This window comes from Ornithodoros turicata, chromosome 2, assembly GCF_037126465.1.
Source record: "Ornithodoros turicata isolate Travis chromosome 2, ASM3712646v1, whole genome shotgun sequence".
Taxonomy (NCBI): domain Eukaryota; kingdom Metazoa; phylum Arthropoda; class Arachnida; order Ixodida; family Argasidae; genus Ornithodoros; species Ornithodoros turicata.
The window spans coordinates 95,903,638-95,957,945 of record NC_088202.1 but is presented as its reverse complement, the minus strand read 5'-3'; the positions used below and the strand labels follow the sequence as shown (position 1 = coordinate 95,957,945).

At 45.2% G+C, this 54,308-nt stretch overlaps 1 protein-coding gene across 1 annotated transcript; it reads left to right on the top strand.

The window, feature by feature from the left end:
- Positions 1–428: 428 nt before the first annotated feature.
- On the top strand, positions 429–47,137 carry LOC135384892 (alpha-(1,6)-fucosyltransferase-like). The gene is made up of 7 exons (XM_064614074.1): positions 429–527; positions 641–708; positions 25,342–25,934; positions 30,563–30,568; positions 45,036–45,225; positions 45,644–45,808; positions 46,600–47,137. Exons 1-7 carry the CDS (start codon positions 429–431, stop codon positions 47,135–47,137), a joined length of 1,659 nt encoding a protein of 552 aa, XP_064470144.1.
- Positions 47,138–54,308: the final 7,171 nt, after the last annotated feature.

Here is a 54,308-nt window from a genome sequence, read left to right as displayed (position 1 = left end):
TTTAGTGTACTTTCAATTAGAAATGAGGTGGTTGTCTAGAAGTGACAGTTGGTGTGCATCTTATTTTATTTCTTTTTCTCACATTACAGCTATGGAGAGCGAAACCCAAAAGCTGCTGCTGTTGTAACTGCTCGAGGAGTCGCCGGAACTGTGTAGCAACAGGAGATTCCTCGAGTGTGTGACGGCAGCACAGCGCAGAGCGAAATGGGGCAGAATTGCTGGCACCCTGGACGCTGTTGGACATACAACAAAGACGGCAAGGGGTGGCAGCAATTTTGGAAGCACTGCGCCACAGCGTGCAGAGCCGAGCCAGAGAATTGTCACGAAGACTGCAGGCCACAAGGGGAGGGAGCGGCAACGTTGTCGCTAGCGTGGGGCCGGCCCTAGTGGACACCTCATCGCGCCTGTCTGGGCCCGACCGGCGTGTCATGGCCCTTGTGGGCTGGGACACGACGGTCGGCGTACCAGGAGCGGTGGAGATGTCCATCGAGACTGGTCTCATGGAAGTGATGTTGCCCGTCTCAGTCGTAAGTAATATACAGCGGTCCTAGCCCAACATGTATATGAAACAAGTGGAAAAGATAAAGCATGAGTGAATGCAGCACACCTCACAATGTTTATATCAATTGCACGTTTTCAGAACGAGACAGAGCCGGTTCCCTCCACCTCGGCCGGTCTTCGTGGAACCGAGGAGTCGGCAAGCGAAAGGTAAGGAGGTTTACCAAATAAGTGACAAGTGAGCAAAAGGAAATACAAGAAGCACATGCAAAGACACACAGAAGGGACAGTGATAGACAACAGAGCTAGGATTTATTTACTTTGAGGGTCATGGCTTTTTCACTTAACAGTACATTTATGTTGTCACAAACATGCATACACTTTCTTGGGTAATACTAGGGCGACACTGCTGTACCATACTACAGATGTAAGGAAATTATTGTTGGCAGTTCTTGCCCGGTTAATATGGACACCTTTGTCCCCGACAAAAAATTGTCTATAAAGGGAATGGTCCCTATTATTATGGGCTAAGGAAATTACAGAAAACAATGGAACATTTCAAGATTGACATTACAGATAAAGCAAGTCTGTCATGGTACAGTCTTTTTCTCTCGGAATCCTTATGACAAAAGGAACCAGTGAGAATGAAAAGCCATAACTTTTCGTTTGTACAAGACAGCACTTGGACTGCCTTACTTTAAGAAGTTCTCATGATGAATGTGGGGAGAGACTTGCTGCCCTCCATGCAGATATCGTACATAATAATTACGGAAACACATTAACTACGTGGGGTTTGTACCCTGTACTACTCTACATTGTTGGAACAGCAAGTTAAGGAGTTATCAATGCACTAAAAATGTTTAAACCTCAGTAACATCTTCCATAATTCGGGATATCCATATTAACAAGGCTCAGATGCACTTTTACAATCTCCCTATAGTGGAAGGATGAAAAATAATCAGGTTTCTGCATAGTAACACTGTAGATTGTTTACTGCTGCTCTCTCCTGTGAACGTCTGAGGTGATTCATCTGTTCTATACGTCTGAAACACTGTCTTATAAGTTGGCTTCTCAGTTGTGATGCACAGTTTCTCACGAACAAAGGGACAGGTTTAACGTCTTCTGTTCTCTCCTCCTCGGTCTCTCCGGTGGCACCGCCTTCCACCTGTTCCTCCCTTGGCTCACCAGCATCATCCAGAGGCTCACGAGTGTTGTACACAGAGCCATGTTATGGAGTACGGCAGAGGCATTGATTATCTTGGAACACTGGTCAGCAGCGAAATGCAGTGTCCGGTACCCATGTAGGCACCGGAATCGCGTCTTCAGTACCCCAAAGCTCAATGCACACATGGGTCCTGCTGTGAGCAGTGTTGTAGCTTTGTCCTTAACGTGTTGAGGGCGAACGGACAGGTGCCATGAGCCAGGGCTGGAGCGGGTAGCCGTTATTACCTGTAAATAATTTTACACTTCAACTAGTTATCCAAAAAATGTAAATCAAGACTGATTGCCTGTGCAGTGAATGTGTTATGCATTGAATTGTAAATAAATATAAGCAATGTGTTCAATAAAAATGAATCATATGTTAGCACTAGTGCAGCCATAATATTACTGGGTACAGTATGCCTGCCAGTTACGCAGAAATCTTTTTGCGCATTTGAAGTACATAAATTTTATTATGCAAAGCTGCATTGTTGTGCACACTCAAAAAATAAATAGCACACACACATCTGATACCTACAGGTCAGTCTCCATCTTCGAATATAGTGGCACCTGCTCGATGCAGATTGCAGGCTGTCCATTAAGGAGCACCGTACCACGATCCAGGGAACCTTGTGTTCATGAAGAGAACCTGACTTCAGGCATCACAGACCTGAAAGGAGGAGGAATAGTGTGGTTCACTGTGCCGACATTCTTGTTGATATGCAAAAGCTAGCATGCTGGACATCACACATCGGCATATATATGCACATCAATACATTGATGGAGAGGCAGCCTTTATGGCAATAGCAATTACAATCAACAAACCGCTGATCAAAGAGGTTCTGCTGCGACCTGTGTACCACAAATAGCTTCCTGAATTATGACACAAAATTAGATACTGTGGGAGACAGCATCCGTTCTTTGTTAATAAAATCAACCAATACGTGCCCACAGATACGTTAGCAGAGAAGTACGTTTACTACTCAGAGTTAGCGACCTGAAGCATATACTTACCTACATAAACGTACCTTGCACCTAGTTGATGGTGCATTTATAATTTATGACCTGCATAATAGTATGAATCGGAATAATAGTCTAAGATTCTGAATACTAATGCACACTGAATACAAACCACGAGTAGATTCCCAAGTGGAAATGGCCGACTACCAACAATCGGCCAGTGGTCGGTTTTTGGTCGGCAAGCGACTTAGTCGGCCACTGCACCTTGGACCAGCGTTGGTATGATGTCGCTCACAGCGGTGGTTGGCGAACGACGTTGGGCCGAGAACATTGTGCAACGTGTTGTGGGCGTGCTGTTGAGAGATTGGAGTAATAAAGACGGACCAATGTCGGCCTGCGCTGCAAGCAAGCTCGAAAAGAATGCAGCTGAAGAAAAGACGCTTGGACGGTTGGCAAAAAGTCGGACGACAATTGGCCAACTACTCTTTCGGCCAGCCAACGTTGGCGCAATGTTGCATAGTGATAGGCAGAGTGAAGCTTGGCATGCCGTCGGCCAGGCGGCAGATCTGTACCAAGAAACGAGCTCATTGGCCAAGCACTTGCCAAGCAGGGCTAGGTTGGCCAGCAAGGCTCTTGGCAAGCTTGGTCCGATCCTGGTATGTTGCCTTGGGGAGAGGGAAATGCGGAATTGTGTAGCATTGCATAAGTTCCACTTTCGATTGACCAAGTGATTGTCTCAAACCAAAAGCAGTAAGAAACAGAGACCTTATCTTCATGGTGAGCTAATATGACAACCAGTTCCTCATTTCAGTGTTGTTTGTGTACGCATAGAATTAAACTTAGACACCTCACCTTTCAGTTTGACTCATACGCGAACAGGACTCTCGAACTTGTGGAAGCTCGCGAGACAACCTATGTATAGTATATGTTCTATCTCAGGAAAGAAAGAGCTGTTTGATTATAGTGGTCTCGGGCATATTGCGAGCTTTCATGACCCTCCCCTACGCCGTTACCGTACGCTGCGAGACAATTGAGTATGAATACGAGCGATACCACAGGACTGCTTTGGCCTAACTTGGCACAATGCATGCTGGCCTATGCTTGGCAAGTCATTGGCCAGGTACAGATCTGTATCAAGAAAGAAGCTTGTTGACCGATAATACACCAACCAAGGCCGGATAGGCCAGCCTAGCTATTGCAAAGCTTGGCCCAACCTTTGTTGCTTGGGCATACACCCTTAACTCCGTACCCTTTAGTAAAGGGTAAAAAATCGCAATATTTTACCCTCTATTTCAGAAGCTACCAGGTACCCTCTGAGTGACACCTTTTATAAAAGTTACAAAGAAACCCACTAATTAGAGGTTACGGCCTTCAATCCAGCACCTGCCCGTAAAGGTTACGCCAACGTGCGGCTTTTTATACAGGATGTTCATTTTTATTCGCAACAGAGTAGCGCTCATTTGGCAGGTGGGTTATGTGAATCTTTGCTAATTAGTCGATCCGTAGTTACAAACACATGCGTCAGGAAATGTCGGAAATGTTTGTAACTACGGATGGGTTAATTTGCGAAAATTAACATAACCCACCTGTCAAATGAGCGCTGGTGTGATGCGAATAAAAACAAACACCCTGTGCGTGGGATATGGACAGACATTTACAGAACACACCAAGGTACCAAAATGAACCAGCAGAAAAGGAGATCTTGAACATATGTATATTACAAAAACAGAAGTCTGTCGAGAGGTGACACATTGTGCACAAGTGCGATTCTGGTGTGAGGAGAAACCATGGTTGCTTTACCATGTATGTGGAAAAAAGAACTATCTTCTAAGTGAGAAGCAATGCCTAAAAGTGCGAGGAAGCTAGCGAGTCAAAACAACTGACCTATGTTTGCTAAGCTGAACACACCCAACGAAATGGAGAACTGCAGCAGAAACAAATTTATTCCACATTCGTGTTGCAGAGGCGAGCGCAAATGGCAATACAGTATTACATAAAACGCACACAACCTTGAGGAATATGAGTGTACAGTAACGCAGGAGACACTACATTACTGCGTTATCAGCGTTGGAGGCGCTCTGGGACGAGTTTGTGAGGTACTGCATTGCGCTGGTGACGGTATGTGAACCTGCATGTAGGATCCTGGGAACAAAAGTTTGGGCAATGAGAGTAACATTTACGGAACCATTCAAATCCGTACAAAGCACAAGGTACAAAGCAGCATAAATGCGGGAAGGCGTTCACTCCGCGATTGAGTCTTAGAATATCGTAAGAATACAACAAGTAGGAAGCTGCGAATTATATATCTCGATGCATATATCCGCAGCTCGCAAAATGCACGCCGGTGTATTGACTTGGCGACCAAGTAAGAGCAGAAAAGTAGCAAGCGTAAGTGGCGTTCATATGCAGGACCGCAAAACGCTTGCCATAATCACAACAAACCTGCGCTAAGAGCTCTTGCTATCAAAATAACGCACGTACCTAGCACAAAATGTACACTTACCCAGTGTATGAAGTGTGTGAATTAGGGCTGCGGTGGTGACGTTCGTTTTCGGTTATATATTCTTTGCAATCTTCGCACTCACTACACTTTCCCCTGAGAACACCGAAAATATACTTGTTTGCTAGCGACATCTAGCTTTTCCGTTGTTCCTGACGATACTATGATAAACGCGAGGAAAACCACTGATTAAAACAGATTACACTTGTTAACGGACGGACGACGAGCGTTAAGCGTTTCAAGGAAACCGCTCTCAGTGTGGATGGACCTAGACCAGGCTCGGCTACGCAGCGAAATCGGAAATCTTGGTGGTTGCGGCATTGACAATTGTTTTCCACCCTTTAGAAAGAAACATACTATCAGTATTTCAGACTGCGAACTTATAATCTGTGTTCATACAGCATTGATAACATGTAGTTGACGTATAGGTGACGCTGAAACAGATAAAAAATAACAGCGTAGATTCGCAACTATCGTCTCGAATGGGAGGCTGAAACGCGGCATTATGCTGAAAAACAAAAGGAAAACAAACGATAAGAAACTAACAAAGAGATTATCGTTGGAGATTTCGCTTAGAAGTTACAGTGTCGGAGTAGAGGGTACATTTATAAGTTACAACAAGCTGTTTTTGTTTTTTCCGAGATGTAACTTCTATTCGTGTTGTAAAGACATGACCTTGGTCGCTTTTAACCTCTAAATATACGTTACAGTGGTGTAACCTATAAGAAATCTCGAAATCTACGTCTATACAGAAGTTACATGTTTCTAAAAGTTACAATAAAGGGTACGGGTTTAAGAGTGTAGTTGGCCCATCGTTGCTGTTAATCGGTGGGCCGCATCTAGCCGACAAAGGGACGGCTATTGCCCAGATTTGGTTCTACACTGGCCCTGTGTTAGCCCCATGTCTTATAGGTCGGTCTGCTACATTGGCCCAACGTTGGCAGTGTTATTGTCGGGCCGAGTAAGGCCAATGTCAATCCCCAAGCTTGGCCTAACCTTTTTCTGCAAGGACGGCCCAACGACTTTTAGGTCGGAAGCACACGTCGGCCCGGCATTTTGCCGACGTTGTTTTTCCCCTTGGGTTGTTCTTCATAGCAAACACACACACACTCATTCAAACTCAACACACACATATATAATGGCAACACACCGACACAGCCTGTCAAACTGCTAATTCGTGGAAGCTATGACAGAACACTCCGTTCCACGGTCAGTGTCGTACGATGCGACTGCCGGGCTGAAATGCATTATTTAATTACAAAACAATGATCGCTCACCATGCAAAGTTTCAGATTCTCGCAAGTGTACTTACTGCGTTGCACATCCTCCCGAAAAGCTTCATATACTTCCCGTACAGCCTCATTTGATAGCGACGAATTCATCGTCCGACAATGTGGAGAAAGCATCGCTACTAATGCGGAATCTGCGCACCGGCTCTTCCTTTGCAGCACTTTGTTCTTCCGAAATGAAACAGAGGTCCGCCATTTTCGACGCGAACACCGACGAGCTTTGCTTTGTTGTTCCTCCTCTCAGTCTCAGGAAACAACCACCTTTTCCCAGCGCGAGCTCGCGAAGCAGGTGCAGGAACGAGGTTATCTGAGCATTCTCGCGAAGCGTACCACGTGGTGCTCTTGTTGCTGGGGCAACGGGAACGCTCGACGCGAGGTCGCGAGCTCGCGCAGTGTCCAGGAACGCGCCCCAGCACGAACTACTTTCGCCAACGTGTCCTCGTATTGCCAACTGTAGGATGGGACAAACGAGATCTTGCCCACATCACAATTCTAAAATAGTACTGCTTTCGCCCTAAAAACGAAGAGCAGGATTAACAGGAGCCAACTGTAGTTATTGCCTTCCTACTTATGGTGTATAAATTGCACTGTGGATCACTGTGCACATTGGAACATGTCCTTTGCAGCTCGTCGTATTGCCAACTGTAAGAGGGGACAAGCGAAAGCTCAAGAAAAGATCTTCCCGGAACAGCACCGCAAGCGGTACTGCCCTGACGACCTTATTATCGGCCGCGCGTTCAACCGAAAGCTTTCCCGCATCACATAAAACGGAAAGTCCCTTGCGGCTAGAAGCATTACGAGACGGCCATAGGCGGAGGTAAAAGAAGAACAACAACATTCCCGGTATGCGCAGCAGCAACGTCAGCCAGGATAAACCATAACCGAAGCTGACCACGGAGCAGTGTTCCTCAAAGTTCCCACGTTGCGTTGCGACGGGCACGTGGTGGCGCACGCATCTTTGTAAAATCATCTTTAATCGTCTAAGAAATTTAATAAAAAAAATCATTGTGTTGGGCACGGAATGTTCCCTTCTTCTCGTAGCAAGCACGTCATTTTGTGATGATCGTTTTGTGAGCGGTGGTCTACCGAAAACGGGTAAATCCAACATCACGCTTCCCAGTAGTTTGCACCTCTAAAACGTAACTTCGCCCATCATTGAAGCAACTGTTTTTTATGTGCTATTTTGAGAGAAAGATGGACGACGTCACGAATGGGAATATATGGGAAGTGCGATGTTGAATTTACCCGTTTTTCGTAGACCACCGCTCACAAAACGATCGTTGGGCGCGTTGCTCCTAGTCACAAAACGATGTGCTTGATACGAGAAGGAGGGGCATTCCGAGGCGAACAGAACGACGTAAATTTCTTTTATGTATCACACTTGAAAGAAGATCAGTGAGGTGCCGAAAAAGTGCCAAATTTTACAAATGAGCCCGATTTGTGATTTTTTAACGGGACAAAGGCAGACCTCAGAAACTCCAGAACCTATAGGATGCAATGTGACCCACCACTGAGAGTACGTGAAAAATAAAATCAGTTCAATATGTTAAATGGTTATGACTTATGGTTATGGTTATGGAAAGCATAACTACCAACTATTTTCAACTATTTTCACTGCCGATATCCTTCCCAAGGACTAGGCTTGGATATATATTTGAAAGAACAAATAGGAGAGCTCGACCAAAACACCGCGCCTGATTCTGCTTGAAATTACCCTGCTTTGGACTTACATATGAGTGATCTTTTCACGATAGCGGGGGTTCATTACGTTGGATTTCACCGTATAACTTTTTACGTAAGGTGAGGGCGACAACCTTCAACTTCAGCATATGGATTTTGATGGCTTGGAATTTTCGATTTCGAATTTTTTAAAAATATTTTCTATCGGACGAGTTCCGTACCTGCCCTCGTTTACGTCGAGCTATCGCGCGATGACATGTACGCCGTGGTCCCAGGGAAGCGATGCGAGAACGCTGGAGTGAATCATCGGATGCAGGGTCCGAGTAGGGTGCGATCCTCGCTCGCAAGATATATTTTACGGGCAAGGTGATGCGGTGTGGTTGTTGTGACTCCCGTGGATACAATGCTTTTTCGCGATAGCGGGGTTCACTGCGGTGAATTTCACCGCAGAACATGGAAGTTCGTCGACCTGCGAACGTGCAATGCAAGTGAGTTATGTATATCAGATAAAACAGACGGTTCGCCACGCGCCTGGGTTAATAAGGCCGTGCGCGATATGTGATGCCAGTTGTGCTGTCTGCGGTATGTCGGCACAGTTCCCTTAAAAGTCGGCCCAGGACGCACATTTTCCGGGGCGTCACTCGTGACGTTGTCCACCCCTGTGAGGCCGACAACGGCGAACCCTTTCACCACCACCGCACCGCACCACCACCTGCTGTTTACGCGCGTGTGTTCCGACTGCTTTTTCCTACTTTTCTTTGTGATTATCATACACTCACCACGGTAAGTTACTCGTTAGGCTATCATTTGTTGACACGGGGTGCGATGTAGATTTGTAAACCTCGAAGGCAGGTGTTGTTTTGTGCATATAGCGCGGCTGGTGTTTTGTGCGCGAAATTTTCATTTGGATGTTTCTATATTGCTGCACGTTGAGTCCGTGCGACGCGATCACCCGCATATTATGCACTCATTATATTGTGCGTGTATGAAATATGCGTGAAATTCCAATATGCGTGCACATGGGCGGTGCGCGGAGGCTAAAGCCACGTGAGCACGTAGAGTTGTCCACGCGCAGCATGCGTGAGCGCTGGAAATTCGTGGACGTGTTTCCATATTGCGGAAAGTGTGTGCGTTGGAAAGATGCTCATTATATGGACGGTGCTCATGAATTCTTCGCGTCCCCAATGTGAATCTGTGTAGTGCGAACGCCATAAACATGTCATATTTGTAACTGTGATTCCCTTATGGTAAACGCACTTTTTCTGAACAAGCTTGTTCATAATGTGACAAGCTTTTGGCGCATTTTGGATCTGTGTGGTATGTTCGTTGCCACTGACCTGTAACAGCCGATGACTCTAACCAAGAGACGAGCGTTGCCTCTTGGCACATGACAACAACGAAGACGACAAAAGTAACACAAAGAGAGCCAGGGAATGACGAACTTTCAACCTTTAATCGTGTGATAAAAGGTTGAAAGTTCCCTGTCTGCCTCTGTGTAGCTTTCGTTGTCTTCGCTAATGACTCTCTAAACCTGCTTCTGCGTCTGATTTTACTTGATTAATATTATTAATATTACTGGTACGTTCCTACCAAAATTTCTGAACAAACCCTACGTGGCCGATTTGTAATATTGGTGCCTACAATGCCAGGTGAAACGGACCGGTTCAGTCGGAGGCTTGGTGATCTCCCCAGTGAATTCGAGCAAAGATTCTTCGAGTGTAGGAGACGTGAACCGTAGCTGCAAAAAAGCAAAACGGAAAAAAGCTCTACGTATGTATATATGTATGTTTTGTATGTATGTGCGTGTGTCTGTATGAGTGATGGTGAAGCCTCACCGAGGCAGAGGTATAAGTGGAGATGTAAAGGGGATATATAAAAGGGTAAACGTGAATGAAGGTAAATGACATGAAATTGAAGTAGTTGAAGGTAATTATAAGAGTAAGGGGTAAGAATAATTAAAGGTAGAGGTAGAGGTAGAGGTAATCAAAGGTAATTAAAGCAAGAAAGTTGAATTTAAATGTAATGAATCTAAGATATATGTAATTAAGAGAAAGATGAAATGAAATTAAAGATTACCAAACATAACCGCAGGTTACGGGAGGCAATTAAATGTGATTACAGGTAATTAACATCAACTAAAAAGATATAGAGAGTAATTAAAACAAGTAGACGTAATTAAAGGGAATTAAATGAGATTGAATATTACCCCAGGGGTCATTGAAAGTAATTGAGGCTAATTAAAGGTTAATTAAATCTATTTACATATAGTAATTGAAAATGTCGAACCGGAAGTCAAGTATAGACCGGAGGTGGACAAGTGGACAAGGTGGACAAGGACAGGAAGTCGAGTTGCAGCGGAAGTGGATACCCGGAAGTCAAGTACAGATCGGAAAAAGCGCTTAATTTTAAGGCATTTCTCTCTCGCTTAACGCTAAATCGCCACTGATTTTTTTTTTTTTTTTTGCTCTCCTCTTTCCGCATGACAACGTTCCTCATGTTTAACAAATGGAACTGATTGACCGACAGTGCGACGCACCGACAAGAACAAGATCGCTGAAATTGGTGCGGCTTTGTTTTACTCTTACGTTGGACGAAAGTATCTGAAGATACCTATGTTGTCGCAGACAAATCTGTCCATGTTCCGTGCAACATACGCCTAGTAACAACAACACCTTTCCTTTCTTTTTCCTAATAAACATATCCCCCCCCCCCCCCCGCGTGGCTTTACGTCGCGAGACAACTGTGTCAACATGCGTCTGCGAGCAGGCGTTTTCTGTAATGAACCTGAATAACTTGCGCTCACAACTCACAAACGAACATTTCAACGTAGTCCTTAAGATTGCAATTGAGCAATCACTTTGATGCGATGTTGACGCAACATTTAAAAACCAGATGTGCCAAGTTTCCTCATCACACAGTAAATAAAAAAGATTGCTGACCCTGTGGTTGGGCAACGCTAAGTAACGCAAACATGCGTTTTATGTCGTTGTAAGTTCTGTGTTGTGACGTCTCTATCAGAAACAGGCTACCCCAAAGCCGTGGTATGAGGCCCGCGTAGTTGCTCCACCACTCAATGCGGACCGCGGATACGAATGAGTTCGGCACCCCTGGTGTAGACCCTTCTGTATGGGGCATCCTCGAAAGAGTGAGAACAGGCGAATTCGGCAGTCTCTCAGATGATAGTGATAAAGTTGAGCGATATGCTATCAACAACAATGAGACCGTACGCTTTCGTCTCCATGTTCCGCATCTTCACGGTACAGGTCACTGTAGTGAAAAGGACACCTTAGCAGATGGTACGTGTGTTGCAGAAATATCATGCTATGGGCAGGGTGCAGTGAGCTGCGGTAGGTGGACAGGAAATCGATTCGATGGTGAAAAACGGACGAGCTGGTCACATTTCGTTGACAAATTAAACATTTTCTTAATCATAGCACAATGGTGCGTCGAAGAGGCGGCTGTATACAAATCCTCGTAACGTCCGACCTACTCTGCGCGCTTTCAAGCACTCAGCTGTCAACAGCTGGCGCAACAGCGCGCTAGCAGCATACCCCTTCGCATCGAGCGCTAACGCATGCGCTGCTATATCCGTCGTGCCATTACACATGCCGGTGCACCACCAGCAGCCCCTGCCACCCATTCAGACGCAAAAACCACAGGGGTGCCCTCCAATGTATTGCTGGATAGATGAAAGCATGCTATGCGAACACAATGAGAGGGAGAGAAGGAGATATCTTTATTGACACACCAAAAAAATAAGCAATTTACAATGAGGCCTGCAAAGAAGTCCGCTGATGCACGTCCTAAAACATACAGTGAAGTTAGCATTTTCTTAAGTGTCCTTTGGGAATATTAAATGTCGACAACTTATCGACAGAGAGAAACAAACAAATTCACCAACAAAGGCAATGTATCTCATTATAATTAGTGTTCAGGTAACAATACATACAAAAATTCATTGGCGATTTAGCGGTAAATGCGAGAGAAATGTGTTAGCATTGGGCGCGTTAAGCAGGCTCCCGAGCGCCATAACCCGGGTTTTCAGGGGAACATACCCTTGGTGCCTCTACTTAATGGTGTTTGTGAGCCTATCCGGAAGCCGGGCGCCAGAGCCGCTGAGCGCGCGTCGCCTATCGAGCATTCTGGAGCATGGACGGTTGCAACATGCTGCAACGGTTGCGCCATTTCGAAAGGCAGTACACCGGAACATGCGTCACGCTCCGGAACTGGCCTCGCTCTTCCCCAGCGTTCTCCGGCTCCCCGGCTCCGAAGAAGGGGTGGGCAGGGTGCACCCGGGAACGTGCACCGGAAGTCACTTTGGAGGTGTTAAGTGATCCCCTGAAAGAGGGAATGTTCCCAGAGCACGAACCTAACGCGCCCATTAAGCGCCTTTTTTAGTTCATACTTTACTTCCGGGTATCCACTTCCGGTCCAACCGACTTCCGGTTGCCCTATTGCGGTCTAACCTGACTTCTGGTTGTCCACCTCCGGTTTATACTTGACGTTCGGTTCCGCACATTCAATTACCATGTCTAAGTCCACTTAATTAACCTTTAATTAGCCTCAATTACTTTCAATTACCCTGTTTTACCCTTTATTATCGAAGGCAACTGCAGGTTACATTAGGTAATCTTGAATTTCATTTAATTACCTTTAATTACGCTTATTTCCTTTAATTGCCATTAATTACCTTTAACTATATTTAATTACCTCCGGTATCCTGCGGTTACCTTCGGTAATCTTTAATTTCGTTTAATCGTTCTCTTAATTACATATATCTCACGTTAATTTCCTTTAAACGCTACTTTCTTGCTTTAATTGCCCCTAATTACATCTAATTACCTTCAATTACTCTTACCTCTTACTCTTAACTACTTTCGACTACTTCAAGTTCAAATCATTTACCTCCATTTACCTTTACCCTCTTATAAACCCCTTTACATGTCCACTTATACCTCTCTCTCCGCGAGGCTTCACCATTTCATACACGGACACACACACATACGAGTACATACAGCTTTTTCCATTTTGACACTCGTAATGCTTTCGCATTAAAAAATGTCAAGCTCTCGCTTCTATCTGTGAAACTGTTTAATGTATCGCAGCGAGATAGACAAGTTGTTCCATGTTTTCGCCTCAAACAACAGCTTGATTTGATGACTTGAATTCGTGCTTGAGAGGGGGAGCTGGGGAAGAGGCTACGCTAATTGATCCCTTCCTACCATGTAGTGTGTAAAGCTCTTTGTAACGTTGATATCAAGTATATCTAAGATGCCGTTAATTTTAAAGTGTGTAAATGTAAAAAAAAAGCAAGAAGATTAAACCCGAATGTAACATGCAGTTTCAAAGGGTGGTGCAAACAAACAAACAAACAAACAGATCGGCTCGGAGTGTTTTCTTTTGTAGCAAATATATTTATCTTAAAGTCGTAGGATATGTTGATGTGATGTGATGTGATGTGATAAAGAAAAAAAAAATTGGGATGTGAGTTACTACGAAGTCGAACTGGCTACCCCAGTGCGCTTACACACAGAAAGTACAAACAGATGAGCTAGTAACAATGATGGAGTTCAACATGTAGTTCAAGTGTTTTAAACCATGTCAGTGTAAATTGTCGGAATCGCTGGGGACACACGAGTCATACAATGTCCATAACCCTTGATTTGTTTATTTTTTATTTATTTCGTGTTAGCGCCGCGAAGCAACTGTGGCTATGAGCGGCGTATAGACGTGGACAGATGAAGAGAGGACAGCAGGAAGGAGTGGGGGACAGGGGGGTTAGTATGCGTCCTGGGCCGACTTCAAAGGGAACTGTGCCGACATTCATCTGGAAAGTCTTCGGAAAACCCAGGGAAAGTCGGTGACAGGATTCGAACCCGTGTCACCTCCCAGTCTCGGCGTGGAAAGCGGTCACTCTAACCACTATGCCACGGGAGCTGGGGAATGTCCATAACCCCGGTCGTGTGTAGAAAATCTTCAGGTGCCTGTTAAGGAAAATGAAGAAGGGAGCTCGCGCACGCGTCATTCATCGTGTACAGTCGTTCTAGTCACCCTATCCATTAAAGCCTGTTCCTTATAACAACACACCAACACCACCACCATTAAAGTCTGTTTTGTTCATATCTCTGGCCCTTCCTCATCAATGGCAACAGTTGGCGGCCTCACAACATCAATTTCCATCGTGTTCAACAGATGTCGCTTGCATCGCCCCGTCTTCAGAACCATTTATCAGGAGAGTTTGGCCATTCTCTGTTCTTTTGCCGCCTCATGGGCGGGGCCTGTTTTGACGTCAGAGTCGTCGTCGCACCGCCCAAAAAGCCTGAATCCAAGCGGAATTCGCTTATCAGCCATCTGGTGCGCGCCATTTTGATGCTGTCCGCCAGCTGGTCGACAGCTTTGTGGTCGCGCTCAATGTAATCTACAGGAATAATCGGGTTATGACCCACAGCCGCCTGTGATAAGGGGGCCTTCGTTGCTAAATAAACTGAAAGAGTTCAAGGACGAAGGGCTTTCGAAGGATGGAGCACGCACGTGTCTTCCCTCTTTGCATCGTAAACAACGATCAGCATCAATATGGCGTCTGCGACCAGATGACGACGGGACAACAATAGAACACCGTGAGGGAGGTCGTTCAGCCGTGACGTCGCATGACGCGCTTCAAGTTAGGCTCCTCCTAATGACCAAACTCTCTCTATAAACGGCTCTGCCCGTCGTATGAATGTGTGCGGGAGTGAGAAAACATGTAAGAGTGGAAGTGGAATGAGTGAGAGAGTGAATGTGGTTTGTCCTTTCAAATGACGCTCCCTTGGAAATCGTTGGGGAGCTGTGTTAGCTTAGCTCAATAGACAACTTCAGAAAAGCCCAGAGAGCTTAGCGCCGCTTTGAACTATGGGAATTTGCTGGCAACAAAGGAGGAGAAGGCCTCCAAACTGTTTCGGTTCCTTCTCTCTCGGCCGATTGTCCACGAGGAGTCAAGGTCAGCGAAAACGGAACGTGAAGGACAGTTCTCCGTTTCTCATTCCAGTTATCTCCCAGGTGCAACGCGTGCACAAGTAGCTATGGGATTTCCAGAATCGTCTATTGGCAAAGCCCTGCGGACCGGCAATCCACAAGATATGAGTTTGAGTCCTACAGCCGGCTAACCTTTTCAGTGGCTTCCTTCGTGCATTATTCTTAAGCATTTGAGGCTTCTGTGCTGTGTTGTCCTTTCTTCTGTGTTTCAGCCTCAGAACGTCAATCTCCATCGTCTTCAACAGATGCCGCTTGCGTCGCCCCGTCGTATGTATGTGTGCGTGAGTGGGAAAACATGTAAGAGTAAAAGTGAAATGAGTGAGAGAGTGGATGTGGTTTGTCCTCTCAAATGACGCCCCCTTGGAAGTCGTTGAGGAGGTGTGTTAGCAGAGCCCTGGACCGGCAGTCCAGAAGATGTGGGTTTGTGTCCTACAGCTGTCTAACCTTTTCAGTGACTTCCTTCTTTCATTGTTCTGAGGCACTTGAGGCTTGTGTGTTGTGTTGTCCTTACTTGTGTATTCCAGCCTCAGAACATCAATTTCCATCGTGTTCAAGTAGAGATCGTTTTACCTGTGGCTACGTATTTTGTTGTATCACTTAAGTAGCTTCGGAAACGTTCCAGTGGTATGCCACGCAGTCCATACCTTTGTAATTTCGTGAGCAGAATATCGTGGTAACTGCTTTGGTAAGATCTAAAAAAAAATCATGGTTAAAAGCTTAGAATAATGTTATGCTTGGTTTTCTCTACTATTGCAATCAAGGCCATTGTAGTTCATTTCCCTTCTGAAAACCGCATTGGGAATCAGTCAGTACTGGTGTTCTATAAAACAGTTATCTATGCCGACAAATATTACCTTCTGAACAAGTTTGCTTAATGCAGGAGAAACTGTGATGGGTCTATAGTTTACTGTCTGCTGTCGATTACTTTTTTGTTCTATACTGTGATTATTCTACCAACCTTAAGTTGACTAGGAAAGATACTTCAACGAACATTTCATTAACCATAGACCCGCCACTGTGCTCGATATGTATTGTGCAATATGTTTCAATAAAGATACTGAAATGTTATCGGGCGTTATTGAGCTTGTGCATTTCAGCCTCATTTTTGTGGCAGGTATACATCATCAGTAGAGCGCGGATTTTCATTTGCAAATGCATATTTTTTTTCTCGGTATCGTATTGCATCTCGACGATGAAGAAACGCTTTTCGGCTTGGTTTGGGGCCGATTAAGAGGGTTCCATAGCGCATAAAAGTGCATGTTTCGCACGTTATGGCATATTTAGAGAGAAAATGCGTGCATAGTGCATATTTTACCATATTTTCGTATGGCCAGGTGCGAGAGTTTTCGTCTGGTTTTCTTGCATGTAAAGCTTTGGGTCCCCTATCAGAAGCGAACGTTTTGTTATGTTTTGGAGGGGTGTGGTGTTCAGCCTCTACCTTACAGCTCGGCGTTCATAGCTCGCGCCCTCGCCTGACGTGGGAGTACGTTCGTTCTGTGTGCGTGGTCGATAGGCCGTACTTCGCTTTCGCCACTTTCGTTATCGTTAAGAAGACCGGCAGAGTTTTCACCTGTCACGCAGTACCGAATGTAAAGCCTCCAGGTGCATGATTTTTGTATCTGTTGCGCAAGTTATCTTTCTAGTGTGATCTTAAAGGAGCACTGAGGTGACCCCCTTTGTGTTTGTGTGTATGTTTCTCTAACAGCGTGTTCGGCAACGAATGAAAGGAGCGCCTGCCAAAGAACTACGAATGCAGGGGACCTAAAGGGCGCGAGCAAGGCCTCTCTTCCTCACACCTTTGAAAATCCTCCATTCATGAAGAGAGCGTATGAGGGAGTGAGGGGACATCCTGACGTAACGTGGGCACGCGATTCGTGACGTACAGTGATACAGCTCAAGCAGCTGTATCGCTGTACGTCACGAACCGATCAGCATCAATGATGACTATTGATGCCTATGTTGACTATGTTGTTGCCTATGTTGAGTATGCCTATGTTGACTAATGATGACTATTGATGCCAATGATGCCTATCAAGGGCAAGCGGCGCATACGCCGCTTGCCCTTACAGCGCAAGCAGCTGTAAGCGGCACGTGAGCTCAGAAGAGTTTACGACGTGACGCGAGGATCGTGTCGGCGGCTGCTTTTACCGAGTGTTTTTGTAAATTGGATTGCGCAGTGATAATGCACGACGGAGTGAAAATGTTTTGCGTGGTGGCTCCCGATGGAGAGCTTGACGAATGAGACTGGGCTTCGAACCGTGCTAAATGTCACCACATTGTTCCTTTAACGAGCGCTGCTTTATTTTACCGCGTCGTCCCGAATAAATGCTTTAGGTTTTTAGTGGTTAGGTTAGGTTTAGTGGTTTTTAGTGCATATTTATTCGCGCTCTCTTCATCACTATATGTAGGAGTAATGAAAGAACCGAAGATATGGTGAAACCAAGGCAAAGAAGGTTCTTCACTATCAGGAGGTAAGTAGGAAATGTGAACATTTACGTTTGCAAAATAGATTTCGCGAAGCATTCTCGACAGGTCATGATAACATGTCACAGCAAACGGCAACGCGCACGTGACCTTAAAGACGGCCGCGCCCGTGACCGGCGGCCAAACCGTTGTAAACAACGCGTTTGCTGTTTGTGTGCGCCGTCGTGGACGTCTTCTGGCCCAAATAATTATTTTTATCCATAATCTCGCAGTAAAACGCGCAGTTCTGTACATGAGGTATCGTACCGTTGACCGCTTCCCAACATGTGATGATGACCTCACGTTAAGAGGCACTGAGCCGATGCCGACTACCATGTTGCGGAAGTAGGACTGTATAGTTTACGCTGACAAAATACGCTCATCTCTAGTCTTTATGCCGATGAGAATATGTCGGCAAAGTCACATGACCTCAAAGTGACATTGCCTATGACGCGTGACCAGGACAAGATGACGGTTTTGCGAAAAGTATCCGCTTGGGCGAAGTTACAAAAATGGCTGGTTTGTGTCGATACGGCGCTACGATACTGTGTTAATACTGTGGCGCATACGGAGACTGTCAAAAATGGCGCCGCTTGCCCTTTTCCCAGACACTACCAGGAAATCCACGCAATCAGAAGCGTGAAGTAGGCAAACGTTGTAACCCAGCAGCGGGCACACCAACATAAGCCCTCGATGGAATTGAATTTCAAAACCGTGATGGGTATCTCAAGTGGAACTCTAATGATAGAGTTCGAAATGGTGTGCTTTTGAATGAAGGGCTACGTGATAGGCTCTGAAGTTAAAGTTGAATGATGCGTTAGTAGTGACGGGTCCTCAAGTTGAATGATGGGCTCTAATATGATGGTTTATGGTGGTGATGTAATGTGATGGACTGTGCGGAGATACGATTATGATGTGATGTTGAATGAATTCTTCGGAAAATACAGACCTATGGTTATGACTAACCCGAGGACAATACAGATATGATCAAGTAGCTCCTATAAGTTTTCACTGATGAATTCGCAATAGGGACACCTCATCTGTTGGGACGTAGCCAGCTCTCACCAACTCCCCATAGAGCCCATAGTATAGGTAAATTCACACAACACTGGGCACACGACCTATCCCTCAATCCTCCAATCAGAAGTCTTTCCGTCCGGCTCGCAGCCCGACCGGTTCTGTCTGTTGCTGACTTCTGCTTTCCATACTGGCCTGTACCAGCTACCCCTGACCTCTAAGTCTACTAGCTTTCATGCACGCCGTAAAGTTATTCCGTGATTCCCAAACAACTGTGAAAAGTGTCGTAATGAACAGAAATTTATTTGAGTCATTATACTGACACAATCGGCAGGTTGACGCATTTTACATGCACTGAGCGTACTGAGTCCATTGCGTAGCGCTTCCTAGCACACTGGAACAAAGTTCAAACTTGCAAAACGCGCATATCGACACAGCTTATTCCCAGCAACGAACAACTGTCACATACTTGCGCACAATCTCTTGATCATCATGTCCTTGCCTGCTACACGTCAAATACAAAATGCTGCTGCTTCATGAATCCTATTTTCTTGTCACCGCTATGCAGATCTGACGGCGCTAGAACATGTTCATCGAGCCAGAATTCACAACAACACTTCAGTTTGAAGTCCGATTGGCTGTTCGTAGACCGATGCTTGTGTCGAGAAACAGTACAACACGATCAAAGACACCATAATACACGGATAAGACGGCGAAGAGCGAACACACTTGTCTCCCAACGAAAAGCACCGCCGACCCGGCGTCCACCGTTCAAGTTTCAAATGAAACCGCCGAGGGAATACGCAGCACGCAGGTGAGGAAGCGCGAAGTGCCGTTTTCAAATTCCGGCAAACAAACCGGACACGCTTGTGGCGTCCGACTAACAGAGAGGCACGGATCGCTCCGTGCGCAGTAACAAGCATTTTGATACAGATTTCGCGAGAGCTGTGGGGGGGCTGACGTAGCTTCTGTGGTGTCACCGGGTTATGACGGCATTCCCGCTAACCCAGATTTTTCGCCACAGGGGTGGCACAAACCCGCCATTATTGTAACTACCCCCAAGCGAGTGCTTTTGGCAAAACTGCCATCTTGTCCTGGTCGCACGTCATAGAAAACGTCATTTTGAGGTCATGTGACTTTGTTTACATGTCGTTCTGCCGCTTACCGACATATTTCCGTCTTCATAAAGCCATGAGATGAACGTACGAGGGGCGTTCAAGTTAAACCGGGACTTTTCATTTTTCGCAAAGTAAAATGAACGTACAGGCGAAAAATTAGTTTTATTTTTCAACGTAATCTCCAGCTGCACTAATGCACTTGTCCCGGCGTTTCACGAGGGCTTGGATGCCAGCAGCGTAGAAATCCTTACTGACGCGTAGCAGCCATGATCGGACCGCATTCTTGACCTCGTCGTCGCAGCTGAAGTGGCGGCCCCCAAGGAACGCCTGCAGTGGCCCGAAGAGATGGAAATCGCCGGGGGCGAGGTCTGGACCGTAAGGGGGATGTGGCAGCAACTCCCAGCCAAGTTCCCGTAAGGTGCGTGTCGTGAGATGCGCGGTATGCGGGCGTGCATTGTCCTGTAGGAGGAGGACTCATTTGGTGATGAGGCCCGACTTTTCGAAACTGGAGGTGTTCATGAATTATAGTGTTCAACGTATCCACAGAAAGGTCCGGCTTTCGAGCCAGTTCGAGACATGTTATCCGTCGATCCTTAAGGACCAGACGCTGCACAAGTTGGATGTTCTCAGGAACTCCGGCACTGGGCTCTAAGCCGCCGTTTGCACCACTCAAACGCTTTGCTGCGGCTAAGTGTATCGTGGCCATACTGAGCCTGATGTCTTCTGTGAATTTCAGATGACTTTACGCCTTCATCAGAGAAACTTCATGAGAATTCGCTGTTCGATGTGCGCGCTCACCTCGTTGTCGGCCATCTTGTCTAGCACGTGTCTTCTGATTTGCACAAACTTTGGACCACTACGTGGTGAACGCGGAGGCCTGTCGCGTGTGAAAATGACGAAAAAGAAGTAGCGGGAGCCATTTGTACACTCACGAGACAGAAAGTCCCGGTTTGACTTGAACGCCCCTCATATTTTGCCAGCGTAAACTATGTAGTGCTTCTTCCGCAACATGGTAGCCCATTTCTCCTTAGTTTAAGCACATTGAATCGGCTCAATGCGTCGTAACGCGCTGCCGTGATCACATCTTTGAAAGGCGTCAACAGTACGAGGCCTCATGTGCAAAACTGCACGTTTTACTGCGAGATTATGGGATAAAAATAATTACCGTCGTCGAAAGACATCCAAAACGTCGCGCAGAAACAGCAACCACATTGTTTACAAACGGTTTGGCCGCCGATCACGGGCACCGCCATCTTTAAGGTCACGTGTGCCTTGACGTTTGCTGTGACGTGCGCCCAGGACCTGTTCAGGATGCATTGCGTTCGCCCAGCACGCTTTCGTATACGGAGCAATACATTGGGTGCCACCCCTGTGTTTTTCGCCCACCGAGGATTATTCCCAAGATTCCCGGGTGACTGACCCCCGATCGCTCTCTCCGTTTCGCTTGATGTGGCCGGCCGAATGCCCTCTCGCAGGTGATGGGCGAAGTTCGTATTCCTGCCGCATTCCCTTTGAGGGCGCTGACCAACGGGGGATGCCGCCGCTTGCTCAAATGCTCGTTTACCGGTATAGTGTCCGCATAGATGTACCTACGCTTCGTTTCCCGTAAAATTATCATTCTCTATGTGCGGTGTGAATACAGTCCCCTGATCAACCACATACGGTGATTTCTGTGCATGACTTCTTGTAAATGTCGCCGACAGCTAGCGGCCTGCTGGGACTCGTGCTACATCCAATTTATGTACAAACCAATCAGGGCGGCAGGTTCCTCGTGCAGTATAATTGTATATGCATTCTAGCTGTAACACTGAATGAACGTCTTTTAAGTAGCCTAAATTGCGATCGAGGGCATCATATGCCAGCCGATCTGGACAGTGCACTTGCAGAATGTGAAAAACAATAATACGTTTGCTTAAAAAGCTGCTCAAAATTTCCAACACAATCAGGGCGCCGACTGTGCTGTCTTGGTGTTTTCCATCGGTTCTCCCTCAGGCGCTTTAAGACAAATGTCGGCCCAGGACGCACGATTCTCCCCGAGCAAATGCCGCCACACCAGCAGGCAGATCTCTCGGAAATAACACGCCACCACAACCACCAAGAATGGAAACAAACATTCTGACATACTGCATAAACGAGGCTAAAATATCAACAAAACATATGCCTCTTTTTGAGCTAGACCAAACAAAACAATTCCGCCTTTATTTGTATGGTGAAGAACTCATTCAACAATAGACAGCTAGTTTAACTCAATTCTTTTTGTCTTGCTGAAAGCAATATTTGAGAAATCCGTGCTTTTTATCATCTTTTATCATTTAGCTTTTATGTTTATTTGTTTACGTATAATGCAGGTCAAACCAATTTCCCAAGCAGGAGAGCATGCAGAGCTGTGCATTAATGAGTCAGAACATCACAAGTGAATACAATCGCAACCACATAATACAATGAAAATTACATACGAGAAGAAAGGTAGAGTTACACCTGGGAACAATTAAAGCGAAAATGCTTTCCAGCCACCGTTCGCGGCATATTATTATCCTAAGATTTGCTCTCTAATATTCTCTTATAAATCTAAGTCGAACAAAAGTAAAACCTTCGGATATTTTACGTCCCTGTACGCAAGTCGCTCATTTGGGAACGTAGTGTTACAGAAAAACTGAACACTGGCTTAACACAACAATAAGTAACAATTTACCACAGACGTTTCGTTTCCCATACGCGAGATATCATCACTGTGAAACAGAATGAGAGGCGGAACACTTCAGGGAGAGGGCCGCGGTTTGGACGTTGCACGATAAGGGGTCTCCTCGGATGTGCCATGATTCGAGCAGTTCTCTGAGGCCCCACATCTTTGTTCTCTCGCCACGGTCACGGGATTGACGAAATCGAAAGAATGTCCCGTTCTCCAACAATCATCTTTTAGTTAGTGCGTGATGCACGACGTCGCTTTCCTGAAGCGGAACGGACGTTCCAACGAACCCTGCAGCCCGGTGATATGCATCATGTCTTCCAAGCACGGAAGCTGCGGAAACTACTGAGAAGGGCAAGTGTGCCGACAGCCATGTCAAAAAACTTTCCCGGCTCCTGCCCAGAAAACCGACGGCGAACGCGTCTAATCCCATCTCCAATCTCTCGTTTAAGCAACCTTCTGCTGGACACCTGAGCCTTCTCTCCAAAGGTCTCTGCTTTGCTTTGTCACAACGCGCCGTGCCCAAAAGAGAGATCGTCGTTGAGATCGAGGACAAACTGCGGCACCTGAAGGACACAACAGGGGTGAACCTGGCATGCAGCCGCATACACTACTCTAACCACCTCCAGGGAAATTCCGCCAAACCTCACCAGGCAGGAAAATTCAGCGCTTCGCGATCTGCGGGTCGGACGACTCTGTCGTAATCCTTCCGGCAGACAAGGGAAAAGACACCGTCGTACTGGACAAAGAAGCGTACTGCGCGAAAATGCAGAGGATCCTCAATGACACGTCCGATTTCATTAAGTAGCCCCGTGACCCCCCGCAGCGGTCCTTTGCGACCACACGGAAACGAACGAACGAAGCCGGGTCCGCGAAAAAGCTGATTTCAGACAAGGAGGACCATCCCCCACGCGAAACGTGTGTGTGAGTCTATTCGTCGGGCTCTTTAGGCGGTAAAAATCAAGACTGCCTTCAAACCCTGCCTGCAACTTGGAACGCTCATCTCTAAGGCAAAGGACCCTGTTCCCCTAGAGTCCCAAATGGGCGTAGTACATAAAGTGCAATGTCAGGAGTGTGAAGCGTCCTACAACGGTGAAGCTAGTCGTAAACGTAGTACAAGACTAAAGGAGCACCACCACGATGTACGCATTTCAACACACGCGACACGATTCAAGACTGAACTAACCGATCATGGTTGGACATAGGACATTATTTCGATTTCGTCAATGCCGTGACCCTGGCGAGAGAACAAAGATGGGGGTCCCAGAAAACTGCACGAATCGTGGCACATCCGAGGTGACCCCTCATCGTGCAACGCAAACCGCGGCCATCTCCCAGAGTGTTCTCTCACCTGCGTAAGTAATCCGCTGATTGCGATCGCCTCTCATTCTGTTTCTCACTGGTAATGTCTTCCGTATGGGAGATTGGAAACGAAACGTCTGTAGTAAATTGTCACTTGTTGTTGTGCTAAGCCAGTGTTCAGTTGTTTCTCTCTTTCGTCATGAGCTGTCCTGGCTTTTGGAATATTTTTTTGTAGTGTTACAGGCCGAAACACCGTATGTGTAAAGGAGAAATCCTTCGGAGAACCCCAGCTCTGTCGCGCAGCTAGCGTGGAAATGTGGAGATTCCCTCGCCACGCTTTTTCTATTGTTCTCCCCCACATCGGCAGGCCGCACCAGCGGAGCAGACACGAGCCATCGAGGGGCTGTGCCCGGGTTGAATAAGAAAACGAACCCGCCTGCTGACGCGCACAAGCACGCTTTAATAAACTGTTTTCCGCGTGAGGTTATCTGTTTTTTGAGTTTGTTCTGTTAGTGCAGTTGCAAAACAGTGCGAGATAAAAAAGCTGGTAATAATGGTCCGTGCTCTACCCAAAACATCACCTATTCTTACTACCTTTCGCACGAGTTTTTATGGCAAAAGAGACATTTGCAAGATGATGACGTAATAACTTACAGCAAAAGCACGTTTATTTTTCTTTCCTTTTTTTTTAGTCAGTCCGGTCACTATGGCCCTATCGTTATACTCTATATGCTAGGTTATCATAGCGGGATAAAAAACTGCACGATTAAGCATTGTTAAATACGCTACATTACTTGCGCCCGGTCTTTCTCGCACGTTCCCCATGTTATGGTCACGTTACATAATAGGAATAACCACATACATAAATGATGGATAGAACTGAAGCCTTTTTAGCAGGTTTTCCAACAGTTTTTGTTGAGCTGCATAACGATGCTATTAATCCTCACACATGGGCGACTGTATCTGTAAGTTGTCGCGGCCATTCGTGACATGAACACTTTGCATTCCGCCGTCGTACAATTAACTTCTTAGTTGAATATTTGACATTGACAGGAAGCGACCTGCATGAAAATCAGATGTTTCGTTGGAGGCTTTCAGTCGCAGATATGCGTAGGTGTCTATGGCCTGCTCTCCTGCTGGTTTCGGCGGTTATTGCAACACTGCTGTGGAAAAGTCGACCGAAGGATGTTGCAGGACTCACCCCTACGGACCTGCCGCTCCAGGAAACGTATGTAGACCAGATGTATATGGATGACTTGTATATAGACCTAATGTATATAAACCACTTCCCAACTGAACCGCCGCTGTGGTGAGAACGGTATTTTCCTCACTGTCCTACACCGCTTATGCGTCAAGTTTCAAGGTGCAAGGATCTCTGTCTTTTCCTTCCAGTTTAATTTTATATTCCCAAAATAATAGAAGAGCTGGAATAGAAAAGCGACGCGGTCCACCGGTGCCCAACAAACATTCCGTCAAAATAAGTAATGGCCCCTGTATTACTGTCGAGCACCAACAGTCAGGTAGTGGGTTCTGCTCTAGAAGCTTCGATATAATTTATAAATTTGTGGAATTCTGCAATTAGTAATGCAATTCGCTAATTCGCGTCTTTTGCTGCAGGACAGCATTACGCCAGAGAGCCAGCAAGCCTGACGAGAACCACTTACTAGCTGCTGCGAAGTTCACGCCATCTGGGAGCTTCATGGGATTTCGAGATGCCGTCGCAACGTATGGACACGTCGAGCAAAGCCTTTTGGAACTCAACCGCTTCCTTGCTGTTCAGCTAAGAGGAACACTGAGTAGAGCTCCTGAACCTCTTGCCGGTCGCCTAAGGAACCTTTCCGTGACGACGCGAGAACGGGTTCGAGTTCTTCTTGAAGAGGTGAAGTCCTTAGCGAACCAGGCAGGCATTTTCAAGAAGAAACGTGAAGCACTGTTCGAGCTGAAGAACAAGGTCCGCAGGCTTATTGAAGTGAATCAGAACCAGGATAACTGTTCCACAGTCTTATCATGCCGCCTGGCCAGCCCACATGGGTTCTCCTCAGGAATCCACGATGTGCTCTGGTGTCTTGTCAGAGGTGTTCAGCTCAAACGTCCAGTGATTGTAGATTCTGAGCTGTGGCATTATGACCCGTATGGTTGGAGTCGAATCTTTCTGCCACTGAGCTACAAGTGTCCTGAGAAACCTGACCGTTCGTCAACGTGGCCAGGAGGCATCCCCGGTAAGCAAATGCCCTCCAAACAAACCATGACAAGCCCCCCCCCCCTTTTTCCGCTGGCAATTCTATGACTCCTTCAGATTTCGAAACTGTATCTAGAGAGGACTTAATTGTATCAAATTTTCATATAACATTTTCCTGTTATATAAATTGCATAATTTGTTCCGACTTACCGTATATCGTTCAATGCCGTCGTAGTTGCACCACTTACAACTTGTCACTTTATTCATCGGTTTAGTTTTATTCTCGATTCAGGACAGCTTTGCCTTTTCATGAAATTATTGCGAAGTGTAGAGGGTCACCAGTTGTAAGATAGAGAATTTGGAGTCACAGAAGAAAGACAACTTCTTTACATTATGAGTCGTGTTTATTTTAGCGTCCACTTCCTTCGGAACCCCAGTCCAGACTGCCCCCCTCGGGACGCGCAAACCGGGTGTCAGATTACTCCGCGTCCGAGAGGCAGACCACGCATGCCATGCGAACCCGCGAGTTCGAAGAAATTTACAGCGTCGCGGGTTCACGTGATCGGTCTGGCATGGCGTGTGTCTGTGAAGATGTGGGGGCCACGAAGGAAGTCGGTTTTCGGGAAATAATACATAGAGCCTGTTGGAGGGGGGATATAGGTGTATTGCAAAGAAAAAACAAAGAAAGAGGGGAAAGGTTAGCCTGGCTCCAAAAGCCGACTTGCTGTTCCCGCGTAGAAAAAAAAACGAAAAGAGGAAAAACAGCGAAAGAAAAGAGGTGCAGTCACAGGTTCAGCGCGAGCCCTGTGTCGGTAGGAAAGCGCACGAGTTCCCTTCCGAAGCGCCACTGAAGGGGGCGTCGCAGGGGGCCCAGGAGCGTTGCCAGCGAGACCTCCCTCAGCCCCAGGGCAGCCAGCCGCACCATGACAGTGGCACGGGGAGCGGCGAACAGGTGACAGTGGAGGAGCAGGTGGGAAGTGTTGCCCTCGGTAGAGCAAGCTGCACAAGGGGTGTCAAGCATGCTGATTTGGAAGAGCCGTGTTGGCGTTCGAGCCACGCTTAACCGCAGACGGTGGATAGCAGACGCCTCCCTCCTCGTGATGTTTGGGGGAGGGACGTATTGCAGTGCAGAAATGTATTGGGCGGGATGGCACGTTCTATAAAATCTTGGACACAGCGAGAGCGCAAGCGACGTATTTGGAGCAGGCTGGCTGGCATTGAGAGCGAGATGCTGAGACATAAGGCAGCCGTGGTGTGGGCACGTTTCGCAGCGATGTCAGCACGGGTATTTCCGGACAGCCCGACGTGACGGGGCACCCACTGGAGCCGTACGCTCTGGCCGGAAGCCAGGAGCTCGTTGTATTTGGCGATTACAAGCGTGCGGAGATCGCAAATAGCACTGCACCGGTACGACGCCAAGACCTCCAATGCTGACTTGCTGTCCGTGAAGATGGACCACGAGTCGGCCTGTCAACCGGATATGGCGTTGAGCGCTTCACAGATGGCTGTCAGTTCCGCTTCAGTGGATGAAGTTTCATGCGGCAGCTTTAAAGCCTGCACAGTGTCGCTGTGAGGCATGTAGAAAGCTACAGACGACACGCCGTGCACAACCGAGCCATCCGTGAAAATTGCTTTACGCTGACCGTAGGCCGAGCTCAAATGGTCAAGAGCAAACTGGCGCGCAGCGAGGACAGGAGTGTCTTTTTTGCGGGACATGTCGGGAATATGCAGGTCAGTCGTAGGCGGCACGAGGGTCCACAAAGGTGGGGCGTATAGCAGGCGCGACGGAGGTGGCGGAAGAGACTGTGCCACTCTCTGAATAGCATCTCAACTGAGAGCGCAAGATACACGGACAAAGAACGGAGAAATAAACAGGATGGGCGCTACTGCAAACAGCAGCCCCGAAAGCTGACTTTTCATAGAGTAGGTGAATGTCCCGTAGGTAGTGGGCAGCGTGTCGTGTGTATTACCGTGCACAAGAGCGCAGGATCTCCATGTCGCGTAGGACGTTTGCTGGCGTCTCCTTCGCCTCAGCCAAGACCAGGAAGGTGTCGGTCGTTCTGGGGACACCAAGGCACACTCGGAGGCTCCTTGGATGTTCAAAAGTTCGCGCTCTGTTGTTGAACTTACACCGTGCAATACCGGTAAGCTGTAACGCAGGAGACCTAGGACGAGTGAGGTATGCACGTGGCGAAGGTCAGCGTATGATGGGCCCCAGGACGAACCAGAGATACGGCGGAGGACGTTCACGATGGTAGTCGCCGCGGTAGACAGGACCATCTGGACGGCCTTACGGTGGCCGAATGGCATACGGACATACTCAAAGAGACCGAAAGGTGTTATGATGGCCGTTTTGTGAATGTCCGCAGGCTCTACAGGGATTTGGAAGTAGGCCTTGATGAGATCAATCTTGGAGAACATTGTGGTGCCATGTAGATGAGCCGTGAAGTCTTGGATATGTAGGGCTGGATATCTGTCCGGAACGGTGATGTTGTTCAACGCACGGTAATCTCCACACGGTCTACTGTCGCCGGGATTCTTTTGGGGCACCATATGCAAGGGGGATGCCCATGGGCTGGAGGACGGGCGAACGATACCCACCTCTAACATATGGTCGAATTCACGCTTAGCAATCGCAAGACGTTCAGGAGGGAGGCGTCTTGGGCGAGCGTGTACAGGCGGACCGCTCGTCACGATGTGGTGAGTAACGTTGTGACGCGCTGGCGTAGGAGATGATGTAGCACGCACAACAACAGGAAAGTCTCGCAGAAGAGATGAGAATCGGGTAGATGTCGAAGGGAGGAGAAACGTAGGTCCGATGGAGGAGTAAGAAGATGGCACGCCGCAGATGCTCAAGGTGGTGGAATTGTCCACGAGCCTCTTCCGGCGTACGTCAACGAGGAGATCGAAGAACTTGAGAAAGTCGGCACCGAGAATGGCGTGGGAAAGATCAGCAATGACGAATATCCACTGAAATGTTCTGCGAAGTCCTAGGTTCAGAGTCAGTGAACGTTCTCCGTAAGTGGCGATGGCAGAGTGGTTAACTGCGCGCCACTTGTACTCTGGAGAGCGCAAACGACGGTCTTGTGGGGTCGGTGGGATGATGCTTACGTCAGCACCACAACGTGTGTCCACAAGGAACCTCGTACCGTAGCACGTATCAGCAACGAAGAAAGGACGGCTTCCACATTCTCCGGCAGCACCAGCCGTCGTTAGTGGCTGGGAGCGGCATTTCCCGATCTTGCACAGGGTGGGCGGCAGCGTTGGGTGGCGTCATCAAACGTGCGGTGGTACCAGCACATGGTACTGTTGGCGGCCTGTGAAGCTGAGCGAGTGCGACGGGACCGCGATGGTGTGTGACCGCGTTGGTGTGTCGTACGGCCGAGTGAGGTCAGTGGATAAGATAGTGTATCCACCGATTAACTATCAGTGACATCACATAGTTAATCTTAGTGATATGATATCAATGATAAGATTAAACAATAATGACGTCATGGTGAAACAAACTAGGAATCGAACTTGGGTCCTTCAGGTTGTCAGACGAGCAGCTCAAGCCAGTGGACCATGGGCTCTACATATTTACTTGCGTCGCAAATCAGGATAGAATTGTGTGGGGTGGAGACGTCGTTTGATTTCTTTTACGCCAGGTGGCGTCATGGGGAGTTGAGTTCGTTCATCTAGAGATGGCAGCACTTCCAGCAAATTTACCGCCGTTCAACAGATGGCGCTACCGATAGATATAGCACTTGGTAACAATGGGCCGCTCAGGTTACATGCGACACGCACACGCACGATAAGATAGCTCAGAAAACAATGGAAATCGTGTATCGATAGTGTGAACAATGGGTTCCCAAGTTTCAATAACATGCGCCGCCAGGATAAGGTAACGGTTAACTCAGGTAAACAATGGGAACTCACGTGTCGATAGTGTTTGATAGGCACCTGGATGCACATTTAATGACACTTAATAACACGCAATGACGGTTAATAACAAGCAATGACATGTAATAACACGCAAATGACATGTAATAACACGCAAATGACATTTAATAACACGCAATAACATCCGATGACATTTAATAGCATTTTCCGATCGGGTTGACGTCCCGATCAGTCCGTCACCTAGGTTGGTTGCCGCGTCAGAGCGCCAGGTAGGTTTCCGACCATGTGTAGTTTTGGTTTCGGTTTGAAATTCCCACCAAGCGCCCTCTAGTTTTCAAGCTTTGGCCGTCTGTAGTTTCAGTTTCGGTTTGAAAAAACAAATGGACGTCGGGGCCCGCCACCTAGGTTGGTTGCCGCGCTAGAGCGCCAGCTAGGTTGGTTTCAGACCATGTGTAGTTTTGGTTTCGGTTTGAAATTCCCACCAAGCGCCCTCTAATTTTCAAGCTTTGGCCGTCTGTAGTTTCGGTTTTAACAAAATGGATGTCGGGACCCGACGCCAAGGTTGGTTCCCGTACAGTTTATGACCATGTGTAGTTTTGGTTTCGGTTTGGAATTCCTAGGTTTTGAATGGTTGCAGAAGCCACCTTGTTTCAAGCTTTTGACCGTCTGAAGTTTCGGTTTCGGTTTGAAAAATGCATGGCGCGTGACAGCATGGTTTTTTTTCCCCCATGCCACTGTGATAAGTACACCCAAATAATGATGTATGTCGGAGACCAGACAACAGTGTATATATTCCTTTTTTATTTTAGCACATTATTTTTCTACTCTTTTATTTAACTACCGAAGGATATGTTACAAATTACCAGATTCTTGCTTGGCATCATCCTTGTACAAAAGCAATCTGGAAAAGAAAGGAAAACGAAACATCCTGTGAATGCTTTTCTCAATCAGAACAAAGTCTGGGACGGCTAAGATCTTGATCGGGTGCCACGCCACAACAACAAGCAGCATTATCAAAAAGTCGGCTAACGTTTCCACTTTCCGATATGTCTCTCATACTGTGTCGTGCATTTGCGTTGGAGTACGGCCTTTGGACATGCCACACGCTAAAGTAAATAACCCGCTGACAATACCCTCAACAATCACTATAAAGTAGAGGTGTTCTATAGACATGCATTTCCAAACTTGTGTTGCTCATTGTGACAACAGCAAACAACGAATCGAGAAACAGCGCATGACCGCGTATTGTGGTTACCAGCTGTGACGGTTTCGAAATAAAAATAACCAAAATGGCATAAGGGCGAGGGTATACTCACATCTTGCATGACGAACTAGCACTGGGAACGGGACAGAGAGAAGAGGGTCGTCCATGGAGGTTCGTTCACAATCACCGGACTCAGTCATCGACAGCTAGCTTATAAGACCCGTGATTTTTGTTTTATTTCAAGGGAAGGAGGGATCACGTGAATGCATCGTGGACAGCTTCTCCTTTCGCAGGAGCAGCATGTGAAATGCGATACCTCTTGCCGACACGCTCTTCTTTCTTCTTCTTTTTGTATGATAACGCAAGCCGCGAAACACTGTGTCGGAGACACCCGTCTGGCTTTTTCCAAGCGCTCTTTGGGAACGCCAACCACACAAAAACATTATCGTCCTCGCAAGATGTATTTTCGACTGCCGCACAAAGTAAATAGAGTTATATATGTGACAGTTGAATGAAATCCGTGCCATCATCGGGCCGTGCTCTGGCAACATCTCTCAGAGCTTGGGTGCACGGACGGACGGACAGACGTTTCCCTCGCAACACTCCTTGGCCCTGTGCAGCGAGCTAACCAGTGGAGAGTTACAAAAGCGGTGCTCCGCTTTCTGCGTAACACGGGTCTCCTGGGCTCCCTGTGAGCCCTGAGTTTCTCTCTCGGCCCAGTGGGCAGTCACCACAGCGCTCCTCCTTCGAACCTTGTCAACGCCTTGTGATTGTGTGACTGTGTGTGTGACTTTTCAGTTTTAGTTTTGTGTTTTAGTTTGGTTTTTCTTTTCCTTTTCTTTTCTTCTTTTTCTTCCTTCTTTTCCTTTCCTTTTCTTCTTTTTCTTTCTTCTTTTCCTTTTCGTTTCTTCTTTTCCTTTTCTTTCCTTCTTTTTCTTTCTTCTTTTCCTTTTCGTTTCTTCTTTTTCTTTCTTCTTTTCATTTCTTCTCCTTTCCTTTTCCTTTGCTTTCTTCTTCTCCTTTTCTTTTCTTACTTTTCCTTTCTTCCCCTTTTCTCCTTCTTTCTTCCCCTTTTCTTTTCTTACTTTTCTTTTCGTCCCCTTTCCTCCTTCTTTCTTCCCCTTTTCTTTTCTTATTTTTCTTTTCGTCCCCTTTTCTTTCCTTCCCCTTCCCTTGCCTTTTTGTTTGGAATAGCAAGCCGACCTTCGTCTGGCTGACCTTTCCTTTCTTTTTCTTAATAAACATATTCCCCCCCCCCCCGTGCTTGATAGTGTACGTCAATAAGACGCTGTCGCTTTGTAGCAAGTTGCATGATCTCGAAGCGAGTGGAATACTCAAACGGTTTCACTCATTCTTACGTGACCGTTAGATTAGTAAAACGAAGGATGTACCTTGAAACGAAAGAAAAAAAGGAATCGACTATATGGAGCGCGGAATACATTTCCTTTGGAGATTCCCAGATGACTTGATTTCGACGATTATTCGCTAATCACTAGAACTTCAAACAGCACAATATTCGTCTCAACTTGAAATGGTTCCATAAAATGTGTCCTCTTGACTGCTGTTAAACTAATTTTAATAGGTCCTTTCGAGCAAGGTATGCTTTCTGATTAGGCGGAGGTATCCAGTTTGGCTCTCACGTTTAACCATGACTTCTTCATTTTAATATCGAACACTTTTTCCTTGAAGTGCATGTAGCTTCTCGTAAGGAGAGCAAAATGGTATCAGCCGAAAATTGTCTAATGGTTCACGGCGCTTGATATGGTCATCGAGTTCAATGAATGTGGATACATGAGATGCTTAAACTCTCGCAAAATGAATTTCTGCTCTTCAATCATCGTTGATCCAAACGATGCAAATCCTACCAGATATGAACACAAGGTGTCAAATAGAACTCTGTTAGCGTCCCGATATGTATGCGGTTGACATATGGGTGATAGTGAGTATAATAGGGAAAAAATGCTTAAACATATAACCAGACCGCGATCTGTAAATATATGATAGTCTACATTTCAGTAGGTTAGGTTTAGTAGGTTCTCCCCTCATCTCTATGTTGTCGATCTATAAGAAAGCATTCAATTAGGTCCAAATTACGATCTTTCAATTGATAGATTCGAAATGATAGCTTTCCAACTCAATGTCGAATAATTATGGATGATATAACATAAGGTATTGGTTGGCGTGCTTTATCCATCCTGGGTTGTGCTAGCTGTTCACTTCATCGATTTCTAATCGCATAGAATAATTGATTCCTTACACATACCTGCTTGCGAATCGTTCACATGTTGCTACATGTTGGTACATATAGCTACATTTGATTATCACGAATATGGAATACTTAATTCTCTTGTGAGTGTCTGTATAGCTTGAAATGGGATAGTATCTATTCTTTACATGGTGTTGTCTAGAATGTCTTATAGAAATGGTTTGCCCGCCTGTGGACATTGAGTCTATCCACCATGTCGCCCTGTTAATGTATGATTTCTATCGTTTCTTGCGTTAACTATTTACAATTATTGCTAAGATTGGTTGCAGGTGGATCTATCCCTGTCTCTCGAGAAAGGGATGGAGGTTACATATTTGAGTATCAGATGTCCTATAATTAAAAAAATGAATTTGATTTGATTGTCATCGTATGGATCGAAAACATCTTATTGAAGCTAAAAGCCGTGTCCCTGATGTAAAATAATTATCGCTAGCTTTGATTTCATTCTTCAGATAGAAACATGGTGGTGGTGGTTTGTCGTTTTCATAGACTGCTTGAGTCTCACTCCTCTGCCTCTGTCGATTTCTTGGTGACTGCCTAATATGTTGTGATAGACTTGTTCTGGGTGGTCGGTTTCTATCATAAAGAATAGTTATTTCTAGCATTGATTTTTTATTTTTTTTAGATATTAAGTTGTGGTATAGAAAATTCAGTGATTAATTTGCTGGACCTCTGGGGATTGATTCCTCTGTCGTAGAATAATTACAGTTAGCTCTGATTTTATTCCCTAGATGTGACAAAAAAGTGTGGTGTAGATAACAAAATATTTTTACTCGTGTTTTACTTGTGCTTACCGTCATGTCATACGATGCCAAATAAAGTTTAGCTTGATACATTCGAATTGGTAACTGAGTCTTAATAGTTAGCCTGGATGACCTGATACAACATCGAATCGACATTGTAAGGAATGGGAGTATGCAACGTACATAACTCTACGATTTCTATAATATCTAGGGAATATAATCAGAACTAACAACAATTGTTCTATATCAACCCTCCTAGCAATAGGCCATCCATCCAAACGCTCACTTTTCTATGTCACAACTATTTGTAATATCTGAGAAGGAAAATCAATGCTAGCACCAAGTATTCTTTATCATAATAGCCGACCAGCTACAATCAATCTCTTGTAGCATATTATTTCAGTCATCAAGGAATCGACAGAGGTGAGACTCAAGCGGTCTATCAAACGAAGAACAACCACCACTATGTTACTATCTGAGGAATAAAATCACAGCAAGGGATAATTGAGTCTCTGTATGCAATATGGGGATAAGTCGAAAATCCCAAACCGAGAAAACTGCGAGTGAATATTTGGTAAAGTAGTTGCAGATAAGTTCCCTCGAATAACGCAAATGCAAAATGTGTAACATATATGCGTGTGTCTACTCTACATGCATGTCCCGTTAGCGTCCTTTCTGAGTGTGTGATTTAGCAGAGATTGAACAAATCCAGGAGCATGACATATCCCCTTTTTCTATATAAGAAAGCACGCACAGGGCTTTCGTGCAGGAAAAAACACTTTTCATGAGTCGGACTTTCATGGTGACGGCAGGATGTCCGAAGTTACCTTTGTGCAGTGGAGCAGCCTAGATCGTGATTATCGTGCTGCTAAACGAGCATAATCTTGAAAATAATGTTCTGTATGACCAGCAAAACATGACTTATTAGTATAGTGAGCACGTTTTCCGATTAAAACGCTCAGTAGCACTGCTGACACTGTTACGTGAGGTAGGAAGAACATGTTTTTCGAGCGGAAGTCCAAGTTGATTTCTGCACCCAAGCAAAATTTAAGCTTTAATATAAAGGGATATTAAGCTTATAATAGGGAAAATTTAACAAAAACACTAAAAGGGGATAATTTGACTTATCCCCTTATTGCACATAGAGGTTCAATCATTTTATGTGAAAAGCACAACCTTTAATTCCGAGAAGCGATTCTCAATCAACATGCTGGCGATTAACTATTATAGTATGTTGCTAATATTATCCGAAACGATCGACTGCACAACACAACACAGGATGGATAAAGCAGCATAAACAACATGCTGCATAATGTAAAACCCCGAGACTAGGGAACACGAAAGGACAGACACAACACGAAGTCGTTTCGTGTTCCCTAGTCTCGGGGTTTTACATTATGCACCATCTTCACCAGCTCGCTTGTTTCCTAGCCATTTTTTCACTGTCATAAACAACATGTTATATATTTTCATCGCGGTTAATTACGACTGTATGAAGCGCGGAATACATTTCCTTTGGAGTTTCCCAGATGACCTGATTTCGACCATTATTCGCTAAAACTTCAAAGAGCGCAATATTCGTCTCAACTTAAAAATGGTTCCACTCCTGACTGGTGTTCAGCTAATTTTGATAGGTCCTTTCCAGCAAGGTATGCTTTCTGATTAGATGGAGGTGTCCAGTTTGACTCTCACTTTTAACCATAACTTCTTTATTTTGATATCGAACACTTTTTCCTTGAAGTGATCTTCCAACTTACGAATCCTTCGTTTGCCGTCCTTGTCCTGAGTAGTGATGAATTGAGAGTGTAGCAAATAGTGGTTCTTTAAGATAAATCGATTGAATACAGCATTCATCCGTACAGTCAGATGTCTTAGCCGTGTACCGTAGCGTTTTAGGAATAAGCATTTGACTGCCACAAACTTGCACAATCTCATGTAGCTTCTCGTAAGGAGAGCAAAATGGTATCAATCGAAAACTGTCTAATGGTTCACCGTACTTGATATGGTCATCGAGTTTCAATTAATGTGGATACATGAGATGCTGAAACTCTCACAAATGAATTTCTGCTCTTGAATCATCGTTGATCCAAACGGTGATGTCAACTGCGAGCCGCAAATAATTGCATGGATTTGATAGAGCGGGCACATCATGTGATATGACTTAAAAAATACTTTCCCTATCAATATACAGATGGAATGGCAAGAAAATCTGTAATGATTCATTCGATATACACTGCTTGGATATGGTTATTCGATCTGACCGATTTCTTTATGAAAGGCAATCCATCAGCGAGGATTCCTATCACATCCGAGGCTGAGTATTTCAGTGTTCCCAGCCCCATGTCATGCTTTCGAAATCAATGTTCACTATCCAAATTATAGAAGCGCTATCCTGAAGACGGTTTGCAATTAAAAATTTGTACACATAATTAACGATTGAACAAAGTAACTGAACAAAGCAAACAAAAATGATGAACAAAGTACCTTAATCAAAGTGATACATGTAAAACGTTTGTGCCTCTGTCACCTAGTGAACGATATGAAGTAAGAAAAAAAATATTAGTCATGAAAGAAATGCTAGTGAAAGAAAAGCAAATAAAGATTATGTTTTGCTTGATGGGATAAGTTCTTTGAAGTTTTGATGATCATTTCGCACTTAACAGATGCACACTGCTTACTTATGCTCAAATTTGACCGTGGTTTTGTAAACATTATTTAGTGTTCTTTTCAGATGTTCTTGCTTTCACTCGATTGACACTGACACTTCCTGATCCTTCAGACTGTCTTCTTTAATTAAACTTGCGTCACCCACTCGTGCCATGCCTTCTAAATAAATGTTATCTGTTTTTTCTCATCGTGATGTGTAGCATAGTAATGCTTATCACATATGATGCGCAGACGACAATTACAACATTTGTCTATTTTGAGGCTGTTGTCATTGAAGTTGTTTTCAAATCCTACCAGATACGAACACAAGGTGTCAAATGTTACTCTGTTAGCATCCTGATATGTATGCGGATAACATATGGTGACAGCGAGTATAATTGGGAAAAATGTTTAAACATATAACGAGACCGCGTACTGTAAATCTATGATAGTGTACATTTCAGTAGGTTAGTAGGTTAGGTTAGGTAGGTTCTCCCATCATCTTTATGATGTCGATCTCAAATCCAAATCTTATCCAAAGATCCAAATTACGGTCTTTCAATTGATAGATTCGAAATGACAGCTTTCCAATAGTATCAATATGTAATAATTTTCTTGAATCATATAATATATGGTGTTGGTTGGTATGCTTTATCCATCCTGGATGTGCTGTTCGCTTCATCGATTTCTAATAGCATATAATAATTAATTCCTTACCCATACCTGCTTGCGAATCGTTCACATGTTGCTACATGTTGGTACATATAGCTACATTTGATTATCACGAATATGGAATACTTAATTCTCTTGTGAGTGTCTGTATAGCTTGAAATGGGATAGTATCTATTCTTTACATGTGTTGTCTAGAATGTCTTATAGAAATGGTTTGCCCGCGTGTGGACATTGAATCTATCCACCATGTTCGCCTGTCAATGTATGATTTCTATCGTTTCTAGTGTTAACTATTTACAATTATTGATAAGGTTGGTTGCAGGTGGGTCTATCCCTGTCTCTCCAGAAAAGGATGGAGGTTACATATTTGAGTATCAGATGCCCTATAATAAAAAAAAAGAATTTGATTTGATTGTCATCGTATGGCTTGAACCACTTATTGAAGCTAAAAGCCGTGTCCCTGATGTAAAATAATTATCGCTAGCTTTGATTTCATTCTTCAGATAGAAACATAGTGGTGGTGGTTTGTCGTTTTCATAGACTGCTTGAGTCTCACTCCTCTGTCTCTGTCGATTTCTTGATGACTGCCTAATATGCTGTGATTGACTTGTTGTGGGTGGCCGGTTTTTTATCATAAATAATAATTATTGCTAGCATTGATTTTTGTATTTTTGAGATTTAAAAAATACTTGTGCTACAGAAAATTGAGTGATTGGTTCGCTGGACACATCTCTGGGAATTGATTCCTACGCAGTTTTCTCGGTTTGGGATTTTCGACTTATCCCCATATTGCATACAGAGACTCAATTATCCCTTGCTGTGATTTTATTCCTCAGATAGTAACATAGTGGTGGTTGTTCTTCGTTTGATAGACCGCTTGAGTCTCACCTCTGTCGATTCCTTGATGACTGAAATAATATGCTACAAGAGATTGATTGTAGCTGGTCGGCTACTATGATAAAGAATACTTGGTGCTAGCATTGATTTTCCTTCTCAGATATTAAAAATAGTTGTGACATAGAAAAGTGAGCGTTTGGATGGATGGCCTATTGCTGGGAGGGTTGATATAGAACAATTGTTGTTAGTTCTGATTATATTCCCTAGATATTATAGAAATCGTAGAGTTATGTACGTTGCATACTCCCATTCCTTACAATGTCGATTCGATGTTGTATCAGGTCATCCAGGCTAACTATTAAGACTCAGTTACCAATTCGAATGTATCAAGTTAAACTTTATTTGGCATCGTATGACATGACGGTAAGCACAAGTAAAACACGAGTAAAAATATTTTGTTATCTACACCACACTTTTTTTGTCACATCTAGGGAATAAAATCAGAGCTAACTGTAATTATTCTACGACAGAGGAATCAATCCCCAGAGGTCCAGCAAATTAATCACTGAATTTTCTATACCACAACTTAATATCTAAAAAAAATAAAAAATCAATGCTAGAAATAACTATTCTTTATGATAGAAACCGACCACCCAGAACAAGTCTATCACAACATATTAGGCAGTCACCAAGAAATCGACAGAGGCAGAGGAGTGAGACTCAAGCAGTCTATGAAAACGACAAACCACCACCACGATGTTTATATCTCAAGAATGAAATCAAAGCTAGCGATAATTATTTTACATCAGGGACACGGCTTTTAGCTTCAATAAGATGTTTTCGATCCATACGATGACAATCAAATCAAATTCATTTTTTTAATTATAGGACATCTGATACTCAAATATGTAACCTCCATCCCTTTCTCGAGAGACTGGGATAGATCCACCTGCAACCAATCTTAGCAATAATTGTAAATAGTTAACGCAAGAAACGCTAGAAATCATACATTAACAGGGCGACATGGTGGATAGACTCAATGTCCACACGCGGGCAAACCATTTCTATAAGACATTCTAGACAACACCATGTAAAGAATAGATACTATCCCATTTCAAGCTATACAGACACTCACAAGAGAATTAAGTATTCCATATTCGTGATAATCAAATGTAGCTATATGTACCAACATGTAGCAACATGTGAACGATTCGCAAGCAGGTATGTGTAAGGAATCAATTATTCTATGCGATTAGAAATCGATGAAGTGAACAGCTAGCACAACCCAGGATGGATAAAGCACGCCAACCAATACCTTATGTTATATCATCCATAATTATTCGACATTGAGTTGGAAAGCTATCATTTCGAATCTATCAATTGAAAGATCGTAATTTGGAACTAATTGAATGCTTTCTTATAGATCGACAACATAGAGATGAGGGGAGAACCTACTAAACCTAACCTACTGAAATGTAGACTATCATATATTTACAGATCGCGGTCTGGTTATATGTTTAAGCATTTTTTCCCTATTATACTCACTATCACCCATATGTCAGCCGCATACATATCGGGACGCTAACAGAGTTCTATTTGACACCTTGTGTTCATATCTGGTAGGATTTGCATCGTTTGGATCAACGATGATTGAAGAGCAGAAATTCATTTTGCGAGAGTTTAAGCATCTCATGTATCCACATTCATTGAACTCGATGACCATATCAAGCGCCGTGAACCATTAGACAATTTTCGGCTGATACCATTTTGCTCTCCTTACGAGAAGCTACATGCACTTCAAGGAAAAAGTGTTCGATATTAAAATGAAGAAGTCATGGTTAAACGTGAGAGCCAAACTGGATACCTCCGCCTAATCAGAAAGCATACCTTGCTCGAAAGGACCTATTAAAATTAGTTTAACAGCAGTCAAGAGGACACATTTTATGGAACCATTTCAAGTTGAGACGAATATTGTGCTGTTTGAAGTTCTAGCGATTAGCGAATAATCGTCGAAATCAAGTCATCTGGGAATCTCCAAAGGAAATGTATTCCGCGCTCCATATAGTCGATTCCTTTTTTTCTTTCGTTTCAAGGTACATCCTTCGTTTTACTAATCTAACGGTCACGTAAGAATGAGTGAAACCGTTTGAGTATTCCACTCGCTTCGAGATCATGCAACTTGCTACAAAGCGACAGCGTCTTATTGACGTACGCTATCAAGCACGGATTTCATTCAACTGTCACATATATAACTCTATTTACTTTGTGCGGCAGTCGAAAATACATCTTGCGAGGACGATAATGCTTTTGTGTGGTTGGCGTTCCCAAAGAGCGCTTGGAAAAAGCCAGACGGGTGTCTCCGACACAGTGTTTCGCGGCTTGTGTTATCATACAAAAAGAAGAAGAAAGAAGAGCGTGTTGGCAAGAGGTATCGCATTTCACATGCTGCTCCTGCGAAAGGAGAAGCTGTCCACGATGCATTCACGTGATCCCTCCTTCCCTTGAAATAAAACAAAAATCACGGGTCTTATAAGCTAGCTGTCGAAGACTGAGTCCGGTGATTGTGAACGAACCTCCATGGACGACCCTCTTCTCTCTGTCCCGTTCCCAGTGCTAGTTCGTCATGCAAGATGTGAGTATACCCTCGCCCTTATGCCATTTTGGTTATTTTTATTTCGAAACCGTCACAGCTGGTAACCACAAAACGCGGTCATGCGCTGTTTCTCGATTCGTTGTTTGCTGTTGTCACAATGAGCAACACAAGTTTGGAAATGCATGTCTATAGAACACCTCTACTTTATAGTGATTGTTGAGGGTATTGTCAGCGGGTTATTTACTTTAGCGTGTGGCATGTCCAAAGGCCGTACTCCAACGCAAATGCACGACACAGTATGAGAGACATATCGGAAAGTGGAAACGTTAGCCGACTCTTTGATAATGCTGCTTGTTGTTGTTGCGTGGCACCCGATCAAGATCTTAGCCGTCCCAGACTTTGTTCTGATTGAGAAAAGCATTCACAGGATGTTTCGTTTTCCTTTGTTTTCCAGATTGCTTTTGTACAAGGATGATGCCAAGCAAGAACATATCCTTCGGTAGTTAAATAAAAGAGTAGAAAAATAATGTGCTAAAATAAAAAAGGAATATATACACTGTTGTCTGGTCTCCGACATACATCATTATTTGGGTGTACTTATCACAGTGGCATGGGGAAAAAAAAATCATGCTGTCACGCGCCATGCATTTTTCAAACCGAAACCGAAACTTCAGACGGTCAAAAGCTTGAAACAAGGTGGCTTCTGCAACCATTCAAAACCTAGGAATTCCAAACCGAAACCAAAACTACACATGGTCATAAACTATACGGGAACCAACCTTGGCGTCGGGTCCCGACATCCATTTTGTTAAAACCGAAACTACAGACGGCCAAAGCTTGAAAATTAGAGGGCGCTTGAAACCAACCTAGCTGGCGCTCTAGCGCGGCAACCAACCTAGGTGGCGGGCCCCGACGTCCATTTGTTTTTTCAAACCGAAACTGAAACTACAGACGGCCAAAGCTTGAAAACTAGAGGGCGCTTGGTGGGAATTTCAAACCGAAACCAAAACTACACATGGTCGGAAACCTACCTGGCGCTCTGACGCGGCAACCAACCTAGGTGACGGACTGATCGGGACGTCAACCCGATCGGAAAATGCTATTAAATGTCATCGGATGTTATTGCGTGTTATTAAATGTCATTTGCGTGTTATTACATGTCATTTGCGTGTTATTACATGTCATTGCTTGTTATTAACCGTCATTGCGTGTTATTAAGTGTCATTAAATGTGCATCCAGGTGCCTATCAAACACTATCGACACGTGAGTTCCCATTGTTTACCTGAGTTAACCGTTACCTTATCCTGGCGGCGCATGTTATTGAAACTTGGGAACCCATTGTTCACACTATCGATACATGATTTCCATTGTTTTCTGAGCTATCTTATCGTGCGTGTGCGTGTCGCATGTAACCTGAGAGGCCCATTGTTACCAAGTGCTATATCTATCGGTAGCGCCATCTGTTGAACGGCGGTAAATTTGCTGGAAGTGCTGCCATCTCTAGATGAACGAACTCAACTCCCCATGACGCCACCTGGCATAAAAGAAATCAAACGACGTCTCCACCCCACACAATTCTATCCTGATTAGCGACGCAAGTAAACATGTAGAGCCCATGGTCCAGTGGCTTGAGCTGCTCGTCTGACAACCTAAAGGACCCAAGTTCGATTCCTAGTTTGTTTCACCATGACGTCATTATGGTTTAATCTTATCATTGATACCATATCACTAAGATTAACTATGTGATGTCACTGATAGTTAATCGGTGGATACACTATCTTATCCACTGACCTCACTGATATGAGGGCGGAGCGGCTGCGGCCTGGAGTGACGTCATACGTCCTTGATGACGTCATTTCCTGTTTGACGTCATTTCCTGGCTGTCGAGTTAATCAGTAGTACTACTGCCCTCCCTAGCTATTTTTTCAAACAAACAAACCGCGGTAAAATTTAGAGATTTTTGGTTTTATCGGAAAAACTCCGCTTTTGCGCATTTCACTACGCGAGAGCTCAGCAAGAAAAGACGTGCCCTGATGACTTGTTGGCGGGATTTGTTTCCTTTTGTGTCGAGACTGCCTCGTATCGCGGGTTAGCATTCCACGAGACCAGGATGGGTGGTTCTCTGGACCCAAATCCACTTTGCAACACTCTTTGACTTATCCGTGTAATGCGGGTTAACTCCATCTTTGCATAGAGGCACCTCGACGTTACAGAGTCACTCGATGGGACACCTTATCTAGTCCTTTCATTTCCCTTCCTCTTTTCCTTTTTCTTCTTTTCCCCTTTTTTCTTTCACTCTATTAGACATAACCCCTGCTCGTCCACCCTCTCCTTTCTCTCTCGCACTCCTTCTGTGAACGCAAACACGAAGGAAGAGCGAATGTGAAGCGCAGGTTGGGTTGAAGCTGTCGTTGGACATGTACGCTCGAGCCAGTGCAACTTTTTCTGCACGAAAACAATCACCTGAATTTGCTATAAAGCCGGTTCCTTACCAGACAGCGCCAAAGACGGGGTGCTGACACATGACGTTCCAAATTCCGCTATCTTTCGGCCTCAATGATTTCTCTGGTGGTCTTATTCATACATCTCGCTATCACTCTGTTTGGTTATGTGACTATCATAGTATGTCTTCCGTAGGCTTGGGGAAAATTGTTTGGCGGCATTACAGAACCAATAAATGCCATGGAATTTCGAAGCGTACGCCCGCAAGGACGCTCACCGCATGAGTCCCTAATGTCCGGCATTTGCAAACAAGGCAAGATGAGGTCAACATAGAGCCATCCAGGATGGCTTCAAATGTAGCTGCCGGTTTATCTCTCTATTACCCTCTCGATCTCGTTGATGCAAACATGAGCGCTTATAACGTGTCAAACCTCCCCCCTCGAATGTCAAATGTTAAGAGAACATCAGTCCAATGTACCTAACAAATATAGTACTTTGGGGGAACACCTTGGTACGTGTGCTGGCTGCTGGGTGCGAGACTTCGGCGTTTAGTCACACGCAGTGGCGTCGCTAGGGTACGCGTCACCCGGTGCGGGAGCTCATTGCGTCACCACCCACCCCACCCCATGCCCACAATAACGGATACCAGGATTTCCGTATTTCCAGGATTTCGTCCCGGCGATTCACGCTAAGTAAGCATATTACACCACACTCAGAAAAAAAAAGTGCCTTGCAGAAGGCTCCTCATGTTGTTTTTGGCGTCATCGTGCCACAGAGAACCAGAGGAAGGGGCAGTATTGGTGCGGCGCGTCACCCCTTCCGTCGCTTCACCCGGTGCGGCCGCACTCCCCGCACCCCCCTAGTGACTCCACTGGTCACACGCAAGTTATTTTCAAGAGCAAAATACCGGGGGGGGGGGGTGCTGTACAGGGAGGTGTTAGAAATAAAACAAGCGAGTTCTAAGTGCATTAGCAGAGTCGGTGTTCTTCTCCGATAAAGTGATCAACCTATGGATAATCTAAACACAGAGTGATCGTTCTAGATTGTTCGTCGGGACGATGCGGATAGATGGTTTGAGGGGTTATAAGCGTACATGTTTCAATGAATAAAAATCTTTGGTTGGCTGTCAACGCTTTGTGTCGTCTCGATCTTGTCTCTGTAGTGTTTTTTTTTTCCCTTTTTTCTTGCACTGGGAGAACTTATCGATTTTAGAATGTACCACCAACCCGCCCGGATTTTAACCTCAATCCATTCTTTCCCTGTCTCGGGTTTCACCGTTTGGCATACTTACCGGTTCGCCTTTCCCCTAGCCCTTTTTCTGTTAACTTTTCCTCAACTGGTAAGTAAAACATTCGGAGTCACAGTATAACGAAATGTGCGTTTTCTATTTTTTTTCTTTTTTTCGAAGTCTTATAGCGCATGAGACCATGACTCATATTATTTGAGCCAATGTTGGTGTGAGACATCCGAGTACTCCAAATAAGAGTTTGAGATTTGTGGAACTAATATGCAACATGCACGACGACAACACTTTTCAGTATTGTGAAGTGACCCTGTGGCCCTATACATATGGAAGACAATGTTTTCTTAATCCCAAGCATTTACAACGCACTTGGTATGAGTTTGAGTTTGAATATATATATAAAAAATGGAAGATATTGAATTCATCACCTTGTATGAGTTTCCTGAGGACACGTTGCCTTTAAATCACAGAACGAGGAGCATCTCCCTTCGAAAGGGAAAATAGCGCTACCTTCAAGAGACGGTTCCTTCTGCATATTAACACCTTTCAGTGAACACAATTACCACACGTGGAAGCTGTTACGCAGTATTTTTTTTTTTTCAGTCTCGAAGAATCGCGGATCTATCCTGGATATTCCTGACGATATCGCGGCAGAATTAGTCAGGCTTCACACAGACCCTTACGCCTGGTGGTTTGGGCAGTTCATGGCATACATCATGAGGCCTTCGGTGTCCCTATTTGACAACCTAAGCGAAACGAAGAGAAACATCACCTTTGGGTCTCCTATTGTGGGGTGAGTGGTCCACACTCCAGATGATGTTTCCTCGCAACGTTACACATTATTCTGAGAACGGTGACACTACAGAATAGTTAAATATTTTATATACTTATGTTAATAATATAGGGTTCGTAGATAACTCGCCCTGGGCCCTGTTTTCTCAGTTTATTTCTGACTGTGAACCCACACTCTCTTGGGGAGCCATGCGCTCATGAATTTGTCATTCTACACTGTATGTTTCATATATTTACACGACATGTTTCATACTCCAAGCCATACTTTTCAGTTTAAGAGGCAAATACTAACGGAGGTAGTCCACCCGTTAAGTTAGAGAAGCCTTGTAAAGAATTCGTTGGCTCACGTTGAGTAAAGTTCACTGCCAATTATGCTGGAAGGCGAATAATATTGCAATAATTGTTCCATCTCATTTTAGCTTACACGTCCGACGCACTGACAAGGGCAGCGAGGCGTCCTACCACGAAGTAGAAGAATACATGGAACACGCCGAGGAATATTTCGCCAACATCGCCGGGCCCGTACCAAGGCGCATATATGTGGCAACCGAAGAGCCTTCGGTCTTCCGGGAACTACGGAAAAAGTATACTTTAGCTCATTTACTTTACGATGTGAGCTGCTCGTAAGTAGGAGTAAGAGATATCAACGTAGCTGTCCTTAGTCCGAATCGTTTCGTTGTGTCGTTTCTGAGAGCACTGCTGCTTCTTTAGTTTTTGGACGCACCTGTATAAGAACTGCAGGTGTGGCAACGTAGCGCACCCGCTTCGCAGGTGTTCTCCATCGATATCAACTGATTTGGTTTTTGATCGGTGGGAGATGATGAGTTGTTGCACATGATGTGCAAACTCATTGGCGGTACAGTACGCCAAATGAAATTGGGTCATTCCATTCCAAACGTCCCAGACATTGCGCTCGACCATCTCCGATTTCTTTCAAAGAAATTGTGGTTAATCGTTCACAAGCAGCCAATGCTCTCTCCCGGATTAATTTTGCCGCAAAAGAATTTTGGCAACATGGCCGCCTCTTGAAGGAGTAGCCTACCTGGCAAAAAAAAAAAAAAACATTCTAACAAAATAGCTTGAGCTACATGTTTCATGTGTTAGGTTGTGAGGAAAGTCAGTCTGGCTCCCTTCAACGCTTTGTTTCCAATCATGGACCAGCAATCTTGTTTCAAAATGACATTTGTTTCATAAAGGTAAGTCACACTATCTCTGTAAAGTAGTTGTTTGTCAGACCCCTAAACAATGACCCATCGTATGGTGGCTTGGTTGAAGCGATACATATCTTGAAAGTATGCATTAACTGAGCCTTGAAATCAATCGCTCATGTCATATTGCTTAAGTTGGATGTAATCGCTAAACATTTTCCCAACAGGTTCCCAAGATATCTCTTTCTGGGCGACGAGAAGGCGTCCCAGGATGCCAGCAATCGAAGCACACGTTATTCACCATCTGCCCTCCAGGCAGTCGTGAAGGACATTTTCCTTCTTTCCCAGTGTGACTTGGTCGTATGTACTTTGTCATCTGGCGTGTGTCGTGTCGCCTACGAGCTAATGCAAGAGCGACGTACCGACGCCACATCTCACATAGTATCGTTAGACGTTGACTACTTCTATGCATTCGTTCGATTCCCGCCCAGGCGTATCATCTACCCACACCAAGGGACTGCGCCCAAGGAATTGCAGCTGCGAGAAGGCGACAGCGTCCAACGAGTGGGCGATTTTTCAGTCACTCTGGAAGCACAAAATAAGAAATTTTGGGACGGCTACTCTTTTAGTTGTCGCCAAGGAACAAACCTTACCGGACACTTTCCGTTGTTCAAGAGCGTAGCACAAGTGCGTGTTCCACCCAACGTTACCGAAACGAATCTCTTCGAAGAAGCTGAGTCTGAAGCATTAGTGTGTAAAGCGTGAGTTATTACAGTTCTAATGGGTCCAAATGGTTCTGTAAGGTATTGCGAAGAATACTGCGAAAAAAATTATTTAGGTCAGATAGTTCCATTGAGGTATCCTACAAAAAAAATTCAGTGGACATTTAGCGGTAAATGCGATTGAAACGCGTTAGCATTAAGCGCCTTTTCTGGTCCATAATTTACTTCCGGGTATCCACTTCCGGTCTAAACCAGACTTCCAGTCTAAACCGGACTTCCCGTGTATACTTGTCTTCCGGTATCCAGTTCCGGTTCAACTCGACTTCGGATTCTCCACCTCCGGCCTATATTGACTGCCGGAACTTGACTTCCAGTTCGACACTTTCAATTACTATGTGTAGGTCTATTTAATTAACCTTTAATTGGCCTCAATTACCTTAATTACCGAAGGGAACCACATGCTACATCAGGTAATCTTGTATTTCATTTTTATTCCCTTTAATTACGCTTACATGCTTTAATTACTCTCAATTTCTCTTTAATTGACGTCTATTACTTTTCATTACATTCAATTACCTCCGATAACCTGTGTATACCTTCGGTAATCTTTAATTTCATCTAATCTTTCTTTTAATTACACATACCAGGGTGGTTTCATAAGTTTCCTGCCCTTCCAACTTTTAATAGTCATGGTGACGAAACAAGTGCATCACTTTTCGACATTGTCACCCTTAACTTCGATGCACTTTTGACACCTTTCAACCAGCATTCTTATACCCTTGAAAAAATAGTCCGAAGCTTTGTCCGCAAAATACTGGAAATCTGCCTCTTACACCTCACTATCGTTTTGAAATCTCCGTCCTCTGAGATCCCTCTTACAGGAAGTAATCACTCGGTGCCAAGACTGGACTGTGGGGTGGGTGGTGGATTTCTTCGAAGCCGCACTCCTTCAGTGCAGCCTTTGCAACAGAAGTCGTGTGGACAGGGGCATTGTCCTGGAGCAACCGGACACCTCAACTCAACCTGCCGCGCCTCTTTTCCTTGATGGCGTCTCGCAGTCGGTGCAGGAGTGAAGCATAATAAGTAGCATTCACTGTGGTGTTCCTCTCTTTGAAGTCGATGAGGAGGATCCCGTGACAATCCCAAAATATTGTTGCCATGATCTTCTTTGTGGATTGTGTGACCTTGGCTTTTCTTGGGGGTGCTTCTTCTGGTTTGCGACATTCCATCGACTCCTTTTCCGAAAGGAGGTCATAGTAGAGCACCATAGTCTCATCCCCTGTAACAATTGATTTCAATATTTCTTCTTCGTTCTCTTGACAGAGCTCCAAAAACTCTTTGGCACAGACGACGCGCTTTTGCTTTTGAGCTGACTAGAGAAGTCGTGGCACCGATCTCGCACTGACCTTTTTCATGTGAAGGCCCTCGCTGATGATGCGAAAAACGGTTGTTTTGGAAAGCCCCAACCGTTCTGAGATTTCCTTCACCTTCAACGCCTGTCGCTCAGCACTTCCTCCTCGACAAGAGAAAAATTTTCTTGTGTCACCACTTCCACTGGACGACCATCGTGTGGATCATCTTCAATCGACTCTCGCCCCACTCGAAACTGCTTAGTCCAGTCTTTTACCGTTGTGTACGACGGAGAGGCTTCCCTGTACACGTTGTCCAGTCGCGCTTTAATTTCTCTAGGCGAAAGTCCCTCTTTTGTCAAGAATTTTATGACAGCGCGGTACTCGATTTTTTCCGTTTTAACTAAGCAGTGCACCCTGGCTGTTTGAAGTGCCGCTCTCCAACCGACAAAATCATGGAAAGGGTTGAGGGTGGTGCTCCGGCCCTCCAACAGATGGCGCCACGCGTCCTTAATCGCATTTTCAAATTTGAGCGCATTTTCTACCTCGGGCCGGAAACTTATGGAACCACCCTCGTATCTCACATTCATAACCTTTAAACTCAACTTTCTTGCTTTAATTGAGTTTAGTTACCTCTAAATACCTTCAGTTACTTTTACCTGTTACTTTTGACAACTTTAAGTTCAAATCATTTACCTCTCTTTACATGTCCTCTTATACCTCTGTCTTGGTGACGCTTCACCGTCTCATACACGGACACACGCGCACATACATACATACATACATACATACAGCTTTTCTTCATTTTGACACTCCTAATGCTCGTGCATTAACAGTTCCGTACACTGCAGAACACTGAACGTTTCGTTGAGTCTGAGGACGATACGAGGGACAGCCGACAAGTTGACACGGATACTCACGGAGGCTTGTGAGTCTCCGTGCCAACTCCTAAACAACCAATGGGTTGCCAAGTTGTTAGACACGCCCGACCCTTGGCTGTCATGAAAAGCGTTCAGAAGGTCCAGTAGTACAGGAACAGATATTCAGAAATATGTATTATGCGAGAGCCGATGTTGTAAGAATCTTGGGGACCACCACCATATTTTCCCTCTTTTCTTAGCACCAAGCCTTCGAACTGCATAATCCTTTCTCGCTTTGCTGCGGTAGTTTTGTACGTCTGCATACGGATGCACCTGCACAATTTTCTCAATTTTCAATTATTTGCACGACAGGCAACAAGGGGAGCTGTCAAATTTTATTACCAAAAACAGAAAGAAACACGCACAGGAGCGCATTTCTCTTTCGGATTTCATCGGAGAGCATCAGAAAAGGACGGAACGTCTCAGAGAACGCGATCCTCCTCCGTTGCTGACACGAAGATTGTTACGGCGAGATGCAGGCATCAATCATGCTCCATGATATTCGAACACACCTGTACAGTTCAAATTCCAGTTAGCGCAACGCGTTTATTTCCTACATCCGTGAACATCGTACGCGGTAACGAAACAATACGCATTCACAGCAGCTTCTAGGAACGACAGCGGCTAACAGTAAAGCATTTAATCTTATACTGATCACTCGTCCGTCACGTGTCAATGTCTTCCAAGCAAGGAACGACACACTCATGCTAGGTATATGCAGACATCCGGATTTAAGGTTGTTACTGGTTGACTTCGAAACCCCGCAAGCCCAGTTAATTCACGTCCCATCACATACCAAAACGCGATCGAACCCGACATGGAATCGAATGAAGACCTGTGTAGCCACCGTGTTTCACCCACATACGAGGCTGTTCAACTCCACTTTAGGAGACCGTGTTTCTGGAACTGACGCTACTGTTCAATTTTTTCCAGTGCCAGTGATCACTTAGTCCTCATTGTGTACTTAGTTTCGTTATTTTGCTTATTTCCACTGCTGCTGCACAATATTGGGATGGAAAACTTAGTCAAGCCCCCTCGGCTTTTTGCTTCTTTCAACCGAAAGGAAAAATAAAGATTGAGTTTAATCAAATTGAATTGAATCCTATACCGCCTCCCTGTGCAGACGTTCCGTTGAAGCACCAGAGGGAACGGCTGTGTTCGCTTTTTTTGAAGACACGGTGAGCGTTCGAAGAGCTGTTCTCATGACAGGTCCGCGTAAGGCGGACCAATGACAATGAATACAGGCAAGAAATATGACCGGTGAAGAAAGGGTGCGGGCTCTACAAAAAGTATCGTTAACGATACAGAGATCGTGTTACCATCATTTTGTAAAGGAAATACTTTTCCGATAGCGACCAAAAAAGTATCCTTACTTTGATAACAAAAAAGTACGATAAAGGCGTTACGTACAGGTCCCAACAAAAGTTAAACACGCGAGCGGTGCATTTTCTCCTCGGTGGGACGCCCTACAGAGGCAAGCGGAAACGGGCTTGTTCACTCGATATCGTTAAGAGAGGTGGAGGAGTGCGCCGGCAACGATACCCATTCAAACCACCTTTCAAGCAGGCTCATGTCATACCGAAGCTACGGCGGCGTCTTTCTACCAGCGCAAACCCACTTCCGCTTACCGGTAGGGTGTCGCACTGAGGAGAAAATTCGCCGCTCGCGTGTTCCGTAAACTTTTGTCGGCACCTGTACGACTCTGGGTATAAACAGCCTGCTGTACGAAAACAGCGTCCCCATGGATTCGTATTGTACCCACAACGCAGAGAAGGAGCAGTATGAACAAAGCATTAGTTCACGATTAATCGCGGACCGGTTGTGGTACAGTGTCGAAGTGGAGTCGCAGCCCACCCGTCTAGCGACCCTCGTTTCAGAGGCTTTTTCTTAGAGAGCCACGTTGCATATGAAGCGTTACATATGATGTGTTCGTAAGGGAACACTGATGATGTGTGCAAAATAGTTATCCCAAACTCCTCGCGGTTTTTCGAAAAAGTGAATTTTTAGTTTCACTGACATTCCGTCTTGTGGCCCGCAAACCCTGTGTCGACGACACATTCGTGGTCTGCCCGTGCTCCGGCTTGGCATGACATTTGGCTTGGTTTCTTTCGCCAAGCCGGCCGGTTTCTTCTGCCGAGCCGTCTGCTGCGCAGATTGACATTGGGGAAGTGATAAACAGTTCGCTATTAGGGAGCCAGTATATTTCTTCGACAGCAAAGCATTTGCTAGGCCAGTACAGACTTCCTAGTGTGTTTAGTGTTCTGTGCTGCGTGCCGAGCATGCGTGAGTGTTTTGCTACCGTCTGCAAGAACACTTCAGCATGCAGTTACAATGTTTCAAATGACAACTTTCCGGAAGGCGAAAGAAAAAGCTATTGACTGCAACAATCGGTTACAGCTCCGACTGGGTGCCACCTTCGAAAGCAGCGATTTGATCTGTTCGTTTCGCTCATACGAATGTTACGGAAGCAATGCGCAACTTGTTTCACACGAAGCCGATGATGTCTCGTCCGGGATGCTGTGGCAACCTTATCTGCAGCAGGCGATTGCAGGGGCAGGACTAGGCAGCAGATCACGACCTACTATTATACTAGAGGGTAGTAGTTCTGACAATCGCCGCTTGGCTATGGGATATGGCGCTAGCTCGCACTATTCGTTACCACGTGACTTGCCGAAACCGCAGCAATGCATGGTGGGCTGTGTTGACGACGACGAAGCAGTAAGAGAGAGAATAGCGCGTGCTGAGCAACAGCCTGTATAACACGAAAGACGGTGGCAAGGGTGATAGTGTCATTCCCTCTCCCCAATAATGCGATGTGGTGCTTGCAGTGGCCACTACAGTAACAATGCCATGACCCGGCTCTCCCATAGGCGATCGCCAGTTGTCCAGGTCTCTAGTATAGAGTAGGTCGTGCAGCAGATCAAGGTAAGACGCGTAACGTTAGACAAGTCAGTCATTCGGTGCAAATGCCATCACATAGAAAAGAAAAATACGCTATCTGCTTCATCCTTTAGAGATTAGGCCCCAGCGGGTGTATTCTCAGTACAGATTTGGAATGGCATTATTTGTTAAATTATTTCGCAGGCATTCTGGCACCACCGAAAAGCTTGCACTCCACGCCTCGACTATCACCGTCTTTGTTTAGAGCTGAAGGCTGTCACCATCAAACCAGACGCCCCTTCAAAGTTCATCTGTTTTTGTTGACGTAACAGTGACACCTGGTACTGAGACATTTCATTTTCTGATGAATCAAGTGCTTTGCATCACTTGTGCTCGACTTCTTGTGTTCCTATACCCTTGCTGTTGCTCGCTAGCTCAGCAACCATGCCTCAGGTGTTTCTGTTCTTACTCCAGCGCTTTTGGAGTACATTTAAGCAGTATCATTGTATCATATGCACGGCAGCACATCTTGTGTATTTTGAGTAAGGTATAAATTAAAATGTTTGCTCAGCTGTTGTATTTTGGTCACAAATAAGGTGTTCTTCCAGAGTCCTCAAGGGCAGTACTAGAAATATTATGTTGGGCGTGAGCGGGGATGAGAGTTAGCAACATGGCCCCCTGCCGCCCCTCCCCCTGAGCCCTGCGCGTATTTTTTCCCGCGCGGCGCGTGTGCGGAAGGTTGTCCGCGCGCTTATCGGCGGGGGGAGGGCTGCGTGCGCGCTTACCCTCTCACATTTTTGAGCCTTGGCCGACTTCGTTCTCATATTTTTCCCGCGCCCAGCTGGCGGCGCTCGGGTGGAGGACTGCTGTGGTGGACGAAGCGTGACCGGAGGTCTGCGTGCGCGCTTATCCGTTCACATTTTTTAGCCTGGGCCGACTTCTTTCGTCATTTTTCAATCTGTGCCGACTTCAATCGCTATTTTTTTTTAAGCTACAACAGGTGTGCAGTAGGCGGTTTACATGCAAAGGATAGCCATACACTAAAGTACAAGTGAAAATATATTTATTAAAGTCATTAGTGTCAGGAATTATGTTGCAACTCTGCCAAAAATCTGATGCAATAGCATTGAAGGGGTATCACAATTTTGTATTAGTGATAATCACGCAAGTTTTCAATTAAGCAGAAGGAGTAGCACATTTTAATCGAAGAAGATATTTTAATCAATACGATTACAATCAAAATTAAAAGTTTTATTATAAAAAGTCTAACATTATCATACGTGAGCACCCTAGCGGAGTTTTAATTATAAAGTTCTGACAGATGTACGTAACTTCATGCACAACAGCTAATATTCCATTATGACACATTTAATCAGAGAAGATATTTTTAATCAATATGATTACAACCAAAATTAAAAGTTTTATTATAAAAAGTCTAACATTATTATACGTGAGCACCATAGTGGAGTTTTAATTACAAAGTTCTAATGGATGTATGTAACTTCAAGAACAATAGCTGGGCCGACTTCTCTAGCGATTTTTTATTTTTTTTTCCAGCGCGCGGTGGCTGGCGCGCAGGTGAGGGGCTGTCCGTGTGCTTACCAGCGGGCCAAAGAGCTAAGCGTACACTTATGGTTGTCCACCCTGGGCCGACTTCGCTCGCATTTTTTCATGCGGCGCGTGGGCACTTTACATGCAAGTAGGGGCATGCACACTGACAACACCGGACCGACTTCTTTGGCGATTTTTCACACTGGGCCGACTTCGTGTGCAATTTTTTTCAGGTGATGCGTGAGTGGTTTACATGCAAGTAGATGGGTGAGGTGATGTCCGAGTGCCTACCAGCGAGCCGGAGAGCAGCGCGCGCCCTTATCGTTCTGTATTTTTCCACCTGGGCCGACTTCTTTGGCGATTTTTCACCCGGGCCGACTTCGTTCGCAATTTTTTTTTCAGGCGGCGCGTGAGTGGTTTACATGTAAGTAGGGACATGCACACTCTCATCCCATCCAGGCGACGATACCGTCACATCTGGGCCGACTTCCATCGTCATTTTTCAATCTGGGCC

What these genes read in the sequence shown, in the direction of transcription:
- LOC135384892 (XM_064614074.1), top strand. Translation starts at nt 429, where the DNA reads ATGGCCCTTGTGGGCTGGGACACGACGGTCGGCGTACCAGGAGCGGTG. An exon ending in TGATGTTGCCCGTCTCAGTC is followed by an intron (nt 528 to 640) that starts GTAAGTAATATA and finishes GCACGTTTTCAG; the next exon opens with AACGAGACAGAGCCGGTTCC. An exon ending in GAGGAGTCGGCAAGCGAAAG is followed by an intron (nt 709 to 25,341) that starts GTAAGGAGGTTT and finishes CTTTTGCTGCAG; the next exon opens with GACAGCATTACGCCAGAGAG.